The 71,794-nt window shown below is 45.8% G+C and overlaps 1 protein-coding gene across 8 annotated transcripts; it reads right to left on the bottom strand.

Moving 5' to 3' along the window:
- Nucleotides 1-29,307: 29,307 nt before the first annotated feature.
- Nucleotides 29,308-59,448, bottom strand: C16H11orf24 (chromosome 16 C11orf24 homolog). Of its 8 annotated transcripts, none has more exons than XM_074842308.1 (7): nucleotides 59,250-59,448; nucleotides 58,206-58,331; nucleotides 56,609-56,858; nucleotides 53,955-54,051; nucleotides 36,280-36,518; nucleotides 32,320-32,436; nucleotides 29,308-31,144 (listed from the first exon to the last, which is right to left on the bottom strand). In XM_074842308.1, the coding sequence occupies exons 5-7, from the start codon at nucleotides 36,434-36,436 to the stop codon at nucleotides 29,970-29,972; spliced, it is 1,449 nt and encodes a 482-aa protein (XP_074698409.1). In that variant the 5' UTR covers nucleotides 36,437-36,518; nucleotides 53,955-54,051; nucleotides 56,609-56,858; nucleotides 58,206-58,331; nucleotides 59,250-59,448; the 3' UTR covers nucleotides 29,308-29,969. The 8 variants fall into 8 exon arrangements, with proteins under 8 accessions (XP_074698409.1, XP_074698408.1, XP_074698413.1 ...); XM_074842307.1 differs by lacking the exon at nucleotides 56,609-56,858 and adding an exon at nucleotides 53,519-53,567; XM_074842312.1 differs by lacking the exon at nucleotides 53,955-54,051.
- Nucleotides 59,449-71,794: the final 12,346 nt, after the last annotated feature.

Below are 71,794 nucleotides of genomic sequence, written 5' to 3'. Positions count from 1 at the left end.
CATGAGGTTCTTCAGCAACCTCCCCCATAGAGAGGAAGCATGTAGATTGTGGGAAAAGAGATAAAAATTACAAGCAACAATAGTACAGATGTATAGAGATAAAAATCAGAGAGGCCACGGCAGAAAGTAAAATACAACTAGCACAGAGAAAAAAGATGATAATTGCACTGGTACAATATTAGTAAAATGAAAACAAGTGAGGAATAGATCTATTAAGAGGCTGTGAAAGCTCTTTATTAGACATCACCAAACAAGCAGCATTTAATGAATTTTTTGCTTCAGTGCCTATTAAAAGATCACTGTGAATCCAGCAATCAACAGAATTAACATCAGCAATATCAGAGATAACCTTGGGCTAGAACTCAGAAAGAAAAGAACAGATAAGATATGTCATTTTTAGTTGGATGAAGTTAATCCAGCAAAATTTAGAAGACCCCTCAAAGCCATCAGCAGGGGTATCTCACAACTTGTGCAGGACTAGCACATTTCCAGAAGAGTCGTAAAGACAGTGTCTATCTTTGAAAAGGGGAAAGGGAGGAGTCAGAGTTATGACTTGCTTCCTTCAACTTCAATTCCAAGAAAAAACAGAACTAACAAACCATTCGGGAGCACCTACCAGGTAATCGAGAGGTAGGTACCTGTCACAAACAGGGCCAAAGAAGCATGTGGCAATTACTTTTTATGACAAAGACCTTGTAGAGAGACAAGGCAAGCACAAGGAACCACATACGCTGACTCTGCTGAGGGCTTTAACACTGTTTCATTTGACCTTGGCAAAAATCAAACTAGGAAAAATATGGTCTGGATGAAAATATTACAGAATATCTGTGATATTCATCATACAACTGTATCAGTAGCTGCAGTATTGATCCAGATTAGCAGTCTGAAGGAAGGAGGATTGAGAGGAGAGGTGGGAACAGTATTAGCTTCTGAAAAGAGAGAAGGAATAACCTACCTTCCATGCCCTTGGTAAACAGCACAAGAAGTACAGGGATCAAATCACAGCAAGAGGGAGGTCCGGGTTAGCCATGAGGAAAAACTTTACAATGATATGGGTAGCTGGAATAGATACTAAAGGAGTTTGAGGAATCAGCCTTACCAGAGGTTTTAAGAGGTCAGGTAAAACAAACACCTCTCAGATTTATTGTACACAGTCAGTTCTGTCCTGAGGCTGGGGCATGGGGCAGCTGACCTCTTGAGGTCCCTTTTCTCCTTTGTTTACCTTAATCTGAACACTTCTTTATGAAAGAATTACATTAGTTTTCTAGGATGTCCAGTAGTATAGAGAGGTAAACTAGTGCAGATGAACAGAAGTACAAACTGACCAGCTTCTCTCTCTTGCCCAGGCTGAAAATATTCAAATATTCACCAAGGGAAAAAAAAAAAAAAAGATAAAAGAAGTAGATAAGGCTGTTGAACCACCTGACTTTTGTAATATCAGACATCACTAAAAGAAAAAAAAACCCACAAACATTCTTAAAGAGGGCAGCATCAACAACTAATACAATCTCTTAAAAACTGTAAGCAAAAGAGGAGTTTTCAGTGGCTTCAGAAAGTCTTTCATTTACAGAATCACAGAATCACAGAATCATCTCGGTTGGAAGGGACCTTGAAGATCATCTAGTCCAACCATTAACCCAACACTGACCGTTCCCAACTCCACCAGATCCCTCAGCGCTGGGTCAACCCGACTCTTCAACCCCTCCAGGGATGGGGACTCCCCCCCTGCCCTGGGCAGCCCATTCCAACGCCCAACAGCCCCTTCTGCAAAGAAATCCTTCCTAAGAGCCAGTCTGACCCTGCCCTGGCGCAGCTTGAGGCCATTCCCTCTTGTCCTGGCGCTGGGTCCTTGGCTCAAGAGACTCATCCCCCCTCTCTGCACCCTCCTTTCAGGGAGTTGTAGAGGGCCATGAGGTCTCCCCTCAGCCTCCTCTTCTCCAGACTAAACCCCCCCAGTTCCCTCAGCCGCTCCCCATCAGACCTGTGCTCCAGACCCTGCACCAGCTCCGTTGCCCTTCTCTGGACACGCTCGAGTCATTCAATGGCCTTTTTGGAGTGAGGGGCCCAAAACTGAACCCACTCATCGAGGGGCGGCCTCACCAGTGCCGAGCACAGGGATCAGATCCCTTCCCTGTCCCTGCTGGCCACGCTAGTGCTGATACAAGCCAGGATGCCATTGGCCTTCTTGGCCACCTGGGCACACTGCTGGCTCCTGTTCAGCCAGCTGGCAATCAACACCCCCAGGTCCCTCTCTGCCAGGCAGCTCTCCAGCCACTCCTCCCCAAGCCTGTAGCGCTGCTGGGGGATTTAGAGGACAGTGGAGATTGAAAGGACAAATGGGAGGGGTGAGAAAAAACTAAGACTCCCCAACCTTCCCATAATTTCTTTCCTCCATTTCTGTGAATGATCTGGAAGTCCAACACACCTTTCTTTTCTGTAAGCACCCCAGAATGGCCACACACAGGTACCCAACCCATAAGCAGAGAGCCTCCTTTCTCTCCCAAGTGACCTAGGACTTGCCAGAAGTGACCTGGTGCTGCTTTTTCCCCCTCCAGCTCTTGAGACTCCTCTCACCTGATGGGTCCAGGACTCTGTGAGAGAGCGAGATTTGCAATGCCTCACCTAGGATTCACCATGCCCCACAGATCTCCCCAGCGTTTCTTCTCTGTCTATGATGGATCTTCTAACCCCGGCAAGTAATCCCATGCCTTTTCATGCAGCCTCTTGAGCAATTCGTCATGTTCCCCCATCTGAGCAGTTAAGCCTTCTTTCCCCTTCAGAAAGATTTCCACTTATATTACCAAGTTCTCCTGATCCATCATCACTGCTATAACTTTGAAAACACATTCCAATCGTTTCTATAGTTTCTGATTTTTCTCCCCATTTGCTATGTAAGCCTTGGAAAAAAAATAACAGATGTCAACATTGACTGACAGGAAAGCAATAACCTAGACAAGGCACAGCTTTTTGGCATTTTTAATCATTCTTGTGCATAAACCCTCTCCACACAGGAGAGGGAGAAGCCACAAGGTTAGGAAGGGCTCGGTCATGTCCCAAAGGGCTGGTGTTGCTCTGTGTGTTCCTGAGGTGAGAGGATGTCCACCCAGGCATGGCACACACTCTTCCCCTCTGACTTCAGGCTTCCCATCTCCCAAAGCTGTTCATTGTCTGTACTCTAGGTTTCCTCCCCCTTCCTCCGCAGCTGGTCTTCAAACCCTGTCCAACCAGCGGCATGGCCGCAGCAGGACAGCCTCCAGTGCTGCCCTGGAATCACACACGTGTCTCATTGTGGATTTGTACCCAGCCTGGACAGGAAGCAAGTTTGGGCCACTGCCCAAACCAGTGAGACCTCCCAGTGTGCCTCGCGGGAGGGCTGTTCTGGGAAATGCCAGGGAGGTCCTGCTAGCCCACATAATGGTCATGTAATGGGAGACCTGACACCAGCAGGCAGATCTGGATAGGGAGGGAATGAAACTAGAGGCAGCATCGCCTGATGAGTAGGGCATGGTCTGAGAGTCTGGAGACTTGTATCCTGGTTGTATTCTCAGTTCAGCAGCTGATCTACTGAATAACTTTTCCATGTGCTTTGGTTTTTCCACCTATAAAAGGGTGGGAATTAATTTTGCTTTCCTCCAAAATTCTTTCAAGTCCACCAGTAAAGCACACTACTTAACAGGTACACGCTAGTTCCATCAGTTCATCAGAGAGGCAGGCAAAAGCTTCCTCCCATTACAATCACAGTCTAGCTTTTGTTCTTTTATGCCCTAAAGGACTTTTAGGATGCACTGCCAGCTCGTATGAGTGGGCACAGGGGGCAATACAGTTTTGCTCTACACAGTCCGACACGAGAGAAGCCGTGCTGACCTCTGTTATTATTGTGAGAAGACACCATAGCTCAGGAACTACCCAAAACCAAATGGAAAATAAAGGGAAAACATAACATGAATGAAGGATTCTTAGCAATTGGGCAATAACAAGCCAAAGTGGAAAGTTTAAAGTGGCTAATCACAAACAAAGAGCTCGCACTTTATCTGCCAAGACTGAAAAAATCAACCTCAAGAAGGCATGCCAGGGAAAAAGACATCTATAAAGGGGCAACAGCTCTGTGTCTGGCAGCACTAGTAGGTGTAGGCTGTAACAGGTTATTAAGCAGCTTGGCTTTGAGAAAAACCAAATGTTTATTTCCAAGCCTCTAAAAACAGCAGGCTGAAATATGACCATGAGCCTACTTAGTATAAAATGTCAGGACTCCTTGTTTTTGAACTAAAAGGTATGTCTTAGTCTGTGAATAATTTGAAACCAAAAGAAGGCAAGCGATAGCTAAATCTATGACAGTTAACTTTAGCAAGAAGCTGTGGAGGGGACTTGGTGTACTGCCTGGTCAAAGGGAGACCACGCAAGACACTCGCCTCAGAGAGGCAGGTGTGGGGAAATCTGCCCGTGCCTCCTCTCTGAAGTGGCTCTATTTGCAATATGAAGGTCTTGTTCCTGGAGGACTAGAGAGGGAAAACAGAGAAGCCACATCCTGTGGATTTCAGCTGACTGGGAAGCAGGAGCCAGACCTGCTCTTGTTTTCAAACATTGCAACCTGTTTGAGGAGCCAAAAGGAAGGGAGACCTAGAGAAACAACAGCCAGGCTCTCAAGCTATCCTCCTGAAATTCAGCAACACCACCCTCTCCTTTGGCAACATGATTGGCACATCCTCTCTGCACTGTCTTTGCCAGGACTGAGGACATGAAGCCCACTGCTTACCTTGTGCTCCATCCCAAACCATCTGGATGTGAGAAGTAGAATACTTGTTTCCATCCTTTATTTTTAGCCCTTGTAAGTGATTAATAATGGTGATTTGGGACCTAGGGAAACAAAAAAAGGTGGAAGAGGAGGGATGGGGGAAAGGATGGAGGGAAGAAGTTGTTATAGCAGAAATTAAAAAAGCTCAAGTTCTTAGCAGTCAAATTTCCAAGAAATCCATGATGTTAGAGGCAGTCTGTGCTCATCAGCCTTTGCTTAAATATTTACTTTGGCTCCATGACTGCCCCTGGCCCAGGCTCTTGGCGCCATGATGTCACTGTAAGAAGCCAGCACCAGACCCCTGGTAGGAGCGGTGGTCATCAGGCTGGCTTTCTGGCACTGTCCTGGGTTAGTCATTGGCTACCCTGCTCCCCATTATCACACCAACATGTCCAGAGGGAGCAGGCCAGCCTTTGGCTCTAACCTTATTTCCCTGCTGTCTGCACTAGGAACCCTCCTTTATTTGCTCTGTAACTGTAAAAAAACATCCAAAAGGACTTCTGAAGAGTTTACAAATTGTGGGGACAATCCACTCTGGAAGAGGTGGGAACAAACAGCTTTGAATTCAAAGACCAAGCTCATCAGTAACTTGGTATTCCTGTATGGTGGGATACTATCAGTGATAACTAAGAGTCTTACTTAGAGAAGAAGCAAAAATCACTCACCCCCTCCCTTAAGATAGGTGGGCAGTTAGGAAGAGTAAAGTGAAACATTGTGATATCTTATACACACAATCTGAGGAGCATCATGGCCTTCTTAAACGGCCATAAGTGGTCAGAAACAGAACTGTATTTTCAGTTTATGTGATGATGCTCTACCTGTGCCTGTCTGCTAGTCATCAGTTTCTCTTTACTCCTGAAATCTGTTTGTCAGTCTTGACATAAGAAAAGAGGATTCAAAGATACCAAATTTGCAAAAGTTTCATAGAAATAGATAGCTAGTTGAGGAGAGAAACCTTACTAGTATTCCCATAAAAAGGAAGGGAGAGGCAGGACCTGAACTCTTCTTGGAGAGTCTGGTCTCTAAGAGAATCTGTACAGGCCAAGACCCATTATGTGAGCCTCATGGCTAGGCAACTTTTTAAAACAGAACTTCTCTCTTATTAGGCACTGAAGATTCCACTTGTAAAAGACAGATCCACAGGAGAACATCTTTGTTCTCACCTCTGCCCAGCAGCTACGAGCTAGGTCTCTTATAAACCACAGTCTGACAGCTACACCAAAACAGTCATCCAAGAGTGACTTGTTGAAAGAGCAACTTCCAGAAGTGCTTCAGCATTCACTTCTTGAGACCAGGTATTTAAATGAGACTGGCAGTCAGATAAGCATCAAAATAAAGGGCTGGATTTCTTAAACATCTCAGTGGTCTAAGTATGGACAGACCGGTCCTGGGGGTCACACTGGAGAAGCACAAGTCCAGCTGCTGGGTGTTCATAGCATTAGGATATCTGCCTTCTCTCCACTGACATGTGCACTGTCTAGAAATGTTGCCTTTCCCTTGGGGAAGGTCCTTCCAACAGCCTGAGGCAGCCCAAGCCTGCTGAGGCGAGGATGGCTCACAGACAGGTCACAGGCTGCACTCCAGTGAGGCAGCTGCACAGGAGCTGGCTAACAGGGGTCTCATCCAGGGGACGCTGTACAGCACAGCACACTCTCACAGAGTGTCTCAGTGTCTCAAACTCAGAGTTTGCCTCAAAGGTGAGACCAGGAGGCTGAGGGGAGACCTCATGGCCCTCTACAACTACCTGAAAGGAGGTTGCAGAGAGCTGGAGATGAGCCTCTTTAACCAAGTAATAAGTGATAAGACAAGAGGGAATGGCCTCAAGTTGCACCAGGGAAGGTTTAGACTGGATATTAGGAAGTATTTCTTTCCAGAACGGGTAGTCAGGCGTTGGAATGGGCTGCCCAGGGAGGTGGTGGAGTCCCCATCCCTGGAGGTGTTCAAGAATTGGGTTGACATAGTGCTGAGGGATCTGGTGGAGTTGGGATCTGTCAGTGCTGGGTTAACGGTTGGACTAGATGATCTTCAAGGTCCCTTCCAACCGAGATGATTCTGTGATTCTGTGAACATCCTTTGACTGCAGTACTATAATTTCTGGTGCCCCAGATCCTCCATTCACCAAACGTCACTGGTGGCATTACTGGTACAGCACCAAACCTTTTCAGTAGCCTGGTTGGGAAGACAAGAATGAAGGTGTGTATCTCTTCTATTTTCATTCCAAACTGCATTCAGTTTACATGGACACATCCTGCAAAAAAAGAAGCTGATGCTCCACACGGAGGACCAGGGGATGGCTAGGACAGCTTAGCCAGAGAAGTGCAGGTCCAACAGGAAGGGCTGAGACACGGCTGCACTGCTCCTGCTTTGACAGCAGCCTATTGCGTGGCCCTGGACATGTTTTTTCACCTTTCTGCCTCCTGTGAACAGCAGTTGATGGTACATGCCCGTGTGCTGGCACATTTCTAGACTGGACCTGCAGAGCAATTCTGCACGTCCCTCACCTCCGCTTCTGCCCTCCACTCTCTCTGGCAGAAATCTTTGCAGAAATTCAGGAGAGCAGACATAAATACTAACACTTCTTCCACAGTGCAAGTTCAAGCTGGCCTGAGAGCAGAATTTAAAATGTAATTTAAAAAGCAAGCAACATATTCTTAAACACAGACCATAAAGAGACAAGCGCCCGTCGCCTGGCACAGCTGGCAACTGCACCGCCGTTACTGCCAGGTGAGGTCAGCAGCTTCTTGTTTCAGTGGAGATGAAATGGCAACCCTATGCCAAATTGAGTCAGGTACCACCCGGGCGGTTTAAGTGAGTTCCAGTGTCCTCCAACCCCTATCCCCTCTCCCTCCACACTTCTCCCTGCCTGCCTTCCTGCATCTTTTACACCATCTCTACCATAGTATACAAGGGTTCCTTGTCACCAAGTTCTCATCTTGCTCTCTTATAATGAAAAACAGCTGTGGCAGGCATGTCCCAAACAAAGCCTTACACATTCCTGGTGGAACTGCCTCCTCACCGCCAAAACCCCCAGACTTTATATTTACTACAGAAAATTCAAAACACAACCACTTTTCCTCCTCCAAGCTGTAATTTCCTCCCTGACAGGCCAGTCAAATTTAAGATTTCACGTACTATTCTTATCTCGAGTCCCTGCTTTCCCCCTGCCCCACCACTTAGCAAAGCTGACAGCCCTCCAGCACCATGAACATTGCTATAAGTAGCTTCTGTGGAACAGAGCAGCACATTCTTCCTTCTCTGAAAAAGACCGCAGAGGGTGGTTTGAAGTAGAGATAGGAAAATCACTGTGGTGCAGCAAAAATCTGTCTGAACTGTACTAGACCTTCTCACCAGGTGGACCCCTATTTAAAACCATGCAGGTGGTGAACACCTCTCCTCTCTTACTTGTGTTTTACTTTGCATCCGATTTTCTGGCAGTTTTGCCCAGAAAGTACTATGGCAAAATCCAGAGGGAAAGCCTGGGCTTGGGATATTTCAGGCCCAGTTCTGCAAACTGGAAAAGTCTGAGTGAATCAGTTTAGATTTCAGTACAAAGAAAAGTGATAGGTGCCTACTGTGAACAGAAGACCAATAAGCATTTTACCTCTTCAGTTTGGCTGTGAAAGCCATCTTGAACCAGGCCTGTGCTGCACGAGAGCAATTAAATTTTATTTTTGTATAGATTGCACTCTGAGAAACCTGGGGACAGCACGCGTTGACCTGAACTACTCCATGAACCCCAGCGAGATATCATCTGTAATTTTTGCTACTCACAGAGGAAAAAAATGTGCAAGCCACTGACATAGCTAAGACATGCAGGATGAGTTCAGCCACCAGAAGTACACCTCAGTGTATCCTCTTGTAATGTGGTGACTTTTAAGTACTAGAGTGATCTCTGAATGGACTAGCTTGAGTCCCACACAGCCCCCAGCTGCCATACAGGGGCTTCAGATAGGTTTTAGGGTACCCAACGGGGTGCTTTGCACCTCCTCTCTTCTCATAGCTGATAACTGGCCCCCACCACTACCATGCTGCTCCTCTTCCTCACCCCCCAGCAGCAGCTGGCACCAGCAGAGGTATAAGGCTCTTCTAAGTCACTACCGAGGACAAAGTAAGTGATAGAGCTCAGCAGAAACCCCCATGAGCAGGATTCAACTCCACCACCCACAGACTGCAGTCTGGAAGTGGTGATGGCAGCACAGGGCTGTATATTTGGCAAGATTTGTGCAGCTTTTTGCAGAGAAGGTTTCCTATGCAGGCTGTGCTTACCCCTTAGTCTAGACCAAACCTTAAAAACATGCTCCTGTGAAACTGAGGTCTTGCCTGCCTTTTAGCTGCTCAATTGTCCTCCTAACCAGCAATCTTTTTTACAAGAACAAGGGCAACCTGAGCTACCAAGAGCCTCAGTGATGGGGAGAAGGAGTGGTGACCAGCCACGGGAAAGCAGTAGCACTGTACTTTCTTTCCTGACCATTTTTTGCCAGTTGTCTGAGCTCCAGGCCAGCAATTTAAGTTACCATAGTTTGTTCCAACATTATACAAACAAGTGAGGGAGAGTCTGAAAGCAAAGCCAAGCAAGGGAAGGTCAAAAAGCAGCCTCTCCTCTCACAAGACCTTTATTGAGGACACTACTTCTTGAATAACCAGGATGTATTAAGACTACCTCAAGGCTTGCTCTCCTGCAAGCTATCTTCAGGCACTGAAGATATGAATTCCGTAACACTGGAATTCTGGAGGCTTAGAAAGGCAAGTCTTCTGTCAGCCTGACAGCCAAGGAACAAACTTTTAACTCCTACCTGGTTCTCCTCAGCTCAGCACCTTTGCTACATAGGCAGCAATCATTCCCCTGCCACATTCTCCCTACTCCAGACAATCAGCAAATCACTCGGATACCCCAGGAAGGTTAGTCTCATCAGAGTACTTAGGCTATAAGTAGCAAACACCAGCCATCATGGGACTTGCTACAGCTTGTACCTGCAGCTGTATGTTTCTTGAGTAAGGCAAACCCAGCCCCATCCACAAGCATCTCAAGGTTTACCTCCCACCGGGGTTCTTGGCCAATTTACTGCAGTGAGTTGATGAGTCTGTTAGCAGAAGTCCCCAGAGGGATGGTTTGGAAATACTTCCTCCTACCCACTTCCCCGACAGATTTTCACAAACTACTGTCAAACCCTGATACACTCTTTCAGTAGAAGGGCGTGTATAAATATGCATGACATTTTAGTACCACAGCACACGGAGCTTACCTAATTTCTTACCTAATATGAATCTACCAATAAGATGGGGCCAGGACAGCCCCGTTCTGCATTGGCAGGAGATGCCCACTTGACCTCTGGCAAGAGCATTGCTGCAGCCACAAGCAGTCTGCCTCCTCCAGTGCCTCTGAGCCATCAGGTGGGTGGCCTTAGGGAATGACTGAGTCAGAGAGAGTTTCTGGCCACCCGTTGGCAGTCAAAGCCAATCTCAGCAAACTGTGCATAGGATGCAGTGGTCAGTACTTGGCCTATGATTTCCTGTGTTACACACAACTATATTACCCTTGAATATAGAGGCAGGGCCACTGTATAGTTTTTACAACTCCCTGCACATATCATCTCCAGAACCCAGCTGTGCTCCCTGAAAGATTCCTGGTAATTCTCCTGAGATCAGACATGTAGAATAAGTAGCAAGAGGAAGAGGAGCAAAACCTTTTCATGATATTTATAGAGACATCTGTACAGCAACTCTTTTTTACAGAACCAGACCCATAGAATTACTGAAACAGAATGATCAGGGACTGTATCAGCTCAGAATAAAGGTTTAGTCCAGCATCATCCTTACCAACATGACCGAGGTGAAAGAAGGGATGAGTGAGCAGGGCTGTGTAAGGATGATGTGAACACACGGCAGTTGCAGAGTGCGGGTGCAGCCATACTCCCCAGCCCTCCTGAGTTCCCAGCACCGGGCACGTCTGCCAAGCAGGTTTCTACCATACACAGTAGGGGAGGCAAAATCCTTCCTCAAATTACATGCTGTCCCTTCCCACAGCAATTACTTCAGCAGCTGAAATGTCTGCGATTAATGTGTGCAGGAAACTGCTGCATCTCACCTCCTGTTTCAGCAGGAGATTTGTGGGGCTGCAGAAAGGCAGGAGCGGCTGCTGCTCTATTTTGGGAGGAAAGGATGCGGGACACTTGTCTGCAGGAAAGAAGTTTTAGAATGGGTCAAGGAATAGTCAAGACGAAAAAAAATAAGTGACAAAGGTTTGGTGACTTCAAACTCATAACAGTAGGCTTCTTGATCTTTTATTACCCTCATAAATTAACCAATGTGAAACCTCTTTCCCAAAACCTCGTAAAATCCCATAAAATATATTTATCATGTTCTTCCAACAACAGTGTATGAAGCAGGGCTTGTCCTGGCACAGAATGCTAGCACTTCAGTCCTCCAGAGTAGCATTAAACCCACAGGTTACTTCAGTACAGCCACAACCCTGCAGAGCCATCCCTGCTAACATCTGTGCCAGATCCATGCTCTTATTCCCTGACACAGAGGAAATGATTCGGTTTAGATCCTTCGTGAAGACAGGTTTCTCTTTCTGTTCCTGCAAACAAAGATGTTTTAGAAGTAGACAGCTCCAAAGCAAACTGCTGGTTAGACATCTCTTGTGAGATGGAGTTTTGGTGCTGGGGCACAGGGCTCTGCCCTTGCTGAAGACGCTTCCAGTGGTCTGCACCCGCAGGACAAATGTCTGCATCGTGAAAAGTAAAGTTCGGTGAAGAAAAGTGAGAGGGGCTACCCCTGGAGAGCTGCCAGTCAGAGAGGGACCTGGGGGTGTTGATTGACAGCCGGCTAAACATGAGCCAGCAGTGTGCCCAGGTGGCCAAGAAGGCCAATGGCATCCTGGCTTGTGTCAGCACTAGCGTGGCCAGCAGGGACAGGGAAGGGATCTGACCCCTGTGCTCGGCACTGGTGAGGCCGCCCCTCGATGAGTGGGTTCAGTTTTGGGCCCCTCACTCCAAAAAGGCCATTGAATGACTCGAGCGTGTCCAGAGAAGGGCAACGGAGCTGGTGCAGGGTCTGGAGCACAGGTCTGATGGGGAGCGGCTGAGGGAACTGGGGGGGTTGAGTCTGGAGAAGAGGAGGCTGAGGGGAGACCTCATGGCCCTCTACAACTCCCTGAAAGGAGGGTGCAGAGAGGGGGGATGAGTCTCTTGAGCCAAGGAACCAGCACCAGGCCAAGAGGGAATGGCCTCAAGCTGCGCCAGGGCAGGGTCAGACTGGCTCTTAGGAAGGATTTCTTTGCAGAAGGGGTTGTTGGGCGTTGGAATGGGCTGCCCAGGGCAGGGGGGGAGTCCCGGGAACCCTGGAGGGGTTGAAGAGTCGGGTTGACCCAGCGCTGAGGGATCTGGTGGAGTTGGGAACGGTCAGTGCTGGGTTAATGGTTGGACTGGATGATCTTCAAGGTCCCTTCCAACCGAGATGATTCTGTGATTCTGTAAAGAGGGAGAGGGAAAACAATAAACCAAACACACCTATTCAAAAAGGGGAGTAACTGTCTAGGCAAGGCACTGAAGAAAAGGGTCAGGACTTGGACTAAACCACAAACTAAACAAGAGCCAGGAGCACAGCCGAATTGCCATAATTTGTGGAGAGGAGGTCAGTGTGATTCTAGGACTTTAGGATTCATATACATTTGGTACTAGGAAAAAAAAAAACAAACCAACAAACATGCTGCCACTAGTCTATGCATCACAAATGATATGGAGAACACTTGCTATTTCTCACAATGCAAGAGTTAATGGGCAATAAGGGGGGTGGGAGAAGTGGTTAAATTGTGAGGCAAACACATCTGAGACAAGCTGTGGGAAATATGTTTTTTGTGTGGATAGCACGTAAATTGAGGAACTCAGTGTCACCAGATGCTTTGAAGATTAACCATAAAATTTGACTAACCTCTTTTTCAGCCAATTGAATTAGTCCATCAGGGTCTATTAAACGTGATGATATAGATGTAACCTACAGTTCAGGAAGTTTTTAAACCACTGATTGCTGAAAGCTGAGAGTGCCTCATGGTGTAATCATACCCGGATTATTATATTTTCTCTGTTCCTTACTGGCCATATGAGACACCTGACACCAGGCTGAACTGTTTTGTGTGAGTTGGTATTAAAGTGTTTTTCTACAACTACAGATTTTTCTCCAACCTTAGCAGAGTTTTAACCTCTTCCAATTCTCTCTCATCCAAAATGGGATCCAGTTAAAGGAAAATGAATAATATTGATAGTTTAGGAATTATGATAAAGGAAAAGGTTAGAAAGAATGCACTTGCTTTTCTTCACAGGAAAAAAATTAGGAATATATGGCAAAACACCTTCAATACACACTTATTAAACTAAAGAACATTGTTCAAATTGGTTTCCCCCTGGAAAATAATATAAAAAGCTAAATTTATAACAAGCAAGATTTCAGTTAATCATTGCAATAAAACATCATTATGAAGTTAGTTAAGAGTTATCGTAGACAACTGAGACTGTAGAATCCTCTTCATGTAAGATCTTCAGGAATAGGTATAGACAAATCATTGTCAGGATGTCTAGGTATGGTCTACAGGATGGTCTAGGTATGCTTGATGTTACCTCTGTTCATAGGAAGAATTGCATGAATTTATCAAGTGTTTTCCAGCCTGCTTGTCTAGGACTCCCATGGATTCAAGATGCCAAGAACAAAATGAGTGAAGACCAGGGGAGTCAGAGTTTCCCCTAGAAAATGATAAATTTGACCAAGTTGGTATTTCTAAAGCCTTGTGAGAATATTCAAAGCAATTAGTATTAATTTTAGAGAGACTCAGCAGCAAAAGAGGAGGGAAAGCTGCATTTGATGATAATAAGTTGCTCTGGAAAAAGCAGAATGGATACAACTCTCTTTCCAGCGATGTGTGTCCCATGTTCACTCTGAGACTTCCACAGTTAAAAACCCTGCAGCTCCCCTGTTTCATGCCCACCAGGCGAAAAACAATGCTTTGCTGCTGTGCGTAGGTTGACCAGCTGCCTAGCACATGTACTAGCTGGCCAGCCCACGTCGTGCTGGTTTGGCAAAACAGATACTGGGACAGTGTCGCAGCTGAGTTCTGCTAGTCTGTTCCCCAGTTAGGGCACCAGTCCGTGCTCCTCTCTTCTGCCTACCCAGGGCTTTCATTGAATTTATAGGCACTTCACCACTGTGATGGTAAGTGTCATCAGCCTCTGCCTAATTTGTCATCAATGGACACCACAGGCATCACATCGTAGGAAATAAATGATTCAAGTAGTGACTGGTTCACCTACTGGTTTCAGTGGGACGTCTCTTTCCTTTAGCCTGCTGAATGGAAGATTAAGGGATGACTTGACAAGAGTTTAAAATGCACTTACATTTCAAAACAGAGGGCCTTCCATTACCACCAACAAAGATATAATAAGCTCAAGGGGTCACGTACTGAAATCCTGAGTAGCAACCAAGTACACATTCTAACTCTACCCCAGGATATTTTAGGTCATTTCTCCCCTTGCTCTCACTGTGAATCTCCTTCAAAGAAGAGTGCACCAGACTCAGTCGGGCATCCCCCCTGTCCTCCAGCAGCCTTCAGTTCCTCAGCATCGGGAACAGATTGTTTGTGGCACAGGTTTCTTCCCCATGTTGGCAGCCGTGGTGCCTGTAGCTAACAATCTATTAGCTATAATTAAACAGCAGGTGCTGCCTTGGGAATTAGCTGCTATAATCTGTTGTAGTAACAGAAAACATCATTTGAGTCAGATGGTGCAGAGACCATGGGTCACAGGGCAACAGATTAAAATATGGAATGATTTTCAGTAGGTGCAAGAACATAGCTGGGTTAAGTTTCAGGGTTTGATCCAGAGGGCAAAACACTGAATTAAGTCTATATTACCTCCAGCAGTGCTGGACCAGACCTATAGCATTTGCTACCTTAGAGTAGCGATGCCCTCACTAAAATCAGCGTTTGGCCTGAAGCCATGGCAAGGGACAGTCCCCCAAACTGTGGGCATGGCAGGCAAAGTACAGGGGGAAAACAGACAAGCAAGCAAGAAACCTTGTCATGTCCCCTCTCTCTGCAACGTTTGTCTGCTCCACTTGAGACTGAGCTCCACACGGATTCCTACTCGTTCACAAAGGAAGATCTCAGAAATTGCCAGCGTGCACCCTGGGCAATAATGCTCTAACCTCTTCCAACAAAGCCAAACGGTAGGCAGCTTTAGTCACCCACGGCTGCAAACACGGCTCCTCTCACCACTGCTGCGCTTGCTTCAAAACTCTATCATCCTTCGCCGCCTCCCCGAGTGCGGGAAGGATGTGGTTCACCAAGAATCATTTTCCAAATTCATCCCAATTGCTCAATTAATTATCCTTTAGCTTCGACATGAGGAACCAGTTTCTACCTTCTGCAGCAGGTCTATTTTTAGAGAAGCATCAATTTTCTCTGTTTTGTTATCCCTTACTCACTGTTAGTCCTGCCCACACAACAAATCTGGCATTGATTGCTTGTGGTAGACAAATATTTTTGGCTTAGGCTATGAAAGAGGCAAGAAGAAGAGTGTAGAGGAAAGGAGTCTTAATAACAGAAAGCATTCGCTACAACGGTGAAGGGCAAAAGATATTGGAAATGATAAAACTAACTGGGAACTTGCTCTGAAGCCCCATGTTTCTGAGCTTCAGTCTGCTTTATACAAGCCCTTCTGCAGCACTAGCTCTCTTTTGTGAGCTGTGTTAAGAGTTCAAGAGCCTTGGAGCACCTTGAGCTTACTGTCATCCTTAAACTCCAGCCTATGAGAAGCAAGGGGCCTCTCAAAATTATGCAAGCCAAAGAAAGCCTGAAACTTGATGACCAGTAGTTTACTGGACTCAGGACAGCAAGGAGCAGACTTGGCTCTGGCTGCAAATGTCATTAATGCTACAGGTCCTGTACAGACTGAGGAACCCATAGCAGAATAGGAAGCAAAGACAGGGGCACCAGGAAAGGCTGAAGGGCCCAAACAGGAGTGCAAACTATTCCTAAACTGTTTATCACTACGTGCATACATGCCTACCACTTTTAGCCCTCGGTGGTGATTTCGATCCATGCTAGTCCTGGATGGGATCTCCAGCCACGGTGTGTGCGTGGAAGGAAAATAATCCTCATTTGATCTGGAAATCTCATATTCCTGACTTCAACTGCTGTTCTGGGACTGCTGAAAGAAACAACTCCTGCCAGCCAGGCCAGGTGTTTAAATGGCTTGGACTGGAATTCACTGCCCTGAGCTACAGTTTAGCAGTTGCTAAACCTGGACATCAGCCAGTGCCCCAGACTATTAACTATTCCAATAACTCCACTGGCATTTTTGTCATCTTCTTCTGGAAAACAGAGGCGCTTGAACCAGACACATAAACAATAGAAACTAAATATAAGAGCTACCTATGATCAGTCCAAATAGCTAAGCTGCCTACAGCTGAGTTTGTCCATCCATTCCAGTACAAAGGAGGGATGAAAGGTAAACCCTGTGGCAAGACCTTTATCTTAGCGATAGGCTCCAAAAGAGTTTTCAGGAAAGGAGGCAAATTAGGAACCCAGCACAGCTTCCAGGGCTGCTGTCAGTAGCTAGGAGGCGCAGGAACGGAGGGTTATTAGGCTCCACCTAGAAGTCTGCCCCAGAGCCCCGGGCCAAACGCTGATGCCTACCTACCATCCACTCCCCTAGGTGCGGCCAAACCCGCCGGTATCGACGTGCCCTCGCCAGCTCTGTGCAAGGTTCATGGGCACTGGTGGAGCCCTCTCCCATCATCCTCCCCTCTACATCCTCAAACAAAAAAAACCCCAAGATTATACTGACACATTTTTCTTCTGGATTCCCATGTTCCCAAGCCAGTAAATAGCAATTCAGCAGGTTTTTTTTGTTGTTCACTTTAAGCAGTGAAAAACTGACCCATTTGGGATTCTGCAAAGAAGAGATGAAGCTAATGGAAGGTAAGAGCAGAAAACTCTTTTGAGGAGCCCAAAGTGTCCCATATAGAGGACAAGGCAGCCTTCACAGTACAGAGGGAGGATACGGTGGTTAAGGGAGGTTGCTCAGGAGCCTTCAGTTGAGTTTTCATATTGGTCATATTGGATATGTCATCAGTTCCTCTTAGGTCCTATTTTTCCTCATCTGTTAAATAGGGGTAGCAAAATACCTCATTTCTCCACATCCCTTTTATCTGGCCAGATTGTACAGCCTGCAGTCCAGGTCTGGTTGTGGTCTTAGTTAAGGCTTGAGGCCACAGAATCACAGAGAGCTGAGTTTAACCCAAGCTGCTTAAGACACCAAGGGAGGCAAACAGAGACCCCTTCCCACGTTCAGATTTGTATTTCTCTTGTTCCCAAGGAGCAGCACCTACGCAGAGCTCCTGCTGCAGTGCCATCCATTCCCACTTCGCAATCACTCCCAGAAGAAGGAGGCTAACTTTCTGGAAATGCTCTCCTATCTCAGCAGGGCAGAGGCTTTAGTCTTTGCTTCCTCCACAGGCACCACACCTCAAATATAAATTATATTCCAGAAGGTGGGGGATTTTTTGGGATTTTTTCCCCCCCATTTTAACCTTTTGCTAGGGTGTGGAAAGTGAATAATCCCAACTGAGCATTCCTTACCTAACAAACTTACAGTTGGCTGCTTAATTAGGAATTTAATAAATGTGACTTAATTATGTCTTAACGAGATTGCTTTATTAATGCCCATGGCCATAGCCCTTTAGGGCTCTCGATCTTGTCAGATCTCAAAAGCTAGGCTGAGTCAACACTTGAATAAACAGCTGCCAATAAAATACCTTGTGCTGCCAGAGGTGGCATTTGAATTTTACTAGATGATTCCCTTCCCGGGTCGAGCTCTGTACCTTCACACAGTGCCTGCTAAAGCTTTGCTCTCAGAGGTTCCTTTTCTGCATGAAACGCAAAGTGGAGAACTGACCACTTTTGACACAGCTCACAGCAGGCAAAGTTTTAGAAGTCTTAGTGGCCAGGTTGGAGTAATTACAGTTCCCTTTACTTACTTTAATTTTCACCAGGAACCAGTTTTCTCCACTTCTGAAGAGCTGTTGTGCAATGCTGCCATATACTGTTAAGACCTGTCGACATGACAGACTTTTGGCATCTCCTTAGGTATCTGAAGTACCTATAAAATGCTCCTTGGCCATCTAGAGCTCTTATTACTATTAATATTAGAAGAAAAGCACGTATGGACAGCTCTCATTTCTATTCTCAAATGGCTTTCTTCAGTTGTAAGCAACTCCATTAAACTTTAACCTTTTCAGGTGGAATTTTGCTCTTCTGGTTTCTGCCTAATATTTTTGGAAAGTTTGGTTCAGCTGTTTTTTAGTTTTAAGGCAGTGAGTAGGCAGGGAAAAATACAACTGTTGCCATGATTTAAAACTTAAAATAAATATTCTGTCACCTTGTCTTGAGCAACCCCACACTTCACCAGGAAAAGAGAATTTTTCAAGTTGGCTCAGACACACACTTGTTAGTTTTCCAGTGAAAACACATCTCAAATTAGCTGAATCACATCAATGCCTACTGAGCTAACCTACCCAGAATCCACAACTAAAAACCCAGAACAAATCCAGAGATGAGTCTCTTAGGCAATAACCACTCAATAGCAGCAATACTGATAGAGCTCATGGCCCTTGAATGCTAGAAAAGATATTTTGCAGAGCCTGTTCTTCAGGTCAAAGGAAGGTGGTTTAAAGGAAAGGTTGCATCAAACATCCAAAGAGAGGAAGATGGTGCTGCAGAACAGCCTGTTCCTGATTTTTTTTGTTGAAAAAGTAAAAAAGCAAGCAACACCCTCCCACCCCCAACAAGTCATGCTGTTAATTCAGTACAGAGCAGAGCAGCAGAAATAGCTGAATCAGTACCACAGAAGATGTAGCAAGCCCTGGGGAACAAACACCTGACAAAGTGACACCTCAAACGGGGTCTGTAGCTGACAGAACAGCAGCATGAGGCCACAGGTTCAACACAAGACAGCTAGCAGAAGGAGAGTAGATATTAGACAACGAAATGTCCCTTTTTTTTTTTTTTTTTTTTTCCCACAGCTACCCACATCCCAGACAAGGCTAGAAATAGATTTTTATGAAAATTCATGTATTTTAGGACCTCGTATTCAGCAGACCATCTATGATCCTTTCAAGGCATACTGAGCCTTGGTACCATGTTCCCTCTCCTGCGATTTGAAACACCCAGTATTTCTTACATGCAAAACAACTGCAGCCCTGTACATATTTTCTCCTGGCCTGCCACAAAATGAAGGCGTGTTTCCTGGCAGGCAGTTTGTTGCTCTTCCAAACCGCTCTGAGCGGTCTGCTCAGTGTTACAGCCAACGCGGGCTGCTGCAATGCAGCACACTGAGGAAATGTCCTGGAACAGTTTTATTTGGAGCTGACATCTCTGACGGTGAGCCGATGCCTCGTGGAAAGCTTCAAAGCATAACTGACACTACATCTAGAGCAGGACAGCTTCTGTTTCCTTCCCCCCTTACCTTCCTTCTTCTTGTATAAAAACAGCAGAATTTGTATTGTCAGGGATGAGGCAAGAAGCAATAAAGTAGAAATCAGAGGCCCAGCCACTTCTCTTGACTTCACCACTCTTCTCCTCTACCTCCCTAAGTTAGTTGATATTTCTCTGCATTCACTCTCTTTTCTACCCCGAAGATGCCTGGTCTGTACAGGTCACAAGCTCATCAAACCACGGGCAGTGTCTCAGTATATCTATGCTTCCAGCCTAATGTACGGGGGAGCATGACTAAAATGTTTTAAATAATTAAATATCAACTAATAAAAGCCATATTGTGTAGGAGGGGCTGGTCAGCTTCTTTTCTTTTTATGCACTTGAAGGCTAAATGCTTTGTAGCACATTCCTGTGTCAGCTCTCTGGAGAGTGCAACATTAAGGAAGCATCTCTTGCTCTTCTGTCCCAAGATCTAAAAGTACCTCTGGCCTTTGGGTGACATCCACAGGATGGAGAATGGTCCCCACTGGTAAGGTGTTCCAGAGCACCAGCAGTTAGGCTGGCTGTTGTCACTTGAATTCACTTGTTACCCATTTCCAGGCACCTGCGCTACAGGAAACTGTCAGTGCCACTAACACAACATGTTCGAAGACTACAGAGCCTGAGTGACCCTCTGGCCCTGGCTCCAGCCCCACCAAGCCAACGGGGTCATCTCCTCTGGTTTCAGGTGGCCTGCATTCTCTACAGCAGCTGTATCGTGACACATGGCACAGCCAACTAGTGCCATTTTCAGGCACACCTAAGTCTCCTAGGCTGGTGACAACATCCAGCCCCACATCCTAGCAAATGTGCCATCAGGAAGCGAGGCTCACCGGTGAGTCAGATCACGCTGCGCTGTATCTGGGGTGACCAAGGTGCAGACACTCTCCCCTGCACGGTCTCACCCATCCCATGTGGGGGCTCATGCCTCCAGCCACTCTTACAAGCAAGAGGAAAACCTGGTGCTCTTCATCAGCCTGTCCATGCAAGGACTGCTCTTCCTGAGCCGGCAGCAAAGTTCAACGGACAGGCTGCTCGATAAGAAAAGTCAAGAACCTGTCTCCTCTTCCTCCTGCTCTCTACTTTTACCGTAGCTTGCTGAACACTCCCCTTTTCTGCCCTTGCCTGACTCTGGTGAACGCAGCTGTGAGAGCCACAGAGCAAGAACAGCTGGCCCAAAAGCCAGCAGCAGCTCGTTTTCAGTTCTCCTAGCCCCTTCTCTTCTGAGCTCACAGGAGAAACCCTGCCCTGACACCAAAGCTAGAAAATCAGCGTTTCAGCCTCCGTTCCACTGCCTGCACACACAGATCACCCAGAGAGCAGCACCAAGGGCAGGCAGCAGCTATGGCCCCACCAGCACCGAGCCACAGGCATACACACAGGGAAGAGGAAGTTGTTATCAGGCCCCAGTAACACAAAACAGCTGCTGCCTGGCCAGGGCAGCCAGGGCTCACCCCTGCTCCAGGCTGAGCAGCAGCTGCGCTCAGGAAACCTTCTGTTTTAGCTTGTGGTCCAGATTCCCACTGAATGAGGAGGCACCTAAGGAGGTCCCAATAAAATCAGCACCCAACGTCTTTGTTTGCCCCAGCTGTTTCAGCACATCAGCCCCGAGGTCTCACTAGCATGGCCTTTCTCTTAAGACACCCCTTTTTCTGCTGGCTCAAACAGGTGATGCTGCAGCACATCCCCAACACATGACAGCTGTAGATAAAATGTATTGGCCAGGCCCTCTGGAAACCTTGGAGAGGAAAAAAAAAAAAAAAGGCAGTCTCAGCCTTCCAGTGACCTGTCTTGGCACCTGAGCCCCAACTCAACTTGCAGCACAGGTTGCTCTGTCTGTCCCACACCCTTACCCAGCTCCACCAGTGCAATTCAAAGCCAGCTGTTAGAGACAAGGGTCTTTAAGTCAAGAGTCTCTTGGGAAGCCTACACAAGGACACGAAGAGAGGGATCTGCACTAGAAAAAGCCCTCACAGAGGCTGCTACAGCTAGGGTATGAACAAAAGACAAGGTGAGTGATTTAAAATCCACCTTCCCTGGAGGTACTTCTGTCTCCTGCCCAGTGACTGTTTACCTGTCAGGAGCAGGAGAGCCTTGTGCAAGGACTGATGCCAGCACTCCTGCGACCTCCTCTCTCCCATGGCACGTGGGTGGCCAAAGCCAAAAGGTTGCACAGAAAATAATTTTCCTGTTGTCAGAGGCTAAAATCGTCTGTGTAAATATTATAGCAGTAGGTTAACAATGCAGACTGCATCCCCACCCAACCCACACAGCATCGCAAGGCAGGCAGGTCAGCTCCAGCCCAGGTTTCAATTAAAGAGCACATTGTGGTTAAAAGCAGCCCTGCCTGCTTTTCTTTTGGGTTTAAAATTCCTCCACAATGCAGCTGCTTTTAGTGCAGGTTTATTATTAGTCTCATCTACATTACGACCTCCTCAACTCACTGGAATGACCAGGAAACCCAACGGAGAGAGAACAAACGGATAGCACATGGCAACCCTGCAAAAGGCGCATGGTCATTTGATAAGTGGAGTTTAGTTTTAATTAGCAGTGGTAAAGGGGAGTTGTGGTGTAATAAATCTCAGAATAAGAATTAGTCTCCCTGTGGCACCTTGCTGGTCATTTTTGGCAGGAAATGGCAAGACATGAAGGAATATTAAACCTCACGCTTCAGGGCTGGAGCCAAACAGATTCAGAGATGTGGAAGAGACATCTCACACATGCCTTTTTTTACAGGAGAGGTCTTGCATTTTCCTTTGAAAAGAGCAGTGACATCTGTGTTGGCAATGGGTGAAGTATATATACTTCAAAGCTGTTGTGAGATGACAGTTCCTAGACCAACACATGCACACACGAACACACACATGTTGTGGGGTGGGAAGGAGCAGCCACAGTGGGTATCCACACACCCTACTAGGAAGATGAGGCAGTCTCACCTTGCCACTGCAGTGCTCTCTCCCTAGTGAGAGGCAGTCAGAAAGAGCTTTAAAGCTGAGCTAGGGAAAGGAAAAGATAAAGAAGCAAACCTTTACACAGTCTTGTGGCCAGAAACTGGCTCCATGACTCTGCTACGTGGCTCAGCAAAGCCCAGTATTTTCAGCTAGCAGTTCAAGTCAACAGGGTAACATCTCTTCAGCACTACCATCAGGCACCTCAAAGAATGATTCTGTTCTGCCTTTTAATTCCCTCCGCAGAAGTTCTGTACGAATGCATGCAGAGGTGCATTTCTCTTTCGGCTGGCCAGCAATCATGTACACCTGGAAGCATGAAGACTAATAGCCCAGTCCAGTTAAGAAAGGACTGTTCTTCATGGGAATGCCTGGTCTTTATTTTCCTTTAGCATGCACACAGTTCTCTTCAGCTAATCCGATTTCTTCCATCATTCATTACCTCTTTGCAGAAGAGTTCTCAGGTCAAACCATTCATCCCCAGGATTTTTCCTGTGCTACATTATCCTGCAAGGTTTTGAACTCCTGTAGGGCTGGCGACTCCTTCCCTTGGGAGATCATTACACAGTCTGACAGCCCTTACTAACATTTTCCAGAATTTCACGCTGGCTAACGAAACTGCAAACGTTCAAAGAAAAGGACACTCTACCAAGCCCCATGCACGCGGATGGCAGAACCAAGGCTCACAACTGGAGAAAAACACACGGGTTGTCCCAGTGCAAGCCATGTGCATCTGCTGCCCATGTGGAGCCCTCCATCCCTTTCAGCCACTGCTCCCCTTCCTGCTTTGGTTCACATGCATGTGGTTTTCAACTGGTGAGATCATCTTTTGAAAAAGCTTTATGTTTGGCTACAAAGAGACCCCAGGGCTGCGTGTGATCCAGGAGAGGCACGGAGACCATGTTAATGAGGCTCACCATTTCCTTCAAAATGGGATGCTCACTGCATGTCACAAACTGCTGGGGGACAAGATTGCTCTCTCCTGCAGAAGAGTCTCTCGACTTCTCCTTGCAGACTGAAGTAGAAAGTGCAAAACTTTCCACAGAAATTCCCGAGGCAGTTCTGGACCACAGGAACCTGCCTGACCTTCTGTGAGATGCTGGGGACTTCAACCCCAGCTGGGGACCAGGCCCTGGGGAAAGCTCCAGTGAAAACTGACCCACTCCAGGCAAGCTCATTTTTTATGAAGATCTTTAGCCCAATACTAAGCACAGTCTAAATACTGAAGACATGTAGGACTATGTAAAAATCAATACATCAGAAAAAAAAACCCCTGCCTTCAGCTCTTACAACATCCTTGCAATACACTTCGACCCAGCAAACAGGAGAATGGGATAGAAGAGCTGGCTTTTATCCTACAGATCAGACAGCCTTTCTGCCTGGAACCTGTAGACATTGGCTTGTAGTACACAGCACTGCTGCTGCTGCTCTCTCGCTGTTGGGAGCATTCACCAGGATGCATGCAGGAGGAATCAGCTTAGAGCCACCTTCTATCAGCAACAGGTCCCTGTAAGTGAGCTGGTCAGAACTACACAGCACATTCATCCAGAGCACACATCTCTGCCATTTAGCCTGTGCACCCTGAACAGCCATATTAGCAAATACCTACCTAACGGGCTTTAGGGAGTTCTGATTAAAGCCATCAGCAAGGATTTCAGCTGCTCCCTAGGAGTACTGCCCTGTGTGCTCATACCAGCAAAGCTTCCTCCCTGAGCAAGCTCCTTCCTGGCACTTTACAAGCGCCTCTGCTTGCTGGCAACACCTGGATCACACAAGGTACCACACCATACTAAGGGTATTCTTAGTCACTGCCTGATGCCACGAGGGTGCAGGACCAGCTGGCAGCTGCTCTGCACCTCCTCATTCCCCTACCACAGTAAAAGGTGTCTCAGTTTCCCAAGAACATGGGGAACTTCTACCCCGTGGCACAGCTTATGTTAATCATTACTCAGCTGCCGACACCAGCTTAGCTGCATTGACCAAGGATGAGCAAAGTCGCTCAGAAACATGCCTACAGCACGTGGGGGGCACATGTGAGAAATCACAACACAACGCTGGGATTTTATGTCCCTGTTTAGATACTTTTGAAAATTCTCACCTTCCAATCTGCAGCAGTGGCTGAAATCTCAAGACCTCAGAGCAGAGTTTTGTGATTAATCTAACTCTAGAATTTGATTATATCTTGACTTTTTTTTTTTTAAACTAGCCATGAATAGTCACTTCTAAAAGTGAGCATTTTCAAGCTGAATAAATCCCTCCTCCTTTCTTCTCCATTCCTTAATGTTCTAAGAGTTATGCAGGAAGATTTAGCAGTGTTTACACTCACAAGCTTGGGCTCTACAATTTCATCTGCATGCAGTAAAGAACAGGAACCACTTGCAGAAGTCCATGACCCTCAAACCAGTGTAATTGGTTTCACCTGTCCCAGCTTGAAGGGGTTAAAATATTTAACCACTTTTCATGAAGACAAGTTAGTTGTTTGCTTTTTCAAACAGATTGTACAATCCTGTCCAAACAGCTTTAGTCTTTTTAATTGAGACCAGCAGGATGTTGGGCAAGTTCTGCGTGCTCGCAAAGGACCCCTCCTTCAAACATACTTCATAATTCAAACATAACTCCAGCCAAGGCACAAGTTGAACGTCACCCAGGACTAACCAGGAAGCCCCAGATCAGGTGGAGACTCTTTTTCCCAGACCCTTTGGGGTTTCCCTGCCAGAGGCAGGCTGAACAGGCAAGCTCCAGAAGAGCTGCCCCGCAGCACAACCTGCTGGCATCTCTCAGCCAAGGCAGGACCGCTCTAAATACATTATCCAGCCTAGCAGCAGCACAGAAAAACAAGGTCTGACAACATGAAACTACAAGGAAGTCGACCCAAAATGCTGTAGTGCAGTGTATATGCCCACAATAACTAGCTATCCAGCAAGACCCAAAAGTCAAAGCAGAGTCCTAACCCTGAACTACTTAGGCCTAGCAGGTAGGAGTCGTTACATCTCTAGGCTTTGCTGTTGTTCAGCCTGGTTTCTTCTAGAAAAGCACAAAGTTACGAGCCCGTATTTTCTGCAAGATGAAAGCATTTGCTTTTGAACCCACGGGTCAACTTCAGTCAAGTGCAACAAAGGTAATTAAGTTCCACGAGACTTAGAGGCCATGGAAAGGAGACAACTAGAGTTGCCCTGGCCAGGGAAGATGCTGCAATATGCACTTGCCTTTACTGCATACCAGAGAACCCACAGTGGAAAAAGCCCTTAGAAATGCTTCAGCAGGGCAGGGCTCAGGTTTCCTTTTTCGATGCCAGAAATGAGCAGCCACCGGACAAATCCAGAGAAACCAATTCCACAATACCTCTGTTTCCAGAGCTCCCTGGGTGTTTTCCGACTACATGCATTAGCTGTTTTAAAGGTCATGCTTAAGAGTTCTGCATAGGCTCCTCAATTCTCTGGACACCACATGGCATATTGCAAACTCACATTTGCAGTCAAAACGTTCTTCATTCCTATTATTCCTTTAAATACTTTAATATTCCATTATTTTCTTTCTTCTCTGCTGTCTAGAACAACATACTACTAATACAGGCAATTAAATAAGAGGGAGGTGGCATTTAGAATTAATGTAATCTAAATTTAATTTCAGGATATTCCTGTGTTTTATTGAGAAAGAGGCCATGCAACAGGTTGAAACCCAATGTGCGTCAGATACGCTATGCTTCACAGCAGCGGAATGTTGGTTTTGGCAGTCCTTTGGCAGATGGCTTCTAGATAACTTGGTAGGACCCCGTCTATTGTTATATTGTGAATTCTGCAAGCAAACTTTCAAACGAGTTGCATTTCCTTGTCTAACCTACTCACGATTAACTATTGCAACACTACACCATGAAATGCAATGGATTTGCCACCATTTACAGCAAAACAAGAGAAGCCATTCTAGGAGGCTTGCTTAAAGCCCAAACAGAAACAATGGGTTGGAGGTAGAAACAACCAAGTGAATGTTTGCTAGTGGTCACCCCCAACACAAAAAGAGCCAGAAGGGAAGAAATCCTAATAGCTTCGAACTTGCGTATCAAGCCACTGCTACAGAAGAGCCCTTTGGAGGACTGCGCTTTCCACGGTCCCACTGCTCTCCTCCTTCAATGCTCACAAGTAGCTAGATGCAAAACAGAACCAGTAAAGCTGAAAATTTTTACAATTGGATTTCAATGTACAAGCCCAAAAAACACACTTTTACTTTCAGAGGCCAAGCTCCAGCCCAGTATTTTGATTTTTTTTAATGCCTAAACTGAGCTAGTTCAAGAGAAAACCATTGGGAAGCAAAGAAAAACCTACTTGACATTTCTTCATCTGGCACTTGCACTTTGAGCACCACTGTGACAGAACAAGGGGTGATGGTTTTAAACTAAAAGAGGGTAGATGCAGACTAGATATAAGGAAGACATTTTTTATGATAAGGATGGTGAAACGCTGGCAGAGGTTGCCCAGAGAGGTGGTAGATGCCTCATCCCTGGAAATGTTCAAGGTCAGGTTGGACGGGGCTCTGAGCAAGCTGATCTAGCTGAAGATGTCCCTGCTCACTGCAGGGGGGTTGGACTAGATGAGCTTTAAGGGTCCCTTCCAACCCAACCATTCTATGATTCTATGGTAAACATGAAGATATCTACCTTGCGTGCAGAAATGCACTGAGGCAAGACTTGCTCTGGTGCTCAGCCTTACACTAAAAAGCTCAGTTTCTGCTGAGAAAGTAATTCACAGCTGGAAGTGCAGTAACTCAAATAAGAACAAAAAAGACAGGCTGTGCCAATACCTGAAGAGGAGACCTGGATGTAAACATACCAGAGCTGTGGGAACTGCAACAAGCTTCTGATGAGTACTCACCTTCCTGTAAGGACCTGTTAAGAAGCCACAGAGATTTTTATGGTGGTGGTTTCTTTTAGCCATGATGTAGTTGTAATATTCTCACTGTCTCCATGAGAAACTCCCTAAGACTCTTGTAAATAGAGTTGTAACCCAATTCCAACTCTTGTAATTATATCATACCCACTTAAATTATCCCCGAAGGGTTTTATTTGTTTTTAATAAACCAATCTTAGAAAGTATCTGTCATTAGAAAACTCTTTCAGAGTTTTGTTTAAGTAATGCCCCCTTCCTCTCCTTTCCCTTCCTACTCCCCTCCAAGAAATCAGTACAGGAGTGTAACATTTCTTCAAAGAAGAGATTAAAAACCAATGTAACTTCACAAGATTCCACTCCACAGAATCTGGTGTCCAACTTTGGGTCTATGAGGAGATACACAGAGACCAAAAGAAACTAGGCCACAGTTAGTGCAAAGTTCATCCAAAAATTTCCCCATTCCTAGGATAAGCAATTACAAGTCTGATAATCATAGTTTGCCTTTGTGGAAATGGCTCAGGCAACTTTAAAAAAAAAAAAAAAAAGTACTGCAGAGCACTAGCAGAACAGCTGCAACAGTGATCCTTTATGCAGAAGGGCACTTCCTACAGACAGGAATTCACTTACATAGGCAGGAATAAATTACAAGAAGAGGACTATAGCCTAGATTCACCCTACTGAAACGCAAGCATTTATCTGAGATGCCTAAATGAGGAGAAAAAGAAGTGAGCTGAATCTGAGGTAACACCCATCTCCTTACTTGGGAGGAGACACCTCTTATCTCAGTATCTGGAGTAGAGCTCAAAGACCACATGCTTAGGTCTGTGGTTAGTGACTCACCTGTAATTAAAGTGAAACCTGAGATCCCTATGTAAAGATAAATCTCTGGACTTTGTGGTTGTAGAGCAGCATCTGCCCTGGCATCTGCTAACAGCTCCGTGCCAAGCATCCCAGCCAGCACGCTGGGGGACCTTCCCAGCACCTCACCGCACAGATACTGCACACGGGCAGCTCCGGGAACACGGCGGAAATCAGGGTTCAGTTCTCTTCTGCTGGGAGGAAATCAATTAAAAATAAACTTAAAATACAATAAAATTCAGTCCCTCGCTTTTTTCCCCCTCCAGGAAACATCGTATGAATTTTGTGGCTTTATACTTCGGGCCTTCCCAGGAGGCAGGCTCCCAAACCACGCTGTCCTCTCACTCCGAGAGGTGCTCTGGCCTCCTGGCAAGCTGATGTGGTCCATGTGAGAGCACTGCAAAAGGCAACCTGATGCCGACAACCAAGTCGTATCACTTCCAAAGCAATCTCTGCCCTTTCCTCAACATACTCGCTGAAATTTTTTCCTCAAAATTTGTATTGGGCAAGATTCAGGAAACTACCTCCCACCCGTTTCTTTCAAACAGCCCCTTCCCTCTGCTGCTGCTTGTGCTGTTTTCATAGCACTTTCAGCTTGATGATGAATAAGAAGTCTACGAAGTAACCTCTTCCAAGGTAAAGACTCCCACCAAATTCTAGATAGCCAAAGAATTTGGATAAATAACCAAAACCCAACCGCTCAAACTCTGAGGTTTGCCTATTACCAGCCTCAAGATTATATGCAAGCAGGATTAAAGAAGAGCCAACTAATTTGAAGTGAGAGACAAGCTATCAATCTGGTTTAAAAAAAAAAATAAATACAATGCACCCTGATCCAGCATTTTGCTATTGGTATGTATATGTCATTCAAGTAAGATGGATTAACCACTGAAGAATACTTGCCAAAAATCAAGTGTTTTCTACTCACTCTCTCAGCTGCAGATCTTACGAGATGAGCTGCAACCGCATGTGCAATAAGGTTTCCAAATTGCTAGCAGCTCTGAGCTGGTCCTAAATGCAGAGCAAAACCCAAAACAGAGCCTGATGCTCTACGCATGAAAGATAATAAGCAGTGAATGGGTCTGCATACCTGGGAGACTGGCAGCACGCCGCTCTGAAATTACAGAAGCAGCACCCTGGCAGATGATCAGCATCTTCTGTGACATGTCAGTATTTCCAGTGAGGTCTTCAAAGCCCCCACACTTGGAATACTGAAGTAGAGATAATTTGCTTAAGCCCCAAATGCCCACTTGCCTGCTTCTGAACTGGCAGGGACAGGAACGCAAACAGAAATGCACCAAGATATGCCTGTCCAGGGCCCCATTTATTAAATGAATACAAAAATAAGATCATTTAAGTGCAGAGGCACAGTAATCCGCTCCATGGTGAAAAGATATCTTGGGTTAGCAGTAAACAGAGTTTACAATGCCTTGTAAACAGACCTCTTCACAAGCAAGAAGCATATCGAAACATGACACACATTGGATTAAAAGTTCCCTGTTGCAGCAATACTCCACACTTCTCAACCGGCGGTTTCAGAGCACTCCGCAAAAGGTGAGAGCATCCTTTGCTCTGTTTTCAGAAGAGCACGTGTGAAACAAATGAAACACAAGGAACTTGCACTGTAAACAGCTGAAAAAGGGCCACAGCATTTTCCAAGGATGATGGCTTACCCCTTGTTAGGTTTGTTTTGCAATCAAAAATAATGGCCAAAGCTATTGTGCATTATGCATGGAAGTTTTAAAAATTACTTTTTTTTTTTTAACAGCAACCTGTTGCACGGTTGAATAAAAATTATTATTATTATTATTTTTTAATACAGTACATGGCATTTCTCCTCAATTGCACTAGAAGTAAATTTGGAAGCACTTTCAGTTTGTGTTATAGGCAAATAGGAAAGAAAAACAAGTCAGGCAGGCTTTCAATCTCCCTTCCATCTCTCTGCCCACTGTTTCATCCCCACCCTTTCACATCTCTGAGTCCACATACATTCCATTGATCAGGTAATCCACTTGTGTGTAATCCTTCTTCTTGTAGCTTTCATAGGCCTGCATAAGGAAAAGAACTATAACAGTTATGAAGCAAACCGTACCAACTAAAAGCACTGCGAGAAGCGAACTTTTATCCACCAAGTACTGAGTCAGGGGCTCAGCAGCAATGAGAAGATATTCATTGTCCATGTCCTGAGTTTCTGCAAGGCCTGAAGTTGTTGGTTTGGGTGCATCTGCTGGAGTCGTGGTTGTTGAAAAAATGTGAGATGTTGACTCTATCCCATGCCCAGTTGTAGTTTCTGCTGTAGAGGCAGTAGTCAAAACCACGGCACCTCTTGTAGAGCCCAGAAGAGAAGTTGATTTACTCAAGGATGTTGTGACTGTACTTGCTTCTGGCTCTAGATGTAGAAACGTAACGACAGACAGCGGATTCGCAGAGTGTGAACTCTCCAAGGGGGTGAGTGTCGTGGCACGAGTGGAAGCAGTGGAAGGCACTCCTGCATCCTGCGCCACGAGCGTGGTCAATGTTGTGCTCAGTATCTTTGGGCCAGCTCCAACAGTGGTGGGGCTACTAGAGCGGGGAGTGCTGGTGTTAAACTGCTCTCTTTGAGGCATCTGAGTACCTGCTTCAGAAACGACACTGAAGGGAGCAGAAGTGGGGGACAATACTGAGACAGAACTACTATTTCCTGATTCTTCAGTGGTGGTCACGAGCTTGGTGACATGGCTGGAAGTGGAAGCAGGGATGTTACTAGAAGTGGGAGAAGAGGCAGTGGATGACATGGCTTCAGCAAGGAGACCAGAACCTCCGGAGACGTTTGAGGCTTTGGCAGTTGTTTCATAAGCTGTAGTGAGGACAGATGTGTTTGTAATGTTTGTTGTTATGGCTGCGGCAGTGGTGGTGGTCGCTGGGGGGGTGGTCACTGGGGGGGTGGTAGCACTGCTTGCAATTGTTTTCGTTCTATTTTTTGTTATATCTTCACTGTCAACCTCAAGCAAACGCCTCAAGTGAATCTTGCGAGTCAGAGCAGTTGAGGAAAACAGGTTTTCCACGTTGTGTCGATCAACCCGTGCATTCACCATCCTCTCCTTTCTCTGCGGATAGCTTTGGTGGTGAAACAGGACTGTTTCCCTTTTCCCACCGACAATTTCTTCAAAAAGACAAAACCAGTGAGTTTCATAAGAATAAAACTCTCAAGCTCAGATCTGATCTCATACCCCTAACACGCAAACCAGAACATATATTCTGCAGTACCTGTCGTACAACTGGAATAGATCAGTCGTGAAGTCAGCAAGAACACGAAAACTCAGACCCCTGCCTTTATTGCAGATAATCTCTCTGGGGTTTTTTTGTTTGTTTGGGTGGGGGTTTTTTTTGTTTTTTTGCCAAAGACCTCTGGCATTTGCCCAACCAAGTAATTAATTCCACAAAAGAGAGGTAATGAAGTACAGAGCTACAACACAGAAGCACATTATCAACAGAAGCAGCATTACAGATGCCAGCTCCTGAGAAGACAACTCATGCTTTCAAAGTTACACAGCATCAACGAAGCCTTCATGCTCAGATTCATAATTTTCACCTCTCAAAACTGAGTGGAAATTTCCACTTACACCTTCATAATTTGGGAGAATTTCCTTCACAACTAGTGATCTAGATTTATAGTGACATAAATCCCATCTGCTTATCAAAGGTCTGGTTGCTGCGTTGCAGAGAAACCTTTGCCAACCCAGAAGAACCACGAACAAACTATTTTTTTTAAACTTGGGTAAACTCTTGAAAGATACTTTAGAAGATTGATTTCCCAATTACCAACAAGCTCTGTTTTGTTATTGTGTCACTTTATTAAAATTGAAGACCCTGGCACTGGAAAGTCATCATGAGCAATTGCTGCTAAGGCTGCTCTGATTATAGAAGCAGCCTGCTGCCTCTGGCACAAAACCCTGGCAATCTCAGAAAAAACAATGCCAAGCCATTTTTCCTTCTCTTAAAAAAATATAAATACATCTGTTATGCCTTTATTTTCTAAAGGACAGCGTGTGGAGCGCAAATGGCTTGAATGAACGATGTCTTCAACACGGAGACAAACTGTTTCTCAGTAACAGTTCCACAAGTTACTCGAAGGCACATCATGCAGATACAAGTGCCAGAGCCCTTACCAGGCTAGTGAAAGTTTTTCCACTGCACGGACTTTACCTACAGAATCCTCCTGCTGGCATTTCACAACCCATCTCCCTCAGCTGAAAGCCAGTCAAGGTCTAAATGTAGGTATTTAAAGCAAAAGGGCCATGATCCTGGATTTAGCAGGAGCCTGAAGCATGGCGTTACCTCCAAGCAGATCTCTGATGTCTTGCTCTCTGGCATTCTGGCACACACTCAGCTGGTGACACTGCAAGAGGATGCAGCGATTCTGGTAGGGCACAGCCCTGTTACAGTGATGGTCACCTGAAAACAGCAGAGAAAATGGGTCATTACACACGGTACACTGAACACACTGCTTCGTGGCTGTAATCAAAGAATTTAAAAAAAAAAACAACCAAATGATAGCTGGAAGGTTTGGCCTTAAAAGATCCTGACTCAGCCTTAATGAAAATGACTGGAAATCCGTTGAAATCAATATAGCAGCTGCAGCCTACCTACCTACTTGTCTTCAGACCAGAGACCTTCAAAAGTTCCCTTCCTGCCTAAATGATGCTATAATTTTATGTAATATCGCAGTAGCATGCAATTAATTTCCGGGAGACGTGCTGTAATGGAAGAAGATAACACAGTGCTCTGTCTGGGATGAAGCAGATGTGTGCCCAACTGACCACCCATCCGGGGATTAAAGGGAACTTAAGTGTACAGTAGGAGAAATTAATTTCTGTGTCTTGTTAAAAGTGTGAGAAAGGGCAAAGAACGTGCCTATGGGGTACATATGGCTATATATAAAGCTCTTATCTACAAAGAGTTACCCTAGCTGAGCATTAAGGCTATGGGAAGCTTGAACTTTTCATAAAAAAACTTTACATTACCACAGTTATTAAAAGGGGTTGTGGAAAATTTATGAACTTGGATAAATCCTTGTACCAACAACTGCAGCCTGTTTGGAGAGCCTAAAGAAACTAGCAAAGACAGAATTTTACTGACTTTGATAAAGTGATAAGAAAGGGACTGAAACCATTCAAAGCCTTTAAAAAAATGGTACTTAAAAAGCGGTACAATGACAAGCTTCAACAATCACACAGAGCAGCAGATGCAGCAGAAATTAAAATCCACTTCTCAGAAATGAAAACATGTTGGGATGTGCCCTGAGTCCCGATCCCACTCCTTGTCCCTTGTTCAATAAGCCATGCTAGTGGAGAAACACAGACCATCTACCACTGTAAATCGTGACATTTCTCACTTCTTGGGAAGGGGAAAACAAAAAAACCAGCAGCATATCTTGCATTGGCTAGATATCCACGTCAGTCAGTTCAGAAAGGTCAAGAGACTAATGGGGTCAGCATGGTTCAAGCACCCTGGTTTCTGCTGCCATCAGGATGGTATCCAGCTGCTCATGACTTCCCTGTCACTCCCCAGGACAACCAGATACCTCTGTAGAGCTGGGCTGATTAGTACTGATTAGCACTCCCTTTGATGCACCTCCAGATTGAGGCTCCACTGCAAGATACGTGCTATCCAGTGGCTCCCCTTTTGCTCATTTCCAATTAGGAGACAGAAAAAAAATTTTAAAAAATTAAAAAATCCCAGAAGTGGAAGGAAAACAAAAGCTCTTCAGAGCTCTTTTGAAAGGAAACCATATAGGCAGACACCAAGGTCTTGCCCTACCAAACTGGTTTATTTAATTTTTAAGCCTGCTGTTACTGGAAAGAAATTGCAGCTGCCCAAAAGCAAGCAGAAGCCAGGTAAGCAGAGGTATTGTGACAACAGGGAGCAGGAATATTTGCTTTTGCAGCCATGTCATATTTTCCCTTTATTTTCCCCAGAGCATGCAAGATAACCCAGAAGTAAGGACAAGTGGCTCTGTCCTCAGAGCCAGACCCCTCAGTCGCCCAAGACGTTCCCCTCCAACCCTGGACAGGCCACCACAGAAGAAAGCTGGGAGAGGTCTGAATATGGCTGAGGATGCAAAGGGAAGAGCACGAGCTCATCTGATCTCCCAACACGGGTTTGCTGTGCTCACCAGGCATCTGGGAATCCCAGACTGCCAGATCTTTGCTCAGATGGGTGCTTTCTCCATCACATATATCACTTACCCTAGAGCATCTGGACACTTGATCCCGTTGCATTAGACAACATATGGAGGTTAGAGTTACTACCCATGCTGTCAGCCCTAGAGAGCTTTGCTGCTTTTATTAGCATGTGATTCAAGTGTCAAACTGTCTCATGACATTGGTACAAACTTTTCTGATAGTTGTCTAACTACATATCCCAGCCTCTGGTGTGGATATTCGAAGGCAGTGCTGGAATAGCTAGACCAGCAACCATTCCCTTTTCTGCAAGGCACATCCAAGAGGTGAACGTACTGGCAAAAGCAGTTCTTTTCGTGATAGTTGCACTATTTCTCTAAGTTAGTAATGTTATGCCAGCAAGGATATAAATTACATCTACAGAAGAGATCCTGACCAGCTAGGAATGTTATTTTTCTACTTCTCCAAGCAATGTAGCTACGAAGACGTGTCCCCATGCAACCTTGGCCTGCAAGTTAACACTATAATGCCTTAAAAAATAACAACCGCTGCTCCTTTACTGACAGTTACAGACGCGTAACTATTCTGACATCTAAGCCTTGGGCCTCATGTCTGTAATGAAAGAAAGAACAAAAATAAATATACTTGGGGAAGTTGGGAATGGAGAACGAGAGCAATAAAACTGATCGTAAAACCTAAAGCCAACCACCAAAAAAAGACACTTCAAGTCCTTCTCTCTAGATAATCTCTCTGCACATGGCTATACATTTATTGTCAAGAGCTTGTATCTTTTCCATCTCCTCTGACACCAGGTAGTGCAACACACTGGCCATCAAGTAACAAATAGGAATTAAATTGCTTCAGTAAGTTTAATATGGAATGTAAAATCTGAAAAGGTTTATGCTTTTGGGTTTAGTTTTGTGTGGTTTCCTGAAGACGGAATGGGTCACCTAGAGGCTCAACCCCCTCTGCCCAACAAAGCTAACACTCAACTGGACTTGCTCTGTACAAAACACATCAGGAAAGAACAAGTTGAAGGTTATAAAAAAAGTGGTTGAAATCAGCAACAAAGTGAAGCATACACTCAGATCATCTCCCAGCCCCGATCACACACTAACTAAAGTCCTTATGTCCCTCCTCTAGAAGCAGCACCTTTTCTACCCTTATCAAGGTATCAGGAGGTTAAGATGACACATGCACAGCGTTTAGAGATTCTCAGGTGGAACAAACATGCAGTGCTACAGACCCAAAGTATCAGCACAATCAGTGTGAATGTGTCATCTCTCGAGGGTTTACCACCTTAAAAAGCAGAAGCTTAAGTTTTCACAGCTGTGGTGCCTGGGAGACAAACCCACCCATATTTTACCTCCTAAATAAAATGCTTAGTTTATAAAGGTGCTTTCTTTCCACTGTGAAGGAATGTCTCATGTTTAAAATAAAGGTGTGAAACCATTAAGCCTTAAAAAAGGCGTTTTCATGATGTCAATCTGCTTGTCACCTGAGCCAAGGTCCCATCTTCACCACAGCACCACCAGGTGTTTGTAGGTATAGCTTTCACATGTGGCTAGATAAGATAGGGTCCTTCATAAGAACAACTCAGACTCATTTAGAAATTTAACGCATTTTGAAGACATCTCAGAGGTAAACAGCAGAAGGCTCTTATCTCCCCAGACTTGTTTAACCCCGTGCTTGGTTGCAGGATACAACTGGTTTCTTCTAAGGCAGAAAAAAACACACATAAATGCCAGTGAGCAAGGACTACTCGTTCCAGTGCAGCTGTCTACAACAGCACCGTTCACTTGCAAACATCTGGCAGCATGGAATAATCATTCCTCAAGTCAAGTGACCTAACACTGCACGCTAGCAGCGCACACCAAGAGCACATGCATGCTGTTTGTTACGGAAGCTAGAAGGGCCCTGGGAAATTGTTGTTCTGGATTCAATTTAACCAAGGCTGTCAGAAGTTATTTAGCACCACAGGACTGCTCAGAGAAGCCATAACTGTAAATGCCTGTAAACAACTGGAATTAAGAAAGATAGTTGGCAGGGGAGCAGAGGAGACCATCAAGGAACAGAAAACCCAGCTGGAATCCCAGCTAAGGGACAAGGATCTCACCTGAAGCACCTGGGCCTTGACAAGCCTGCCTGCACTGCTTTTCAGTTGTAAGCCTGTTTATTTGCACTACATGGACTCCTCTCCCTTTCAGGACAGAAAACCTGTGTTCACATATACAGAAGGAAATCAGAAGGAAGAATACAACGGCAGTCCACATCTTCAGGGTTGGTCTTGCAGGGAGGCTTCTCTTCCCAGGAGCAATTCTTTCTTATATCACTTTCAGATTCACTGCAATATACCTATTAAAAAAAAAAAAATCAATTTCTATCACAAGAGGGTTCTACTAAATGCACCCCTATCAGCAGGAATGGAAAAAAAAAAATGTTCAAAAGGCAAGGAAATATCATTACGCACAACATACAGGTTGGCAGGAAGAGAAAAGACCATTCCCAAATTCACAGAGGCCCTTTCTTTGGAAAGGGTACTTTGCTCTTCTTCCCTCAGGCCCCAGTGGAGAACAGCCCAAGTCAAAAGCCATGTGCACAAAGCCAAACTCAAAGCCCACAGGCGTATGGCAGCACAGACATGATGCCTTCTGACTCACTCTGGGACCCTTAATGTTGTTCCCAGGCTCAGCAGAAGGGTTTGCACCAGCTTGAGGACACTGATAATATGGGGAACTATAGTCCTGGCCCTGCCTTTACACCAAGTCAGTCAAAGCCAAGCATCAGCCTTAGTTGATCCCTGCTTTGATTTTCCTGCTCATTGTGAAAAGCTAAAAGAAACTTTGATTGAAAACAAGCAAAAGCCAATATTTCAGGTCTTCTAAGACATTACACAGACACATCAGCTGTTACTGAAGAAGAGTCACTCACACTAAACCTCCATTTCCCCATATAATTAACAGACAATGTCTTTTCTTCATTACCAATGTACACATGAGACTCTGTCCCAATGGATGGGCTCTCACCCTTAAAGTCACTGGACCAGCTCTTGGTGACTTCAGAGCAGATCATCAGCTTCTACCTGTATTTACCCTCTTACTTCCAAGACTTTTTAAAGCTTTCTATGAGCTTCCAAACAGTTCAGCCTGAACCAGACCAATTGTAAGTCTCTTCCCTAAGTAGCTTTTAAGGGCAACCCTCTTTCTCATCACTGAAGCAAGCTTTAGTCCTCATCCTGCAGTTATGAAGACAAACGTCACGGCCTTTAGAGTGCTGAGATTCAACTTTGTGTGACATCTCAGACGTATACGTGACGCCTTAAGTTGAAGACGCAAAGGCAGTTCACAACACAGAATGAGCAGCATGTGTGAATGGTATAAATAGCATAGTGAAAAACATCCAACAGTCATCAGTAACGTGCGTAAGACCCTGATTTAGCCACCCATGCAAGAAGTTTTGCCCTGAGCTCTTAAATTCACAAGCGTGGTTGGGACTGGAGTTAAGAATCTGAGTATGAGCCTCTTCTTCCTCAGAGAAAACTCAAGGTAATGTTTATCAGCTTTGACTCCCAGGTTGCAACATTTTGATGCTTCATACCATGAAAGCTTTGTTTCCAAATTTTCCTCCTTACTGTGTCCTAAAGCCCCGAACAGAGTAACAGAGTTTTAGCCTCAAAACCACCCTGCCTGAAAAAGGGTGAAATATAAACAGCTAACTCAAGCTTCACAGAGGACACACAACATACGGGACCACACTGGAGTCAAAGATGGGGACAAAACTTGGTACTAAAATGCAGTGCCTCAAACTCAGCATCCCTAGTAACCCTACAAGTTCCCTAAGGAACTCACAGAATCACCTAGGTTGGAAAGGATCTTGAAGATCATCCAGTCCAACCGTTAACCCAGCACTGACAGATCCCAACTCCACCAGATCCCTCAGCGCTGGGTCAACCCGACTCTTAAACACCTCCAGGAATGGGGACTCCACCACCTCCCTGGGCAGCCCATTCCAACACGTAACAACCCGTTCTGTAAAGAAATACTTCCTGACATCTAGTCTAAACCTTCCCTGGCGCAGCTTGAGGCCATTCCCTCTTGTCCTATGACTCATTACTTGGTTAAAGAGACTCCTCCCCCCTCTCTGCACCCTCCTTTCAGGGAGTTATAGAGGGCGATGAGGTCTCCCCTCAGCCTCCTCTTCTCGCTGCCCTTTTATTTATTCTAGTAAAAAGAGTTATTCTGCCTGTTGAAAATAGATGGAGCATTTCTACATCTTCTGCTCTCCCAGACCAGGCACTCAGCTCGTGCACTCCTCTGCGCCCTTCTCCCTGCAGTAAGCGTGCACAGCATCACGCTCATTTTGTGCGAAGAGCTTTCTCCCTGCAGCCGAAAGTTCATGCCTGGGTCATCCCACCTGGCAGCTGGAAATATTTTTAAGTCTGACCTGACAACAGAAGTCTTGGCTGGGAAAGGCAGCGCACCAGCCCCATCTAGTCCTGTGTACCAGAGACTGCGCCTGGTGTCCAGCCAGCACCAGCTTCGCCCAGGCGTCTCTCCCATTTCACGCTGCGCACGCCCAGCGCAGACTGACTTTGCTCTTTCTTTCTCATCACTGGCTCTTCCAAGGGCGCCTCTGTGGGAGCTGGAAGAATCAGCGCAGGATTGATGACCTGTGCGATACACAATCGCAGCTCCCGCAACGCGGCACGCAGGCGCTGGCTGCTCAGGAAAGCAGCCTCACGTTTTTGGCAGCGAACTGGTAATACAAATTTGTGGTATTCAGCCAAAATAGCTTCAGTATTTCTCCCACTGGTCTGAATTACAAGGCACCTCCACAAGTTTGCCTTAGCCTTTAGCACTCTCTTGCTGTCACTCTTAGCATATGCTGTAGTTTAATCACTGACAACTCCAGTTGACAAGACTGGGAGCAAGGGGGTAAGCAAGGGAAGATGTGAAATACTCTGCCCACAAAGATTTTCCTAGAGCAGACAGATCTTTATTGCTGACAGGCAGCAAAAGCTTGCTTTAAATTCCAAATTCTTCAACTTAAAGCAAGTGGTTCGGGTTCCCTCACGGACACTACAGGCACCTCACCAAGTCGCTCAGAGCACTGTTTGTCAACCCACACTCCCACCACGTTATGCAGAAATAAGTGCACTTCTTGTAAAGCTCACAGGTCACAGGCAGAGATTCAGCAAGCACTATCTGACCCACAAGAAAAAAAACCCAAAACATCATCATTAAGGGTAAATTTTACATTTTAAAGAGCGCCCAGCTTACGTTTGCTGTCTCTTTTCAAGGTACAAGGCTTACAAGAAGCAACATTTTATAGCCCAAGAAGTGACTCTGAGAATGGATTGGCTGCAGAATAACATATGCATTTACTGTTTTAAAGAAAATAGTAAAGAATAACAGCAATGAATACACACACAGAGCACTCTTGTTATGGGGGGGGGTGTGTGGAGTGTTTCCTAACTTTACTAATACCTTTGTAGTTACACTCACCAACCCCCAGAGAATAAACATCTTCCACTGCATTTTGAAAATGCAGATATAGCAGCATTTTATCTATGCATAAATACTGTGATTATTATTACAGTAAAAATCTCAGTCTTTTAGGACAAATAATCTTAATTAATCTCAACACACCCAAGAACTACTACACACATTTGTAAAATCAAATGTTGATCACACTCAGTGTCTAGAAGTTGTCACAGAGATGCTTTGTATCCCCAAGCACAAGAACCCACCAGCAGTCCTTCCCATCACGGCTGACTGCCACCACTCTGGAGGAAAGGATAATCCCAGTAAATGCCTCTCACCTCTTCCAAAGCACCTGGCAGCCTTTCTGGGTTAGCCAGCACCTGTTCAGGGTGACACAGCGAGCTCAGACAGAGAGGTTTGCCTTCCCTTTCCCTCTCACTAAACACTCAGGGGCCAACTGACAGTCCCTCCCCCAAAGCGCTCAATGCAAACTTACAAGCTTAAAATAATTTTAAATGGACTTTAACCGACTATAAAAATCCCTTTACGAATTGCAGAGCCAGCGTGTGAAGTAGACAAACCCTATACACAGACTGTAAGTACAGCAGACAAGCAAACAGCTCGTTTCCAAGTCCAGCGAGGGGATAACCAGCTGCAGTCGTACTTTAATGCAGTCCAGATGATGTCTGGGATGCTCTATTAACTATTGGAGCCTCCAGCTAGGGCTTGGGGTTTTTTGGCCTGTCCCACCTTAGCAAAATCCTGTACATCCAGAACAAGAGTCACAGTAACTTGCAGATCACTTTTCCCAACTTAACAACTGCCTTTTGTAACTACAAGCAATAAGTTTTATTTCTGCCTTCCCATTGCACTTCTAGCCAGTCCCACACGGCTCCATCTGCGCTCAGAGACCCCACTGAGCACCCATCCCACATCTCTACATCCCAGAAAAGCACCAGCTAAAGCTTTTTCTCCAGACTGTGTTGCTTCCCAGAAGAAACTTCACGTCTCTGGCCGTCAGAGACAACACAAAGGAAGAGATGAACCCTACTGTTCCCATCAGAAGTAATTTTGAGAAATCAGGGCAAAAATTCACCCTTTGAGCACTACCTTCTCCATCTGTAGAGCATCCCCAAGGAAATTAAAAGTCAAACCAAACCACAAAAGACAGCAACAAATAAAATCTGGGAAAGGACTACACTCTGAAAAGTGCAAAGTTTACTTTTACCATCTGTGGCTATAACTCAGCAGGGAACAAGCACGCTGGAAAACCAGAATAACTGAGTAAACAACTGAATGACTGATGACTTTGCAATGTACACACACATCCAGAGAGCATTGCCTGCTGGGTTTCAGAAGTGTTCCTCCCTTCTTGCTGATCCTCCTGTGCTCAAGCCAAGGAATTTGTGCAAAAAAAAAAAAAAAAATAATTCAAAGTATTAATGCAAACAACATTGATTGGAGTGATGTTGCAAGTGCAGAGTGAAGCCTTTGGAATATAAACCCCTCGCCTCCAGGCCCTCCCAGCCAGCCTCAGTTGCTCCCAGTTAAGCAGTTGCAAGGTACAGGCAGTGACAGCACCAAGGTGAAATGAGAAATGCAGAACTAGACAAAAGAAACACCGAAAGAGGGGGTGTGTGTGTGTGTGTGTGTGTGTGTTAGAGATCACAGGTACTACGGGAGCAAAACAAATCATTTAGGGCACCACATGCTCATTTGAGCTGTCATCAAAGAGCCAGCAGACACTGCCCCAAAATTCATGCTTCCAAGTGTGCATGGACTAGGCATGAAATAAGGTCCAAGAGCTGTAAAGAAATATTCTATCCTCAGTATAATGACAAAGCAGGGAAAACAGGGGTGGAATGCCTTTTGCAGACAACGATGCTACTCTCCCATCAAATTGAGAAGCTGTAAGGCCTGGTTTCAACTTGCAATTGCTGCTAAACACTTCATGTGTTGTCAGATCTCAAAACAAGTGCTATATTTCACTCTTTAGGAAAACAGAATTAAACCAGATTTTGTTAAGGGAAGACAAGCACATCTCATTTTGTGTATCGAGGCTAGAACGCAGGAGGCAGGGAATCTGTGCTGCAATCTTGAGAAGCATTTGGCTTCCCAAGCTTATCTCCAAGTCCAAAGTTGCACACGTGGATAGGTCTGGAGACAGAAGGGGCAGCACCAAGGTACATGAGGCTGACCTGCTCTCAGCTGAGCATGACCAGATGAAGTTACATCATTCTCTGAACAGCAGCTTTAGAGCTATTAAGTTCCTTTGGCTCCCAAAGAAAGTTAATGACAAGTTACAAAGCTGTTTCTACAGAATGTCATGTGCTATCAAGAGTGAAGGATGAACTGAACAAAGACTGTGAAGCCAAGAAGCATTAGAGACTACAGGGGAGGAAATGCATTACTCGGTCCCTGGTCTGGACACAGTTACTTTAACCTCCCAAGATGCCTGCACAGTGTGAAACGTTCGCACTTCCTTGGAAAACCCAGGATACAATGGTCTATGTGCTGCCCCAATACAGGCTCTCCATGCCCCCTCCATTTCCAGTATTAACAAAATGCTCCTCTGGGAGGATGACTGATGTGGGACATGCACAGTTCCATACTTTCAGAGGGAGTTTTGAAGGAAAATGTGCCTAGCAATCAGTCTTATCTCATGGATACACCATCCAGGCTAGGATGGTGACCAACAAGCTGGATCTGATAAACACCTGGGGCTGACATGAGGCCATCAGAGCATTTGAGGCTGATCTGCTGCACCAGTAGGACGCAAGTTACACACGCTCCAAAATGTGATTCAGAGAAGAAACACCACCAGCTCAGGTCTGGAAGAAGATCACTTACATTCCTTCTCCTACCACACAACCTCTTCACAGCGTAACACTGCACAGTGGGCCATGTATTACAGAAGAGCTGGCACATCCCTCCACATCAGCAGCCTCACTCCTCACTCCAGGACGCAGAATAGGGTATTGGATGGACATCGGTTCGGTCTGCTGCTGCCTTTTCTGATGTTTCTCCTGACACATGTCCACAAAATAAGATTTTAGAAAATCCTACAAAGCCAAAAAATCCACACAGACTGCATCACGCTGGAATCTGTTAAGAACAACAGCCCAATAAGCAAAAACATTTTAATTAGACAACCATAAAGTTATACACCATCTCCTTCCCTAAATATGAACCACCTCCTTCAGTTTGTAGGCAGTGCCCATCTACAGCTGAACCTCCCATCAACCTGCACGACACACGCCCCATAGGAAAGGTGACTGCAATGCCTACAGCAGCGTCTACATTCAGGGAATGAGCCAAAAGATTCCAACCACTGCAGACGAAGTCAAAAGAACAGAGACACCATCCTTGCTCAGCGCACCCAACACACCCTCTAGATTCACATTTCACCAACTTAGATGGGACTTACTAAGCCAGAGAGCAAGGAATAATCTAATGTCACTGAGCAGACAGCCTCAAAGTAGGCTGCTGCATCTTCTGGAAGACTGGTGTGGAAATAGTGCTTTTTAAAAAAAGTTTGCAGCTGTTAAAGTATTTCTCCAGCTGCCACATATTACTCTCTGCAAGAAAAATCCATTCTTCTGCTTATAAATGGCCAAACATAATATATCAGGACTTTCAAGATGCTCTGCATGAATAGAACAAACACCTTAAAGTCTCTTTCAAAGAGGTGGAATGCCAAGTTTTGCTGAGAAACTCTGCGATCACACTTGGACTTGGCCGACACATGAAACTTTCATAAGTATAAAGCACTTCAGGCTCCACGCTGACAAAGGCATGCGATGCTACACAGGGCCAAGGCTGTGCAAAGCTCACGAGGAACAGCATCTCTGCAAGGTCAACATCACCGCACTCCCACAAAGGGAATGGAAAGCCATTTCCATGCAAGGGGTGGATTAACTGCAGGCTCTGAACAGTAGACCTCATTCACGTGGATATTAAAGTGCTGTATCCTTCAGGTTCAAGATTTTCAGCAACGTGCCCAATCTTCCTTTCCCTACCAGGAACCCAGAGAAGAAGGAGGTTTTAGTGGTTAGAGCCCATGTCTGAGTGTGCCACAACCTGAGCTTTGGCTCCTTCCCCACTTTCCAGCTGCCTGTGGAAGTGATGCAGGGCTACAGATTCATAATCTTTGGCACCTTTAGCCGCAGTGGGTTTTGTGGGTGGGGTTTTTTGGGTTAGTTTTGTTTTGAATATTACCAGCTTTACCCATTTCCATCTTTCTGTGCCTCAGTTCCCCACCCATACTCCTCTCTCAGGGCACAAGGCAGACAGCTTATGCCTTTGTTACCCCACTAAGGAGGACAGCCCACACGGGCACCACTGAGGCTTCACGGCCATCACACTTTGAGAAAATAAGTGTTAAAGCCTAAAACCCCCAAACCAGCATCAACCATCCATCATCCTTTCTCACCCATATTAGCGCCCTGTTCTGCAGTTCAGATGGTGAGAAGTACTACTCAGCAGGACACTTTTCCTGTGAAAAATGACCAGACAGCTACTTCATTTATGAAAATGTGGCTTGTTCTGGAATATCTGAAACAATTCAGTTTTAATATAAAGAAAAATGAACTGCCAAAGGCTAACTGCATAAAGCTGTGACTGGACAATAAATCTGTCAACAAAAATACCTCCAAGCAATAAAAATGTGCACTATGGCTCAATTGCAACCTTCCCTGGTCTGATCCACACCCAAAGCAGCTAGCAAATTTCCAGACAAGCAGTTGTCTCATGGGAACAGGAGATCATACGTAGGGCATTTCATACTATGTCTTTTAATTTAAACAGCTTTCAACAAGACCCTCAAAGGAACCATCCCCGTGGGCTCCCACATGAACTCTGCAGCCATTGAGTTAATACAGAGCAAAGGAGATCAAGAAGGGTAAAAGGCAAGCTCATGATTTTGGTTTCTCTGAGTGCCTGCAGAAGCATGGGTGCTTCGTGCTGGCTGAGAGATGGCATTAGAAGCTAGAACCAGCACAGTCTACAAGTACCGGAATAAATTGTGTCTGAGGTGCTATTAAATTCAAAACTGCCAAGTCTGGAGCTAACACAGACTTAAACAAGCAGCAACTTCAGCCTGAAGGTACAATTAACCAAGTGTTACTTTCGGAGCAAATAAAACTGCCAATGCGTTAAAGTCTGGTCACCCACCCACCACCTGCCCTGCAGAATTTTACCACAATCGGCAATTTCCTGGCAGTACAGGTCAAGTTAAATTCCACTGACGTTGATAGTTTCAATGCTACCTTTCACTCCAGGTATTTTTGAGAAATCGTTGTGCTCCTCTATAGGTTCATGTAGCTGTAACACTGATTTTAGGTGTGTGGAAACAAAGGACACGTCTCTATCCAGAACACCAGGTTCTGCGAGTTTGCTCAGGAATTTAAGCTTCTGAATGGTTTTCAGCAGGGTTATGCAGAGCAGCGATAGCACCCTATCTTACAAAAACATCAGGCAATACTGTGGATTGCTCAGAAATGGAGAAGAAAGTTCAGACAGCCTGGAAACAGCCAAAACATGGTCCCAGTGCAACAGCTGAAGGGGAACTTCTGCTCAGTGCTAAAAGAACTGGAAGAAAGGAAAGTATTTTTGGCTATTTCTCCTTTCTGCAAGGAAGCAGGATCTTCGTGCATGTCCTGAAATATGGAGAATAAAAATAAACAAGTAACAAAAGATACGTGCCTCCACCTCCAGTTATCCTCATGTGCAAAACAACCTGAAGGCTCCTAGATTATAGGAGGTGTCTTCTTTTTAAGGTAACAACTCTGGCTAAGAAACAAAGGTAGCTTTATATGGAAGGTCTGCCAGGTGATATGCAGCAGAAAGACATTCCAGCTTATCACAACGCAGTATGATACTGGAGAGCTTTTCATCATATGTATGTTAACACAAATCAAAAGATTCTTCCCAAACTCTCGAAGCCAGGAAGACATTTATAGCAAACCAAATGAAGGTTGCTAGCACATGCCTCCCTGCTTTGTGATTTTGACAGCTTGAAAGATGTGGAAATCACAGGGCAGGGTGGGTGGGGAAGCTTAGCCAAGTCTATTTTTTCCAAACAAAGAGAGAATCAAACGCAGTGGCAGCTCTCCTTATCCTTGCTGGCCCTCCCTGTGGTAGGTTCTTCATAGCCAGTAAGTCTTCAAGTCATGCATCAATTTGAATTTAAACCTATGGGTCATCAGAACCTAGAGGAAAAACACCCTTCCCTCTCCTTACTCTCATAGATGTCCATGACTGCCAAGGCAGCATCCCTAGAAGTGCTTCAATCCAGCTCTTGGGTCTCTTGTCTCCTACATAGCAACAGGGCAGCAGCCCTGCTCTCCTACCTTGTTCTAGCTTCCCTCTTTTCAGTTTCAGAGGAACTCATTTAAGTTTTGAGTCCTGGTGCTAACTGATCAATAGGTCAAAGTAAAATAAGCTTGGTTTGAGCTCCTCAAAGCTTCCCAGTACAACTGTCTTCGTACAAAGAACCCCTTATTCACGGAAGGGGGACTGCATGGGCAGTAGCAGGTGGTTCTGAACCTTTCTGAGCTCGATAGGGAAGGTCTGTCTATCTATCTGTCTGCTGCTGACACTGCTAACAAGGGTTCCAAAACTGTTTCACAGGGCTACCCGAATGCCATGGGCATCTACAGTCAGCAGAGCAGCTCACCAAGAGAGAATACAACTACCACAAACATCACTTTAACTTATACCAAAGACATGCAAGTGAAAAACTACGTGTTCTCCCATAATTGCTCTTGTGTTCTATATTTTACTGGACAGATGGGGTCCGAATACAGATATTTTCTGAAGCACTCTTGGATGCCTCTGTGCTTATCTCAGTCTTCAATTTTTGCTCAGCAGTACAAGGACAGAATATGAAAAAAAAAAAAAAAAAGGTTGAAACCTCTCTCTCAACTTGTAACACCTGAACTTCAAACAAAAGCAAGAGGTTATTCTTACTCCTCCAGACATTGTGACCTAAAAGCTGCAGCACAGACTGAACCCATTAGAAACTTCTGGCTACTGATTTTATGCCAGAGAGGCTCTGATTCTGTAACAAGAGGAACAGTGAACTAGAAAAGCCAAAATACCCACAAGATCAGCCCACCCTGGTCCAAAGATGAGCTCAGCATACACTAATTATCTAGGTCAAGAGACAGCCTGGGGGAGGTTGTCCAAGCACGGACAACAAAAACAAGGATAAGGACAAACATGTGAAAGCCACATTACAAGTAGAAACTCTTACTCCTCACTTCAATACACTGAATGGCATTTTGAAGACTTGGGGTCCAGTGTAATCCAATCCAAACCTGTCTGATACCATCAGATTGCAGCAGAACACCATTACAGGTCAGGAGTCAACAGGTGGAACAGGCTGTGACTGAATGAAATCAAATACAAAACAAAAGACATGCCAAGAATTAAATAATTCACAATTGAATTAACATGCACGTCCTGCCTACCAAACCCCACCTTCTGCTCCAATTCCAGCTTGCTGCTAGAGTCTCTGCAAGCCTGGAAGGAGAAAAGGCTGTAAGTGCTGAAGAGTGAGGACCCATTTGGCCAGCACCAAGGTACAACACTTCTTCAGCCTCATCCTTTAAAGCAAGTTTAGGATACTCAGAACTAGACATCAGACAAACAAGTCCAACTTGCAGGCTGGAGAGTCCCATCAGCTGGTTGTAAGGGCCTCCCACCCTTAAACCCACACCCACCCTCTCAGCTGCTCTTGCTCCTGCTGGAGACTGTTCAACTACTCATGAAGCAGCAGTAAATCACACCAGTAAACTGCATCAGTTTAGAGCCAGGTACACGATGTGAACTGGCACCAATTCTGCTTCCCTTAAAAGCTGCAATTTGTAGTAAACCAAGAACTGCCCCATAAGCAGCAGTCATCTGTACAGAAGGACAGGAACCTCAGAGAGACATAATACGTGCTCCAGCTTGATAACTGTCAGCTACTGGAAAGTGTATTTGCTTCTTAAAATCATCCAGAAACCTGAAAGTTTCCAAAGGAGATCAGAGAAAACTCCAGAGTCACCTTTTAAGTGACTGCATAGGTCAGAGGACCAGCAGTCGCCTCTTCCATTCATGTTTCCTCCCTATTCTGGGTTGGTTTAGTGGAGAACCAGCATCTTCTCAGGACTTGGGGGAGAAGGGTCCTTTGTGGAAGGCTGTGGCTATCTCAGTAAGAAGCTGGAAGAGCAACTTCCCAAGTTGTTTCTGGTAAATCTAATGCCAATGCTCACTTCCAAAAGGCCAAAAATTAATGAGGCAGAGAAAGTTAGTTCCCCTAGCCTTAAAGCGTGGCTGGGCACAAGGTGCCCTGGGGCAAGGCAATATGAAGGAAGATTGCAACTGATGCCAGGTTTTCACCTTCTTCACCTTCTTCATTAACAACCAGTGGGCATCAGGCTTCAGCAGTGTGAAGCCACCAACTTTCAAACACAAACAAACAAGAAAAAGAATATTTCCACTGGATGTTGGGCAACAACCCTCGGCTCTTCCAGCTCTCCTCTGCAATTCCAAAGTTTACTTTTGGTTTGGGTTTTTTTATTTGGCTTTTTGTTTGGGGTTGTTTTTTGGTTTGGGTTTTTTTTACAAACTCTGAAGCACCTCTTTAAAAGAGGTACTTTGGCCTTTCATCCAGAAATCTGTCCTTAGGCTTATAAGGCAAGAGGCAACAATCTCAGTCTAGCAAGGATTCAGTCTTACAAAACCTGTCACAGTACTAAACAAAGGTGCATTTGCTTTTAATGGGGAAAAGGCTTGGCACGCTCCACTTTATGGAAGAATCAGCTCCAACCAGGACACCGAGACGGTACCTCTGAGACCAGAAGCTGTGGTCAAGTTGCATCTTGTTAACTAACACGGTTAGCCTGAACCTAAAGCTAGCAATAAGCTTTAGTTATCATCAACAAAGCACTTGCACAACCTGTTCTTGGCTACAGAACATTTATGTATTTAGCAAAAGCATGGGATAACCTGAAAACGCAGCTCTAAGCCTGATGACATTGTATCAGACACCTTTCCATCAGCAGGAAGTACATAAATTATTATCCTAATGTCAGTAACCATGAGGACTTCAGAAGGCAGAGTGCAGACAATGCTCAAGTGAACCACCATGAAGAAGGGTTCTCCATCAGAAAAGGCTCTGCTCCAGGTCCAGGGTCGCAGTTCAGAGCGATGATGCCAGAGACACACAGGAAACAGGAGCTTCAGCAGGGCAAGGAGACACCATCTCCCCTACCAGCTGCATCTCTAACAACACAAACACCCACGGGAGGGTTTAACAAAACTATTACAACAGCTCACACTTTAAATTCACTAATTTTCCTGAGAGCCTGGCTGTAACTGAACAGTCAAGTACTTCAGTGGAAGGATCTCCATGAGTTTCATTTGCAAGTGTGGAGAAATTAAACGCTTCCTCTGCCCTAGAAAGCAGCGCTTCTGCCTCCACCAGCTTCCCAGCAAATTCCAGCTTCTGTCTTAGCATTCACCTTCTTGGGCATCTGAGCCACTTTACAGGAGGGCACTTTCAATTCAATTGCCTGAAACTGTATCATGAGGTAAATCTGCCCAAGAAGATAATGGAGCAGAAAAAGTGCCCTGCAGTGAGGATTAGATGCTCACAGCTGGGGTTTTTGGGGGTTGGTTTTGGTTTGGGGTTTGTGGGGTTTTTTATGACAGCCATCTGAAAAGGAATTATGCATTCAATCTTGCTTAGCAAATCCTCTAGCACTGATAAGACCAAAATAGAAAACTCTCTCTTCCCCCCTATTAACGTCTACATCAAACAATCTCTAACCACTTAAACTGCATGCCCACCATTTCAGTCTTTGCTTTTTAAAGGTGCTGCACATTTCCTTCACTTCTCTCTGGAAACAGCCTTCCTGGAGACAAGAGAAAAATACTGAAATAAATCTGCGCAAGTATTTTATTTATAAATTCTCTCCTTCATCCAGACATCCTTTACGCAGATGAATCGCCATATGAAACCCAGTGTTATGACTGTATGTTCATTGGATGGCACTCACTGTATCTTGCTCAGAAGTAACTGTAAATGTGAAGGCTTGAGCATGCTGTGGGAGATACTTAATGAAGCCCGATTTTGGAGCACATATTTTAACTCCAGAAGGAACTCCAGCAGGTGTAATCTTACTGATTTCAATATGGGGGCAAATTTGTTTGCAGAACAAGATGTGCAATAACTTAAGAGTTCATTTAGCAGAAGGGTTTGCAGTTTTTGGTCAACTCCCAGGGGACAGCTTGCCTGCTCCACAGTTTGCATGACATCTGTTTCCACTTTCAGAGGGGTCAAAGACCAAGTGAAGAACATACCACCCAGAAAGAACTGCTTGTTAATATTGCCAAAACCTGCAGGGGGGAAAAAAAAAAAAAGCAACCAAAACCCACAAAACCCTCCAGCTCACCACCATTTTCTGTTTATATTTTATTCTAAAACTCTCCTTCATTCAGATATTCCTTATGAGGATGGGTCATCAGCACCAGAAATCCACTTCTGTTACAGCTGTTTCTTCGCTGAATGAATTTCCTTGCATCAACACATACCAGTTTCTAGACATTGTAAGATTTTCAAGGCCTAGAAATCCTTGCTTCCTTTGCAATGAACAGAAAAGCAACAAATGGAAATTTATGAATATACCAGATCCAGTCAGAAGCTGCTTGCTAAATAGAGAACAAACCCAACTTCCATGCTTTTGCTTTTCAAGTGAGCTGGTCACAAAAGCCATCTGCCTTACCGCTCCATCCAGGTCACATGCTTCTCAAACTCAAGCAGCAAATGTCCCTGAAGAACATTATCAGCTGTTTCCATATATTTATATACCTGTCTTAAGCACCAATCCTTGAAACACACAAAGCACGTGTTTAACTTTATACACGAGAGTAAGGCTAGCAGAACTAGTGAAACCTTGACCTGCACAAAATTAAGTCATGTAACCACTGGCAGGCTCATGACGTTGCATTCCCCTGCTGACTTCACTGCCCAAAATGTGCCCACTAGAGCCAGGTATACCCCAGATGTCATCAGTGATGTGTTTCAGCCACAGCACATGCCTAGTCCAGCCATCTCAGAGATGGTCACTGCAGCCAGAACACATGGATCTTGCCATATCTACAAAGCAAATACAAACTGTTGGCCATCCCTCAAAAAACACCATCATAGATGAAGATATAATTGTTCTTAGTGTCAATTCTCAGCTTGCTTCATGGCTTCAGGAAGAGTCAACACAGTTTTTGTAGCAGGAAATTATCTTTCCTATATAAAATTTGTATAATGGTTTTTGGTGAGGGACCATTTCAAAGTTCTAATGCAAACTAAGATGCTGTTGGCTACAAAGAAAGGCTTTTGCACAGACTGATAATTGATTAGAATAGGAAACAAAGAGCAGAAAGAAGCTGTAGGTTCTCATGAGGACAAGTGGCCACCAGCGACGTTCCGAGATCTGTGCTGGGGCTTCTGCTATTCAATGCACACAAAAGATTTAAGAGAAAGGGAATAGTGGGAGGATACTGGCTTTTAACTAAACTGCCAGAGGGTCTCATGATACCAAGTATCAAGGGATGATGTCTCTATCCATCACTATCCTATCACTGTTGAAGACAATACTGTATTAGGCAGACCTCTGCCTCTACCTCATGTAGATAGTCTCATGCACTTAAGGTCTGCTAACATGGTACAATAAGCTGACTGATGGACAAGTCCTACAGCTCTTACTGACCAAATGTTCACTGCACCATTTTTAATGCAGTGGTGTGGACATACAGTTCAGATGACAAAGGCCAGAAACTCTTCTAGCGCTCTGGGAACCTTCACAGAATACAGACTAAGTTTATTTTGCAGCAGGTAGCTTGGCCAGAGTTGACTTCCACTTAAGACATTAAAGAAGCTCTCTGCACAATCTTCACAGAATCACAAAATGGTTGAAGTTGGGAGGGACCTCTGGAGGTCATCTGGTCCAATCCACCTGCTCAGGCAGGGCCACCTATGGCCAGTTGCCCAGTACCATGTCCAGATGGATTTTGAGTATCTCCAAGGACGGGACTCCACAACCTTCTTGGGCAACATGTGCCAAGGCTCAGTCACCCTCACAGTGACAAAGTGTTTCCTGATGTTCAGAGGGAACCTCTGGTGTTTCAGTTTGTGCCCATTGCCTCTGGTCCTGTCACTGGGCACCACTGGAAAAAGCACTCTCCCTTCGGGTATTTGTACACATTGGTAAGATCCCCCTGAGCCTTCTCTTCTCTAGGCTGAGCAGTCCAGGCTCTCTCAGTGTTTCCTCACAGAAGAGTTTCCCAGAACAGAAGTCACAACACCAATTCAAGAACAGAAGCCTCCTACAAATGTAGAAGTGAAGGACAGTTCATAGGCACTGCACTAATGGCCACGTGATACGGCTTAATGCACTGTCAGGAAGAACTGTTGGCCTTCAAGGGCATATGTTCCACCTCACTATCAGGTGAGACGTGGTCTTCAGCCATAGCACTCACACTTCTTGTTCCTAAAGGAGCCCTGCAGAGCAGTACCATGTTGAGACAATGCAGGAGCTGCTGCTCTTGCAAACGAGGCCATTTCCAGGCATAGAATGCATCTGAGATACATCAGGCTTAGTTCTACATCAGCCTAAGCAAATATTGTAAAGACACTATATCATCTGTATCATGAGCCAAAGAAGATACCGTGACCATCCCACAAAAGCCTCACTATAAAAAGGAACTGGAAAGACTGAATAGGTTTTGCACATTTTGTAAAGCTCTAGATAGTCAAGATTCATTAACAAAAAGGACTAATGACAAAGAAACGCTTGAGGAGGGAACACATTTGCTGTTTTCAAAGCTGGTCTCAAGTTTTCACACTCAGACCAGCTGGTCATGCCTACGGTCCCAGCACTTCCCATCATGCTCACAAATGAGGTATTTTCCAAACGGAATTTTTTAAAAAACATTAAACTTGGGCATAGAATGTTTTCTTTCAAAGGAAGGAAGCACACTGCTCCTTTTTTAAGCCTCATCAGGTCAAAGAGTGTCAGAAACCCACATGAAGATTCACAGAAGTTGCTGTGAAATCCTAGTGACAACATCATCTTTCCAGATCAGCTAGGATACAAAGAGCTTTAGAAATGGGAAGAAATGATAACTTAAAAGAAAACTGGTCTCAGCAGGAAAAAGCCCTTGATCAGCACAGCTGAGAAAGTCAGAAAAAAAATGTTGATAGCAATACTTACTGTTTATTAAGTTAACAATTAGACTAGCATCCATTTACTGTGGGTAGAGATCTAGGGAGTAAATGATCTTTGCTTGGTCGTGGAGAATTTTAACTTACTGGGCATTTCTCACCCATCAGAAACTCCCATCCTTAACCTCCTTAAACGAGCCAATCTCCTGTTTATCTTATGGCAAAAAAAGACCCAGAGAACTTCTTTTCCACCATGCTCTCCTTTTTTAATGAGATATGGGAACTTTAAGTCCAGAGGCTACTGCCAGCAAAAAGACACACTGATGATGTAAAATTTCATCAAAAGGATGGTGATGTAAAGGAGCTTTGCTGACACAGATACACCAGCCCCATCTTTGTAACACAGGTCAGCCCACAGCACGACAGGGTTTGAAAGAGCAGAGCGTAGGTAAGATAGACCAACCCTCCCTTATCTCACAGGGTAGAAAAAGAGGTGTGAGAAGACTGACCCATTTGTCTATAGCTATAGGTCAGAGCTGGAAATGAAAATTGAGTCTCTTGAAATCCAGCTTAGTGCATGAGCTACAAGACAGTCTACCTTTCCTATGAAAGCATATACTTAGTAAGAGTGTCATTAAAAGCATCTCAGGCACATCCAGAAATACCTGCTGTGGGGCTTGTCTTTTCTGAAGGAGAAGGGGAAGGGGAGTGTTCCTATAACATAAATCACATACAAATAAAAAATAATCAATAGCAAGATTCAGGGGATAATGTACATTGAGAAATGAGGAAGCAAAGAGGTAGCACAAACGTGTGAAGTAGCCTCCTCTCCAACGAATGGCTTGCTTGATCTTAAATGGATTTCAAATATTTCCCTTCAACCAGTTTGCATTCATAACACTTCTACCTTTATTCCCTCTTCTTCAGTTTATTCCCAGTTCATGAATAGGGATTAATTTTGCCCTCACCCATCCATACATGCTCAGTTCCTGATGACTTCTACAAAATTTCCATCTACTAATGGACTTGTTTCACAGCAGTTTCAAATCTGTCCAGAGGGAGCAAACAAAAAATAAAATAATTTTGAGTGTAGAAACTTACCAGGCAAATACTTGTAACTGTTTTCTTGCTGTCAGGAATTAATGTGCCTTTAGGGGATGCAAAAGCCAGTAAAAGCCTGGATACAGTAGGACTACAGCTGAAAGCATAGGAAAAAAAAAAGGGTGTAAAATATTACTGTATGCAACCAGAAAGCCACTTCTCTGAGACTGTCAAAGCATTTTCACAAAGAGATGGAAGAGTGGAAAGGTTTATCCTGCTTTTTAATACAGAGAAGCCAAACAAAGAAGACGACTCAGCAAAAGAACATGCTTAATCCTATTAAAATTAATGAGATTTCATCCTGGTCTCCACACACAAGTTGTATTGGGAGTTTAACTTAAGTGGATTTAAACCCAGATTTAGTTAAAGTGCTGCAAAGTCTCCCCAAGCCAAACAAATATAAATCCAACACAAATATATACGCAAAATTCAATGCAAATTTCATCAAATCATTCCCCCCCCCCTTTTTTTTTTTATAAACCAAATCTAAAACCAGAGCACCTTCTCTCTCTGAAGTATGAGCTCAAGTGCTTTGCTGAACTATTGCATAAGTGGTTCTCCAGGCATAGCACAAGTCAGCTGGAGCTCAGAGGCACACCCTCCTGGACAGTCAGAGGCACGAGGGTCATTTTTAGCAGAAGCAGTGATGGTTGTGAAGAGGACTTGTTGAACGACTCAATAAGCAAAAAAAAACGGCCCTTGTACACAGTCAACCTGCCCTTCCCTCTCTGGGTATTTAGGGAATAACGGAGGTAGCTGTGGGGGCTTGGACACTCCATAGCCACATCTGCAGAGGACAATTTAGTGTCCTTTAGGGGACACAGCTCAACCGAGACTCCCCAAGCAAAGGCGACAGGAGTTGTGGTGATGTACAGAGATAATCTGGGCATGCGACCCGCACTGACTGCAGAGACCTAACTTCCCGCTCAGATGGAGGGAGGACCCGGCCTGTTCCTCAGCAGGTGCTGGATGTACAGAGGGACTGCGGGTCCTGCCATGCACCAGGGGACGGGCTGGCTGGCTGCAAATAAACAAGCACCATAGCCCTGGCTCTCTGCCCTCTTTCCCTTTCTTCATGACACACTGTCCTACAAGAAAAAACAAACAAAGAAGCAAGAGCCCAATGTGCTTTCCAAATGGTTGACAAGTTACCACGTGAACTGGGAGGAAAGGACACTCACACGCTGTCATTCCAGAGGTCTCACGTTCTGCAAGGTGCATTCGAAGACAAGCTCTCCCACCACGGCAACGCAGCCACTGGGGATTTTGTTTCAGTCCCATCCTGTCCGATGACACTGCAAGCACCGACTCGGTGTCAGTGCAGTAGCACCCCCACCTCTCAGCACTGAAACCCAAGATCTGATCCTTGAGCTCAAGCCCACAACGGCAAATTAAAACAAAGCCAGCAAAGGCAGCGGAAGACTGCCAGAAGTTTTGGCACTTACGTTGATGAACATTCAAAATTGCCCAGAGGAAACCTGATTTCAGTGATAATCACAATAACGGCACAGCAGAGCCATCACCTAAATGCAGGGTTTCCATGAATGCACCTAAAGAACCAAAGCAACGAGGAAGCCAGACAGCACAAGAGCAAGCAGCCGAGTGCTGCTCTACACACCAGCAAGGCAGGTGTGTGGTTCCACTGAGCATTAAAACCCACTTCTGCCATTCGTGTCAGCTGCTTCTGTTGATAAGTTGTTCACAGGAACATGCGGCAATGTCCATGAAGACATTCCTTCAAGAAGAGGGTCCCTGTACCACGCCAGAGATACACTGTCCTTTCCTGGATGAATCGATGTACCACAGACACCCTGAGCACCTTACCCACATGGTGACCTCCTTGGATTGCTGACAGTCAAAAGCTGGAAGAGCTGCAAACAACATTTCCAATGTGCACAACCAGCTCCTGCCTGCATTCATTTCCAGCATCACCACTGTCCCTACGGCGCCAGCAGCATCCTCATACCCTGGCTGTCAACTCACAAGCCCCGCTGACTCCTCCAAGTCTAAGTTGTAGAAAGGGAACCACGGCTTCAGTCCAAAGGAGCAGAATTGACAGAAGGAATGAACACGTTAAGTGCTTGCTACCATCCAGAAAGAAAGGGTTCAATCACAGTTTGCTTCACAGGACTTCTTGGCTTCCCAGTTGACAAAGTCAGTAGCCCTTTGGGAGTCCTTCCCAGACCCAGACAGGCTGGGTATCATGGATGGGTGGGGTATGATGAAGGGTTACACCTGCAGGACAGGCTGGAAGCAGGGAAGGGAAGCAAACTTACGGAGCCAGAGCACGCAGTGTCAGATGGCACCCAGCAACAGCACACGCAGCAGGGATATTGCCCTCCCAGCCCTTTTAAGGGTAGGAGGAAAAAAGCCACAAAGATCACCTAGTCTGACTCTTAGTGCGGCATAAGTCATGGAGTTTCATCCAGCAATTACTGTGCCAGGAGGGAGGGGAGGGCAGAAGGGTATCTCATCCACCACACAAGTTAACTTTGTACCAGCTCTGTGTTCGTAGGAATGCACACCTCCTTCAGAAAGGCATCTGATCCCAATTTAAACACTTCAAAGGGCAAACGGCCAGCTAGTGTGGCTCGTCATTGCTCTGCAAGGGAGCCGTAGCAATGCACAGCAGCTGAAGATCTACGTGTACTTACACAGTGAATTGAGTGCTTTTTCCTCCGGCTTTCCCAGTGTGTCGTTGCTCTTGCTATTAGAAGTTTGCATCAAACACAACGCAACAATGAAAGAGCAAAGATAAATCTAAACTAGACACCAGCAGTGCCTGAACGTGCTTATACGTGGGGTCCAGCGATGCGAGCAGAAACAGGTCGGAGCAGACGGATCTGAGCAGGGCTGTTCAGCACATGCATGCAGGCCGTGAGGATCACCATATGGAGACGAGGGCTGCGAGGAAATGCACGTGCCTGACACCCAGCCGTCCACGCGACCGCTCTGAGCCGCAAGCCCAGCAACCCTCAGAACATGCACATCAGCCAAGATGAAGCAGCCGCCGCGACACACCTGGTTTGTGGGCGCGCAGCAGAGCAACAAGTTCATTCCTCCTACATCCCCCTTTAATTTTTCACTGCAAATACGCTGGCATAAACTCTTGCTGGACCTGCTTTATGGCGCTTTCAGTTTATAAAACTGTGTTCAAGCGTGGATGATGATACATAGAACACGTACTCAGTTAACACTGTGCCAGAGCATGGGGAGACATCAGCAGAACTGTATACTAAAAGCTTCATGGAGAAAAATTTTATCCGTGCCTTTCAAAAAAACCAAAAAGAGGCAAGAAACTCTACCCGAACAAATCAGTTCTTCACAGTTTCTTCAAGTTGAGTTTTGGACATTTCCAGCATGCACTGCTTTAAACATCTCCATTCCTTAATGTTCCCGCAACATTTTCCCTTAAAAATTTAGTCAGTCACATACAACTGAAAAAGTCAGCTACTACATTTAAAAGCTGCTACGTTAACCTAACTCTGTAATCCAGGATATGCAGCCAGACATTCTAAATACATTATCAGGCCTTCAGCATGGATGTTTTTCACCACTGAAGCTTGAAATTTCGCTTGCAAATTACTCCCATCGCCTTCGAAAAGTCTGTGCCAGGAGAATTCCCTTAGAAGGCAGAGGCTGCAGGTTGCATGGATGTGCCAATTAGTATTTCAATAGCAAATAACCAGATGCAAAGTCTGTTTTCTGGCAGATGGGTTTATAAATTCAGCAGAGAATTTGCAATTAAAACAAAAAATAAAGATGTCTGCACCAATGTGTTAAGAGGCATGTGATCTGAAATTTCCTCCAGAAAAGTACTAAAACAATACATGTGTGTATACATACATTATATAAATATATATAAACTAGAACCACGCAGCAACCATGCGCAGCAAGTGCGTTAATCTACTACAGGCATGAAAGCTAATAAAAATGGATAGATTCCTTCTAAACTCTCCATCACCATGTAATGCACTGCATTAACATACATAGTAGTGGGTGATTATGGTAGGTAAGTAAGATTAATACAGAAATACATGTGCTTTTGAGAGAGTCACACTGCACCAACATGCATCTTACAGCCTAGTTCGCAAAGCTACTGATCAGCCACCAACCCTCCGAGGTCTAAAGGGCACCAAATGCTCACTATCAGCAAGTTTGCCTCATCAGTGAGGCTGTAACTTAGCTCAAGGCGGGGAGGATTAGGATTTCTATGGGTTTGTTCCTCCAGTAAGCAGTCAGTTAACTCACTTTATCAGGAAACAGGAGTGCTGTTGCATGACCGAGCCTGGCAGGGATTCAGTCAGCTAACGTGTAGGAGGACATCAAGGCACCTTACTTGACAGGATCCTGAAACAGGATTTTTCTTCGCCAATCCTAAAAGACAAAGTTTGGCAGAGAGCAGAGGGGAAAGTTAAGGGATTCACTGAACAAGATGCACTGCAGTAGGATATCACAGGATGCTGTATGGGAGACCCTGGTGGGAGAACAGTGCTTATTCTTCCCAGCATTTACTGGATTCCAGCTGACACCCTGCTAACATTGCCCAGGGGACAGCTAAACCTACTGAAAACCACAGAATCACCGACTCACAGACTTGTCTAGGTTGGAAAAGACCTTGAAGATCCTCCAGTTCAACCATCAACCCAACATTGACAGTTCCCAACTCCACCAGATCCCTCAGCGCTGGGTCAACCCCACCCTTAAACCTTTACTTAAGGTATGATAAGATGGAAAAGATTTCAGTACACCATACCAAACAGGGTTCTGTTTACAAAGGCAATCTCAACGGTACACACTCGACGTTATTTATTCAGACACAAGATATTTTTACGTATCTGTGATGCTACACCTAAGAGTGACCTCCTAGACACCATATTTTAGAAGTCGTCCGTCGGGCCTAAAACCGTTCCATGTCAGGCAGGGAATTCCTTGCTGAGTCAATCAGCTCTCTCCCCCCCCACGGCCCGGAGCTGCCCCGGTTCCCCGAGCCCAGAAGCCCGCTCCGAGCCGCGGGGGAGCGCGGAGCCGCCGCTCCCACGGCCGCTACACGGAGGTTGCAACTGATTTGCAAATCCGTTTGCAACTTCTGGGACAAATTCATTTGCAACTTCTGTGGCAGTTTCTGGGCTGCCGAGCCCCTGCTGCCCCCACCACCACCACCCCCCACCTCCCCGGCCGCGGTCACCCGTCCCGCCCGCGATCTGCCGCGGTTCAAACCACCCCCCCCACCCCCGCCCCGCGTGTGCCCGCCCCGTCCCCGCTCCCGCAGGCCCCGGCCGAGCCCGCACTCACGACGTGGCAGAGGCCGGCGGAGGGCACGGCCCCAGGGCAGCGCGGCGGAAGAGGCGCTTCCCCCGGCGGAGGCGGCCGCACGCCCGGCGCTGGCGCGGCCCCCGCGGGGAAGGAGCGGCGGGAGGGGCGCCGGGCCCAGCGCCCCGCCACATGCCCCGACCGCGCCCCGCCCCGGACACGCCCCCCGACGCCTATCATTGGCCAGTCCGCCTATATCCCCGCCCACATACACGCCCCTTCCCCTCTCGCCCCGCCCCTCGCGCGCAGGCGGTGCTTCGCACCCCGGAAGCGCCGAGGCGCGGGGCAGTGACGTCTGCGCGGCGCTGGGGGGCGGCCCGGGAGCGGCGGGGGGCGCTGGCCGGGTGCCGCCACCCGGGTGCCGCCACCCGCCTCCGCGGTGCCACAGCCGGGCTCGTGTGGGAGCCGGCCCGCGGGTCCCGCCTGGCGGGAGTGCGAGCTCGATACCAGCCGTCCCTGCGGCCGACGGCCTGCGGGCCCCCGCCTGCCCCAGCCGCGGCCTGGGCGGCCTGCGCCGCCAGCGTCCCCTCAGGGAGGGCTTGGCCGCTTCGCTGCGGGCCCGCCGGCCCCTCAGGTGGCTCCGAGCCGCAGACGGCCCCGTTTGGTGTGACGTGCAGGTTCCCCGAAGCGTGCAGCACGGCTTAGAACCCGGGTTTAGAGGCTAGGATACGCCGGTGAGAAGCTGTAGTCAGGTGAGGTGTTTCCCTTCTCCTGAATTCGCAGGAGCTCCAGCGTCCACCATCTTCTGCAAGTTGTGGCGCAGCAGCAGGGCTGGCTCGGGGAAAGCTCGGTTTAATACCGGCGCGTGGTGCCCGTGTTTTCTCCAAGCAAACGTCACAGGATTTTTTGCAATGAGTAGAGGAGCAACGGCTGGATTAGTTGGGTCCAAACTTTAATAATCGCCACCAAGGAGGAAGAATTAGAAAAAAGTACAGACTAACAGCTTCTTGCTACCCTGGACCATGAAAAGCACAGATACTTCACCATACTTGGCATAACCTTTCTCCTATAATCCCTAAACTATGCAAGTCTCTGGTTTATTAGACATGGCAGTCCACTGGCAACAGCATTGTTTAAGTAAGTAGAGAATGCTGCTGAATTAAATATTTAAATAGCAGAAATGGGCTCCTTGTTGCTTATTTTACTATTTTTAGTGCTGCTGCCTATGCCAAAAGTTTGCACGTCGGCAGCCTGCAGCTGCTTGGGGCAAACCCTAGCAGCAGTGGGCTTTGAAGCTTTTATAAACCTCATTATGTGCATGTATATACAGACACATATATAATACACATATCTGAGCCACATTTGGAAGCGTGGAGCCAGCTCCGTGAGATGGAAGGAGGTACAGGACTTCCTTTAAGCCATGGGTGCCCATTTTAGAGCAAGCATGCCACCTCCTGAATTCAGTTCCTTTGGGTTATTTCCAGATAGCACAAAGAAGAGTCACCCCCAAAAGGTGGAGAAAACAGTATTGTGCACCCGCAGGCACAGCCTGTATTGTGGGATGTGTGGTGACTTGTGGCATTGAACAGGTGAAGAAGGAGCCTTTGCTACCTCAGACCACGTAAAGGATTTCAGCTGCCGCTGCTAATCTGGCCATAGATGAAAGCGCTGCTGAAATCATTCACGCATCCCAGTGTCATTTTAGAACACGCAAATTTGCTTTTTGAAATGATCAATGAGTAAGAGGCGTTGATACCCTGGTCCATCAGTTAATTAAAAGTAGACAAAATGCAGAGCTGGCCAGCACTCCATGGTAAGGACTCAATTTAAAGCATGTCTGTGTATATAGTGTATAGATACATCATTCCATCGTTCCTGTAGGATACTGACATCTACTGAAATATTCCCTCCCCTCCTTTCCAGAGAAGGAGGAAGGGAGAAGGAAGCTCGACAGTTTAAGAGAATTAGAAGAGACAGTTGAAGGGGGGAGGAGGACTGTCTGCTCTAGAACAGATCATCTGGCAGGACCTAGCACAGCAATGGAGGAAATAATGTGAAGCTGTCGAAGCAAAGTAGGAGGGCACATGGCCCTTAGGTTTGGCGTAGTGGGGAACAAGCACGTTTCTGGGAAAAACAGCCTCAGGAGAAAAAAAAAATGCACATGGAGAAGCCCAGGTGTGGAACGGGAAAATACAGGCACTGAAAAAAAGCTGTGATCATGCAGACAAAGACAACGGGATGTCATGAATGTGCCCTCACTCACCTCTCTCCTTATGATGCATGGGGAATGCTAGTTGGTCAGGCTCTTTCCTTAGAATCCCAGAGGACATAATTTTGAACTGTTTTAGAGATCTTGGCTACTTTACATGTCCTGTGTGAAAAGCTAAGACATGCTTGCAATAGCAGGTTTTCATAGAATATAAGTAAGGGCTAAGCCACAACTGAACTTTCAGTTGGTTTGTATTTATTTCAGATTGTCAGAAGAGCAGAGATTATGGGATGTAATGAAATGCTATCAAAGGGGTTTGGGCTGGAGGTACAGGAAAGGAGATTTTAGTGTATTAGTTTAAACAGAAATGGCTTCAATATAGCCAAGCTATGTCCCAGACATTAACCCTGTGTACCAGACATTGACCCATTCAGGGATTTTGCACTGACTGAGCTAGAGACCAAAAGGCAGGTCTGTGCTTAAGAAATAACACATTTCTCTTTTAAGAACAGATGGTGATTGGGATAGGGGATATTAGCTTTTCGGGACTATTCAAATAAATTTACCCAGTTGATGCAATGCAAAGAATAGTTACATATCTTGTGTTATGTCTAGGAAAAGGTGGAACTACATCCCTTAAAACCTGTGGAAGGTTGAACCTCCCTGCCCTGCATTGTAATGGCCCTTTTCATCCAGTGCCAAGAGAGGTTCCCAGCCTGCTTGGGAGAGCTGTGCCCCTAGAAGCATCATCCCTCCAACTCTGCCTATGATAGGTACAAGCTCCTATAACAGAGTTTTAATTTGGTGTGGGCCAGATTCAGCTCTGGTGTAACTCCAGTCTAATTAAGCCAAGAAGCTATTTAGCCTGCGATCATTTTTTTCCATATTTTCCATCTTTTCACAGAGGACATGCCTCTGCCAACTCAGGCTGCGATTAGGGAAGACTCTGGATAGAACTGTTGACAATATGTTTGCAGAGTACTAAATACCATTGAATATGATCTGTAAATATTTACACTTGGAGGAAGAGATTTGCTCTTTGCATAGTTTGCATGCTGGCATCTGCTGGGCTGAATAAATTACTAATAAAAATCACATTGTGAAAAAAGTAGTCCATGCTGATTCTTTGGAGCTATTTTATTAAAGGCAATGGTGTGTTAAGGAAATACATTTCTTGGAAATTACATTCTCTCCAAAATTTCAGTGCTGGAATAGGCACTATTGCTCTGTGAAACTGAGGCACACATGCTGCAGGAGTGCAGGTTTTCCTAGCGAGGAACCCTAGGCTGGCACAAGGGGCGTTTTAGTCGGGGAAGGAGAATCCTTCTTCTCTGGCAGGAGTGGTACCTGCAGCCAGCTGTACAATGGCTCTTTGGCATGACAGTCTTGAAGGGATTTGGCCACAGTTCCTTTCTGGTCTTGCATCTTTCCCAGCCCTGAATTCAGTCCCACCAAATCATGAGTCTGGCCAGCTCTTGCAATCCTGAGTCTTTTCTGAGCGTTCTAGCTTTCTTAGTCAAGATACCGTGTGAGATTCTTGACTATCATTTTTAAATGGCTTTGGTGTATGCGAGGAGACATCTGGAAATGTGAAACAAATGCCCCTAAAAGTAGAAACATGGATAAGCATATCTCAATTTCAGTGAGCTGAACTCCTCATATTTGAGTGCAAGGGTTCCCATCCACTGACAGTAGTCACTTAAAAGTCAAATTCCATAATTAAAATTCCAAATGCTCTTTATAAACTCATTTTAAAGCCAAGATTCTCATGTAATATAATAATTGTAGCAATGTGCACCAAGTTAAAGAATTGGTCACAGGGACAAACCATCAGATTGACTGCATTTTGAGTTATTATAAAGAACTAAATACATGCAAACAGCTTTATCAGCTGAATTTATCTTCTCTGTGCATCCACAGAACATTACAACCATGAATATAACATTACTGAGGACCCATCGGGATGCTCCACTTATGTTCAGGCTCCTAGAGCTGTCCCACTGGCATCACGTTTCTGCAGCTTTGTCAGGAAAAATGGGTGTCATGCTCTGACAGAAATCTTGCCTCTCTGACGCCATGGAAATCTCTGAAGGACAAGTTAAACCTACATTAACTCCTCACAGCTAAGAAGCAGCAGAAAAATATTTCTGGCAGTCCATTATCAGACGTGTATTGTACCTGACATCACGGCACAATGTGTTGCCACATCCTGTATTTAACTATCTTTCTCCTTACTGGTTAGCACTGCCTCCTGGTGCAGCTGCTTGCCAGGCTGTCATCCCTGGTGGAGTGGAAAAGAAAGCCCAGGCTGAGAGTGGAGGTAACCTGGGACCAAAGAGAGTCACAGCCTGTGCAAGAGGTAGGGCAGAAAGGGAGTGCTGGCAAACTGTTAAAATTGCCTTTGGGCTGTGGCACCAGACAGAAAGTTGCTCTTGAGAAGTTTCTAACCAGTCCCACCTCTGTGACCACACTGCAACCTGGAAAATCTCTTAGCTGGGTACAAACACGTGGTGCATCCATGGCAGATGTTGTGCCGTGTGAAGACCGGGTGGGAGTGCTGCTGTAGCTCATCCCTGGGCTGCAGTTGGCAGCTACACCCCACTGCTGTGGCCTGGGATACGCTCCAGTAGGCAACGGTGCCGTTGGATACCACAGGGGTATATAATAAATCCACAGCTGGAGCTTACAATATAAATTCATGCCAATTCCCAAGGGTCCAAATTCAAGCTTCTTGGCTGTTCTAGCATTTGGATTTCTCATGACGCAGTGACTCCAACATCACCACAAAGGGGGAGCGTATGGTGTTTTCTACTTCTGGTTTGAAATGTTCTTGCTGAACAGACATGGAACGTGTCTGATGGGTACTGTACAGTCGCACACAACAAGAGCTGGTCCTCACTCCTGAAACGCCATCCTGAAGCAGAGAGACAGGCTTTATCTTCACTAATGAGAATGGAAAAGGAGAAGGGGTGTGTGTCCAGTGGGTTAACTGATGAATTTTTCCTAAGGGAAAGCAAAACATACTTTGGCTGGTCAATACAGCCTGCCTTGTCCGCACAGAGATTTTAAGCACGTCTCTCCTGCTGGCATAGGTGTGGCCATACAAGCAAGTAGAAGGGTTGGGAGAGAGACAGATCAGAAGTGCCATGCCAGGAATATAGCTAAATTCTCATGAGAGCTACTGTTGACCTGGTTTCTGCTCTGCTGTGTTTAACTCACCCATAAGGATTTCTGACTCGCGCCAGAACGCTTTGCGCTGGCTGCTTCCCTTTTTGAAGGACAGCCCAAGCTGATGCAAAGGATGTATTTGGAAACAAGAGGCAATCCCTTCACAAAGTAAAGCTGGAAAAGCAACATAAGCAAGAATCCAAACAGTGGAAAAAGTGGGTTGCTGAGTGGGGTGGCAGAGGACAGTGAACCGCCATTCAGAGAAGAAAAAAAAAAGTAATGGGAGTAGTTGCCAAATCCCATCTTTGGCTAGAGCTGTGCTGGGAGGATTTTTAACTTGAGAGATTAAGAGTGCTTAAAAATAATAACCTGGAACTTGAGCCTGTATCCTTTATGCTGAAAGCAAGGTTTGTCCTGCTTGAAGAGATCAGCCACAATAAGGAATGAAGCTCCAATGCTACTTTACCAGTCAAATAGGCGCAGACTTTGCACCGCACCTGATATTGAGTGCAACACATTCAAGACAAATAACAGGGCTTCCTGCTTCAGTCCTCCTCCCTCCCTCCTCACACCACAAACCAGGACCTTGATGCTATGCCAAGAACACCTGAAGATTACGTGCAGCTGAAGCTGGAGCTGACCGAGAGCAAACGCTGCTGTTGATTTTTTGCTTTTTCCAGCCTGTCTGTGCGTGGGCAATGGATTTACCAATGAATTTTGCATTGTTTTCTCTCTTCTCGCTGCCTTAACGGTAGCATCCATTGAACCATCAGCCTTATGGCCTTAGATAGGCACAGAAGGAAGAGGCTGTAGCTACTTGCATAACTCAAAGAAACAAAAGATTGCGACAGTAACGCGTGGCAGTGTTGCTGTCAGCCTCCTATCCGGTGGCATTTCTGCAAGACACCATTCTGCCCACCACCTTTCACTGGTTTATAGGATCAGTATGAAAATGTGAGGTGAACAGAAACCCGCACAAATGAATTCAGCATGGAGCAGATGTGGGTTTGGTTTGTTGTGCTACAAAAACAAAAAAAGCTAGCTGTTTTAAAATAAAGCCTTTTGACTGTATTCAGAGGAGTTCTGAGGCATAGAAAGAGGCACTGTATTATTAACAAACCACCACAGTCTGTACTTGTAGATTTTTTTAAAAAAAGAAAAATCAACCCAAACAAATCGCACAGCAGTCTAAACAGTGGAAGCACTGATGGAAGAGCAGGGTGGCTGCTCTGATGATACAGCATGCATAGGAACACCTACATCTTTTCAAACAGGGGCCCATGCAGTTGGAGCACAGCAATGCATGGTGCCATTCTCCTCCTGAGATCAGGTGCAGCCAGGGCAAGAGAAGGCAGTTAACCAGTAACATACTTTCTGGTGCTTAATTTCCTACATAGCAATCTGTTTAACATTAACTGAGCTTATTATGGATTTTTCCCCTTCCATATTGCAGCCAAGGGATTCAGAAACTTCCCCGGGGCTGGCAGGGCCAAGGGCAGCAGGAGGCAGCAGACACGGGGCAGGATGCTCCAGGTGCCTTGTGAGAGTTTCCTCCCCAGCCTGCCCAGGACACTGTGGGTTTCCCAGCCTCCACCCGTGACACCCCAGGACTGCCAAAAGTCTCAAAGAAGTGCAGTGGTGGAAGGGGATTGCCTGAACACCCGTGGGGAGTTGGACTGACTGGAAAGCAGGCTAGACAAGGAGGTGCATGCACATGTCCAGGGGTGGCTTAGGGGCTGACTCCCCTTTCCAGAGCTTGCAAGGAAACAGAGAAGGGTTAAAGCTTCTTCTCCTCACGGCTTTTTCTGCTTGATTAACCTATTGCCACCCTGTCAGCCAAAATGAATGTCTTTGATACGAGCCCACCCTCATGCCACTTTGGCAACAGAGCTGAAGCCACTCTGTAAAGCTCCAAGACCAGCTCCAAGACCAGCACCCAGCCAGATCCTTTAAGGCTTTCTTTGACCTTCTCTTCTGGGCTTGACCCCATCCCAGAAGCAGAGCAGCCATGTTCCATTCATGCACATGCCACCCCACAAGCATGCTCAGCCGCTGGCTACCTTCACACCAGCATCCTCTGGAGGGGAACATGCCCCACCCCGGCAGTAAAGCTGCAGCACCCCATGTGCTCCGGGCTGGGGCTGAGCCTCCTGAACACATGCACAGACACGGGCGGGAAGGTGTGCACTGGATGCAGGTAGAAATGAGTAGCACAGAGGGCGGAGAGGGACTCCACACCACCACCACCTCCTCCCGCTGCACCAGGTCTCCTGCACATCTCGGCGAAGCAGCTGCTGATAAACGTAAGGCTGTCGGAGGGGACAGCTTAACGTGGGAGCATGCTGACAGCGGAGCCTTGCTCACGGCTCCAAAAACTGCTGCACGTTTCTGAGACAAGCTGGGATGTTTTGTACGTGTCCTGTCCCCGCTCCGCAACACGGAGACCTGCGTTTCATACTGCAACCTGGGCTGTGGGCGAGGTTCCCCAGCCTGCTGGTGTCATGGCAAATGGACCTCCTGTGATATCCACACTTCCCAAAGACCACTTGACACAAACAGTGCAGGACAACAGACTGTCACCAACTGCCAGTTGTCTGTTACCTTTCCTTCAGCTCTGGTACCTTCTTCTGCCCCTTTCCTCCACGGAACTTCAGAACTAGCAGAGTGCTTTTCAATGGACTTCAAAGTGCTCTTCAAAGTACTTGTACAGCTGCACTACGATCTCTGATCATAGCACTCTTTCAGACTGGCAGGTGTGCACTGCCTCCATCCTTGCAACTGGGTCATTTAACTCTGAAACCTAATGATAATCACTTTAAAATGGCAGTTGTTTAGAGGTGGCACCTAGCTGCTCAAACCTGAAAAGACACTACTCTTCTCTTACCCTGTAACCACACGCTTAGACAGTGGTGGGAAAAATGGAAGTGTCTCCAAAAACTATACACACAAAAATACATCTGTGTCCCTAAATCATCAGTGGACAGTATTTGCTTTCTTTGGTTCGCATGCTTTATTTTCATTCAGATGATGGACTGAATATGAATGCATAAGCACAGCCTAACACAACAGCAAAGTACAAGTATGCAAATGTCCATATTAATGGGGCAAAATATCTGTTGCCCTTTATATACAGCCTAAGTGTTGCTTTCTAAATGGTACTAAAATAAACGTTCTTATACTGGAAAACACTCCTACATACACCTTCACTATACCAGAGATCACCATATGTCAGCATCCATGTTCAGGACTTCAGAGGATCACCTTCAAAACAGAAAATGACTGCTTGGCAAATGTTGACTCGTGCCAACCCATGGAGTTCTGCTTGTCCACAGGGCAAATAACAGCCTCTAGCTTGTGTTTGTGCAGAAACCACATCATCAGTGGTCTCTTCCTGATCATCTCTTTTTCATGTGGCCCTCCTGTCTCTGAGGTTTTTCTGTTCATAGCCAAGTTTAAAGCACACTTGCAATGGCAAATGGCAAACTTGGACTGCAAATGTAGAGCTAAGACCCTCCAGGCAGACCAGCCTGGAAGGGGAGGCATGTTGTGGTAATGTAGATCAGTGCTCTCCAAGCCTTTTTTGATTGCATACCCTTATCGGTAACAAAATTTTGAGCAACATCCCAAGTGGATGTATATTTATTTATTTATGCATTATATACATGTACTACTGAAGTTACAGTATTTTCTTCCTGTACCCCAGTGGATTGTCTTGTGCACCCCATGGGGTGCCTGCACCCCACTTTGGAGACCACTGATCTAACCAACAGCTAAACCCTCCTGCTTGTTGCTCTGGGCTGACCCCTTTTGTAATCTCTATTTCCTAAATCAAGTGTGGAAACTCCTTTGGTTCAGGCTTGCTCTTCAGCAATGCCAATTGCCTTGTCAAAGGGTATTTTCTAGAGGAGAGAGGGAAACCACTAAAGGGAGAAGTAAGAGTGTTCCATTATGGGAGGGGAGGGGAAACAAGAGTTTAAACAGGAGCTGTTGAATGGGTGCCTGAGAAATATTCTTACATCAAAGTCCACCAAGTCTCATGGACACGTTGTGGTACTCTGGCTAAATCTGGGTTTTTTGTAAGAAGGAAGAGGATAGAGAGAGAAGAAAAGGATGGAAATAATAATAATCACACTGTATTGGTGGACAACCATGCCTAAGGGCAGCACAGTGCTTCCAGGTGGTTCAACTCCTGCAAAAATCCTTACAGGCTACAAGGGAGTATCCACCACCATCAGTCATATGGCATGGGCTGGATTACTTGGCCATGGGCCCATTCAATCAAAGTACTTTTTAATACAACTGTGTGGAAGGACAAACACCGAGAAGTAAAAGAATTTTGTCCCAAGCTGACAAGAGGTGGTGTGGAGGAGAGAAAAGCACAGGCTGTGTCTTGGATAGGTACATGGTGAATGTGATAAAACACAGGCTGAACACAGACATATGGATCCTTGCAAAAGATGTAGCAAAAACAACTAATACAGCTTTGGGGTGAGTTAATAGGAGCTCTCTGTTGGTATAGAGGAAAAACTCTATTTTATCGGGTACTAAGGATTAGCTTTGGGCTGGCAGAAGCCATGTAGATTGATCACTCTTGAGGGAAGAGGAGACAGGACACAAAGCCGATAATTCAAACAAAGCTTCTTTTCTTGCCTTCTACTCTCATGAATGTTCCTCGCTTGGAGGGGAAAAAATTACAACCAAGTAACTGGTCTCTATTTCCCTAGCTACTTTCTTTTGGGATAATAACCCAGTTCAGCAGCTGTTAGGTCCTTCAGGCCAGTAACCTTAGCCAGACACTTCATGCCAAGAGAGAAAGAGCAGCAGGTGAGGAAGGAGCAGGTGGCTTGGAAGCTCATATCAAAGATCTATGTATCCTAAAGAGCTGTATATAGGGGGAACATAGGAAAAGGAACCTGGGAATTATTCAGGGCTGGCAACTGGCAATCAGAGTCGTGAGTCATATCTGTATGTTAGGTGCCTCTTTGGTGCTTTACAAGTATTCCATCAACAGTGAGAGATAAGAGAGGACTCGACATCCCTGATATTGCAAAAGCATATTAAAAAATGCATAATATCAAGAAAGAAAAACCCTTTAAACAAATATACTTGCAGGATTTTTTTGTCTATCGGTATGAAGCAATATGGGCACATGCCACTTCTCTGCTTGTTTGGTCATCAGAAAGAACCAAGTTTCTTCACTCCTGTCTGAAGAAAATGTTCACAGCTGTTGGCATAGAAAACAATGCAAACAAGCCACTGACACTGCATGAGGTCCCTAGTTTCCCTTGATGTGGGGCTGGCACCGTGCTATTTGAGTTCATAGGGGACTGGGTGCAGTCCTTCTGAACCCTGAGTGGTTGTACAACGCATTGAGCAACAACGTAACGCGCTGAAACAATCTGTCATTGCTGGCATAGGAGCTGAAGGAGGGAGATACACGGCCCTCCGTTCACTAATGACTAAGTGTGACAATTGTTTTTCACTACGTCACTCAAGCCACGTCAAACCTTCAGCAGACCAAGCAAGTTCACACAGGTCACACAGTTCCCCAAAACGCTAGATAAAACCCTCTAGATTTTTAGTAGATCACAAACCCTTTTTAGTAGTTTTTAATTTATCTACAGTAACATATAATCTCTGGTTTAACAGACTAGAGAGCAGAAGCAGAAGTGAAAGCTGGAGTTCCTGCAAGAGAGGGTTAGTACCCTTCAAAGAAATAATTGCATTTCAGAGATCAATTTCATGGATTGCAGCCATGGCTCGCAGCCTTCCCTTTGAAAGGGCTAAAGCCTCAAAAAGACCCAGGGAAGATGCTTACTGGGTATCTTCCACAAAGAAAGGTATTGCTCAGGTCTTGTGCTTACTGCAGTGATGTACCTCCCCTTTGGTGTTTGCAGGAGCAGCAGGTGGGCTTCAGAGATTATCTCAGTGCAGAAACTCAACCAGCTGCTGAAAACTGATCTGGGAAATGGTATAGCTTGTACCCACGACACTAGTTCAGGAGCTGCCAGGAGCAGCTCCACCGTTGCCTACCCATGGAGTATCAAATGGGTCAGTTATAAGCGTTAGGCACCTCAGGAGGCTTCTGCCTGCTCTCAGCCTCCAGAAAAATCACCTGCTGACATCACTGCAAAACATGGGATTATTCAACATCCTTCCTGACTTCTGCTAGCTTGATGTTGACTGCTTGCTAGGTGCCAGGAGACATTACTCATCACATGAGAATTAAAATTGTTATTGGCCATAATTTTTGCAGCTGGGCTTTCAAACTGGTTTCATTTTGCCAAGGGTTTGTGTTGTCCAGTTGGTTTTTTCTTTTTGGTTCACGTTAAGTTTCATTTGAGCTGGTTGTCAACTGCATGCGCTGAGGGCTACTGTCTGAGTATGGAGATGCATGTGGGCCGTCAGAGCTTGTCCCTCTGGACATACTGGTAGTGTTGCTTCTCACATATCTCCATTTTGCCTGCATGCATTGCTGCAGGTCACATACCCGGTAAGAACAATCACATCCACATACCATTTATTCCCAGCCCAGGAGGTGGGCTGACAGTCTTAAGCTGGTGGTAGAACCCAGAGACAAGAAAGCCTTGAGATCGTGGGCTCCCAGGACAGTTTTGGGGAGCTGAGAGGAGAGGCAGCACTGCCCGTAAAAGTGTGTCAGGAGGGCATTCAGTGGAGCTGTGGCTGGTTGGACCAGCTCCTGCCAGCAAGATGCAGGAAGACAGAGCACGGTTGCATTAGCGGTGGTCCAAGGGTTTGTTCAGGACACGGGGGGAGGCTCCTAGGCCAGATCTGTGGGTGAGAAGATGGGCTGATCTTCTGAAGGGAAAGGAGCCCTGACATTTTATCCACATTGAGAACCTGCACTCACTGCACTGTTGCCTCTACCAGCACTGAAACACATCTGAACAATGTGACTAGAGAATGGGAGATTGAGCTAATCAGGGCATAGCCTGCATCTTAAATAAATTACCATGGCAAGAACATTTAGACCTAATCCCAGCCTCTCCCTGCATCTTGCACCCATGGTAAAGCAGCCACAGACCTAACACCGAAGAGATTCCCACTCCAAGCACTTCTTTTTAATCCTCTACTACATACTTGTTGCTCTGCCTTTCCCGTGAGGTGAAGTTTATAGTCCTACCCTCCAGTACAGCTGGGGCCCATGGGGCACAAAGGTTGTGTTCTCTGATTCTAAGGTCCTACAAGC

The sequence above is a fragment of the Strix aluco genome, chromosome 16 (assembly GCF_031877795.1).
Source record: "Strix aluco isolate bStrAlu1 chromosome 16, bStrAlu1.hap1, whole genome shotgun sequence".
NCBI classification, from domain to species: domain Eukaryota; kingdom Metazoa; phylum Chordata; class Aves; order Strigiformes; family Strigidae; genus Strix; species Strix aluco.
This window is presented reverse-complemented; position numbering and strand designations above follow the sequence as displayed.

What these genes read in the sequence shown, in the direction of transcription:
- C16H11orf24 (XM_074842308.1), bottom strand. Translation starts at nt 36,436, where the DNA reads ATGTGGACTGCCGTTGTATTCTTCCTTCTGATTTCCTTCTGTATATGT. An exon ending in TCAAGGCCCAGGTGCTTCAG is followed by an intron (nt 32,437 to 36,279) that starts GTGAGATCCTTG and finishes TGCTGTTTTCAG; the next exon opens with GTGACCATCACTGTAACAGG. An exon ending in CATCAGAGATCTGCTTGGAG is followed by an intron (nt 31,145 to 32,319) that starts GTAACGCCATGC and finishes GTCTTTTTGAAG; the next exon opens with AAATTGTCGGTGGGAAAAGG.